General features: G+C 38.9%; 3 protein-coding genes and 1 long non-coding RNA gene across 5 annotated transcripts; 3 read left to right on the forward strand and 1 right to left on the reverse strand.

Moving 5' to 3' along the window:
• The first annotated feature begins 19096 nt into the window (after window positions 1-19096).
• LOC111903692 (peroxisome biogenesis protein 22) lies at window positions 19097-21604 on the forward strand. Its single transcript, XM_023899440.3, has 8 exons — window positions 19097-19479; window positions 19898-20134; window positions 20228-20275; window positions 20457-20513; window positions 20651-20752; window positions 20878-20943; window positions 21045-21146; window positions 21284-21604. The coding sequence occupies exons 1-8, from the start codon at window positions 19387-19389 to the stop codon at window positions 21383-21385; spliced, it is 807 nt and encodes a 268-aa protein (XP_023755208.1). The 5' UTR covers window positions 19097-19386; the 3' UTR covers window positions 21386-21604.
• Window positions 21605-22354: 750 nt separating this feature from the next.
• LOC111903691 (uncharacterized) lies at window positions 22355-26173 on the forward strand. Its single transcript, XM_023899439.3, has 10 exons — window positions 22355-22776; window positions 22898-23025; window positions 23816-23863; window positions 23948-24007; window positions 24326-24409; window positions 24680-24784; window positions 25046-25159; window positions 25255-25355; window positions 25491-25602; window positions 25851-26173. The coding sequence occupies exons 1-10, from the start codon at window positions 22383-22385 to the stop codon at window positions 25977-25979; spliced, it is 1275 nt and encodes a 424-aa protein (XP_023755207.1). The 5' UTR covers window positions 22355-22382; the 3' UTR covers window positions 25980-26173.
• Window positions 26174-27729: 1556 nt separating this feature from the next.
• LOC111903689 (uncharacterized) lies at window positions 27730-30388 on the reverse strand. Its single transcript, XM_023899438.3, has 4 exons — window positions 29453-30388; window positions 28423-28953; window positions 28106-28281; window positions 27730-28003 (listed from the first exon to the last, which is right to left on the reverse strand). Exons 1-3 carry the CDS (start codon window positions 30197-30199, stop codon window positions 28171-28173), a joined length of 1389 nt encoding a protein of 462 aa, XP_023755206.1. The 5' UTR covers window positions 30200-30388; the 3' UTR covers window positions 27730-28003; window positions 28106-28170.
• Window positions 30178-32775, forward strand: LOC111903690 (uncharacterized). Of its 2 annotated transcripts, XR_006185542.2 has the most exons (3): window positions 30178-30317; window positions 30612-30668; window positions 32405-32775. It is a non-coding gene; the product is annotated as an uncharacterized LOC111903690 (long non-coding RNA). The 2 variants fall into 2 exon arrangements; XR_002854255.3 differs by lacking the exon at window positions 30612-30668.
• Window positions 32776-72089: the final 39314 nt, after the last annotated feature.

The following is a 72089-nucleotide window of genomic DNA, read 5'->3' on the forward strand; positions in this document are numbered from 1 at the left end:
TCTTATTTTAGTCATTAGATAATTACCAAATAACTTTAAATAATCTATATTTATCACATAAACAACCAATATTTAAAAGATTTGAAATTATCTATTGTTTTGGCAAGGATAAACATATAATTAAGATAAAAATCGGATTTTAACTTCAAAAAACAAATTAGGCATCAAAACCAAGTCAAAACAGCAGCCAAAACCCAAAAATCCCTCTGTCTGACCCCTGGACTCGCCGAGTCAGACAGACTCGCCGAGTTCATCCACTGACTCGCCGAGTCAGGTCGGGCAGAGGCCAAAAAACTCGTTTTTCATCAAATAAAGCAGTTAAGCATCACATACAACTGAAACCAATCAAGGCTCTGATACCACTGATGGGTTTTATGCATAAGAACATTCCTATGTGCTCATATAAACCCTAATGCTTGGATCTAGGTTTCTCTATTGTACATACTTTGAATCCAAGACTAATAAACTTAGATCTAACATATTATAAACTGAATTAGGTTTTAGAGAATTACCTTTGATTGTTATATAGCAATAACAATCAATTCCTTGCTTGGATTGGCCTTAGAAAGCTTAGTGCCTCAAGTGCTGCACCTCTAATGGAGTCACAAACACCATATACAACTTGGATGAAGAGGAGAAGAGAGAGGCTGCCCAAAAACGACTAGAAACCCTAGAGAATCAGTTGTACACGTTTTTGGAGCCTAAGGGGTCCTTTATATACTTGTGTGGGCTGCTAGGGTTTTAGTCAAAACCCTAATGGACAGCTTAAACTCTAAGCAGCCCATGGAACTTTCTGGATAAGGCCATGGACGAAAATATGATGGGCTTCCATCATAATTTTGTTCACCCCTTATTCCTCTAGCATTCCTTAGCCCAACAACTCAATTATCCAATAATTGCAGTCTAGTCCCCTAAATTTAATTAATCTCTTTTAGCCACAAAATTAATTATCAATTAATTCTTGACTAATATTAATTAAACAATATGATTTCTCCTTTAATATATTATTCTCATAATATATCAATAAATCATATTTAAACCTCTCTCTTCTTAATTCATCCTACATATTGCTATGGTGAAGGCAACCCAAAAGGACCATGCTCATAATCGGGTCAAGTACATACCAAAATAGTTATGGACTTAGACACTAATCCAACAAAAACATGGGTAGATGTAACAGGTGATGTGTGATAAAATGATGAGAGGCCTCGATGTTGATGTTGTTGATTCTGTTATCTAGTGGAGTATGGATGAAGACCATGGACTCTTCTAGACAGTCCAGTGGAACACTAGCAGGCTTGCAACCTGTAGGTGTTTGTTAACGATGTTGTAACAACCCAAATTTTTACAAAGGAAAATTTTTGTTTTTAATTAATCAAACCGATTACACATTCCATAGGTTTTCAAACATTTGTTTCCTATTCACATTCATTACATCATTGTTGTCTTTTCTGAAAACATCAGAGAGTCCCAAAACATCCAAAAGAGAGGTAGATTACACGCCACGTCATCACGCCTTGCCTTTGCCCTTAGGCTCCGAAGTACCTGCAACAATCAACAACCTGTAAGCGAAATGCTTAGTGAGTTTCCCAGAGCATACCACACACAATCCACACATCACATAACCTGATAGCCATAAAAGCTACAGACATAACACATAAGCCATGCATACATAAAATCTGTAATAGTGTCATGGGCTACCCCACATGGTCTTTACATAGGATTGCCATGGGCTCCCCCACATGGTCTTACATCCAATTCCATGGGCTACCCCATATGGTCTTCACCTAGGACTGTCATGGGCTACCCCACATGGTCTTACATCCAATGCCACGGGCTCCCCCCGGGGTCTTCATACAACATGCAATCACATATCATAGCAAACACAAAATATCTATCACAACTACCATAATCACATAATGGGCCGGCCTTGGTGCCTTAGACCCATAGGTATGGTGAGAAGACTCACCTGACGCGAATGCTGAACTAACATTTTTTGACTGAATATACCCCACAAGCTGCTCCAACTCAACTGCCTAAAAAGTGACATATAATAACCAGTCATTACCCTCAAAGTCCGCCCTGGTCCAATTTTGTTAAGATCAAGTCAACAGTCCATGTTGACCCTAACTCGCCGAGTGCAACTAGTGACTCGCCGAGTTTCGGGGAAATATTCTACATGTCGAGTCACCCAGGTGACTCGTCGAGTTCACGAGGTCCGATTGATAATCTAGGGCTACACGTCGAGTTTCCCTGCTTGCAACTCAACACGCCCACGAACATTCCACAGATGAGGAAAATCTTAATCGACTCGTCGAGTTGCTCCTTCAACTAGTCGAGTCCACGACAATCTTCATCCGACTCGCCGAGTTGTTCATCCAACTCGTCGAGTTTATGGTAGAATTCATCGGGCTTGCCGAGTTGTTCATCCAACTCGTCGAGTCCATGCCTATCTTCATATGACTCGCCGGGTCACCCTATGCGACTCGCCGAGTTCCTACAGATCTGAGGCCATACAGACTCATTTGAGCCATGCAAAGCTTCCAAATTATAGATCCAAGCTTCTAAGGTATGCTTCTCATGTAAAGTTGCAAACTTTACGTGCATGCAAGGCTTTTAAGCTCTCAAATAGCAATATAAGCTTAGAATGGAATCATACACTTGAGGGGGAGGCTCATGCTAGGCACAACTGATAACTTTATGTATATAAAGTCCAAAGGGAGTCCAGATCTAAAGTTACAACTTTAGATCTTGGCTCAAACACAAAAGCCCTTTCTTAGATTTCATGCAAAAGAGGGTTTTAGGTGGAAATGAGCCAAGGAATGGCCTAATACCTTCAGGGAGTGCTTCACAGCTGAAGATCTTGAGTTCCCACGAGTTCTTTGCCTCATTTAGCTTGCTTTCCTCAAGGGTTCCCTTCACCAAGTTCTTCCTTTAAGCTTAAAATTCACCAAAGATCACACACACACGAGTCAGGATTTTGGGAGATAAAGAGCTGTAAAAGGGAGTCTGGGGGAGGCTAATCGCCCCTTAAATAGGGCGCATGACCCCTATGACAACCCGAAATTTATTCCGTCACAGTAAACCCTTATTCCGCTAATAAAACTTGTTTTATTAAATTGTTCCGTTAACCTTTTTGGATTAGGTTAATTAAATTGGGACTTTTACTATAACTTCATAAGTGTTCAAAATGCAGTAGAAACACATGAAAAGCCCTCGATACATTTGTTTAAAAGTTTCTAATTCACGACCCCGTCGAGTTACAACCATTATCGGGTACGACCAAAAGCCCCGTTCAACGTCAGTATCGGGTAGATTTCCACCGAGCCATAAACTCAAAACCCTATATAAGGGTGAGTGAACCTCATTTACACCTTTTTCACTCTCTCTCTCTACAAGTTGCTTTCGATCCAAAAACGCCCATTTTGAGCTCCATAATCGTAAGTAATCTATCCTACCCTATTGTTTAGATTGATATATGATGTGTGTAAAACCCACTAGTTTTAAACCTACTTTTAATTATCAAATAACACACAAAAGGCAGTGAACCTATCAATTGTGGTATAGTTCAAGCAAGTAGGGTATCGAACACAGGGAACGGCAAATTAAATACTAAAAACTAATTTATCTAATTTAATTAAAAAGCAGGGGTTTTCTCTAGTTTTACAAGACTAGAAACTTACTAATGATTACTAATTCAAACTAGAAAATAACGACTTTGACTAGATTCAATAACGGAAAAGTACTTCTATTTAGTTCAACTTAATTGATCCTATGGTTGATCTCAAGGTAAAAGTGCAATGGATTAATTCTTTTGCTAGTTACCGATTCAATTGATTAGTTCCGTATTCACTTCATTAATCCTTAGCAAATAAATCAATTTAAACAATGGCCAGTTGTCTATTTTAATTAAATTTACTAGATATAATATTCGGGTTAAGTTAGACTTGCAATAGCTAATTAATTTATCTTTTAATTAACTTCTTGTTTAATGGTCATCTCACAAGCTTGCACATAAATTTACTTGATCTTCTTATTAATCCTAGTTTCATGTTCATTACACTAGACATATGACAAAAAGTGTTCACTAAGCATATGAGATTGATAACTAATAGATGTTCATGCTAATTAATTATCTCCCTATTAACAGAAAATCAATTATCATTCACACACAAGGTTCTTTAGCAAGCTAAAATAACTAAATTAACCAACATAGAATTAATCCTACCAAGAATCAAACCATATTACCAATTTCGTATCCCCAAATAGAAGTTTAAAGGGTTTAGCTCATAACTAAGGTAAATAACAGCAAACAAATAAGTTCAAGTTGCTTAATCATGTTGACAAAACAAAAGAAATAAGTAGAATGGTGAAATTATGCCTTAATTACTTCCGGAATTGGATTCTAGCTTCCTTGGTCGACTTCTAGGGTTCCTCTGGCTTCTTATTCGCAGCTAAACACTTCTGAAACTTCCCAGAACTCCTCCAGAACTCCCTCTGGACTCTCCCATCTCGATCTGTGGAATTATCTTTAAATAAGCGGTTTGACTCGTCGAGTCAAGTGGTGACTCGTCGAGTCCCTCTCACATTCCCCGTATTGCGATAACTATCTGGGATCCCGAGTCGTTATCCTTCTGATTCCTCGACCGGACTCGTCGAGTAGCTACCTGACTCGACGAGTAGAAGCCTTTTTTTGGGTGTTTCCCTTCTTCATTCCACTCTCGAACTCCTAACTGTTTCTCTTGCTTCCTTTAGCTTCCGAGCTTCATTTTTGGACTGAAAACATAATTTAGCACTTTTAAGTACCTTTTGTCCATAATATGCGATAATTTAGATAATATATGAATAAAAAACTATACTAAATATGCACATATCAATATACCTGCAAATTCGTGTTTAAATCACCCAAACCCCTCATAAACATGTGTTTACGACCCAAGAACACTCTTGGCCTGCAAACAGTCATAAATGGGGTTTTGAAGCCCCAAAACCCTTCCAAATCACTCCTAGGGCTTAGATATGACTTGTGGACTTGCATATATGAGCTTAGAACACCAAAACCTTGTCTTTTGAGAAGTAAACGTGAGTTTACGGCCCAAGAACACTCTTGGACCGTAAACCCCTCTTCATGGGCCGTGAACACCATTTAAGGTGTTAAATTTGCCCTTAAACACCTCCTATGGCTTGGGTAAATGTCTAGAATCAACCAGCATTGAAGTAGGGGCATTAAACATCAAAAAAAACTATGGACTTAGGAGTTTACGTCCGTAAACCCCCAAGGATTGGTTCATGGGTCGTAAACTCCCTTAAAGAGGCCAAATGATGCCCCAACTTCCCCCTATGGCTTGGAATAATGCATAAAACCTTGTATTCTTCCATTTAAGACCTTAAATCATGAATTGAAGGACCAAGTGAGAGTTTACGGCCGTAAACTCTATGTTTACAGTCGTGAACTCCCTTAAATGGTTCATTTGGAGCCTTAACCCCTTCCTATGCCCTAGAATTGAACCTAGCCTAATCCTACAAGTGATATAAGACCTTTGAGCATCCAAGAACACAACAACCATGAGTTTACGGCTGTAAACTCATGGGGATATGGTCTTAGGGCCGAAATCTCCATAAAGAGTTTACTCTTGAAGAGTAAACTCCCTAACTAGGCCATACACTCCCTTATTGCAACTTAATAGCCTCCTAGCACTTGATCAAAGTGTTTTCCGCACATTAGGATGCTTATACGTGTTTAATTAGTATTATAATCACTAATTGTATGTAAACATATGTCTTCATATGTTATTAGGTCATTAAGTGTGTTCAAGTCTTTACTTGACACCGAGCACCCAACCGACACCTCCATCCGATCCACTTACATCAGGTGAGTTCATACCCCTGAAATAACCTTTTAACTGATTTTAACTGCTTTTATAGGGGGCAATACAAGTTGAACTATACATTTATTAGATAAATCACATGTGATTGATAACTGTATAGTAAATGGATTTTTACATGTTAAACTGTTTCATCTAACAAAAGGTTTTCCCAATCTCGCTTTCAACTCTTGTTACAGTATGAATTTCTCTTGTAGATTATCATAAGTATTCGAAAGGTTTTCTGAAGGTTTTCCAAAGGCTAGTTCGCCCTATTTCCTTTTCCTCATTGGGATGTGGTCTGGTGGGTATCGGTTATTCGTCCGAAGGTCGTTTAAATGTTAGTTATATATCATGTATACATGTATGGACATAAAAGCTCTCTCTCTCTCTCTCAGCCAATTCATCGCCTTGAGTAGTACAGGCATCCTTCTATTATTCATGTTTCTGGAACCCTAGTAACTATTATAGGAATAGTTAGGAGACTCTCTCTCTCTCTCTCTCTCTCTCTCTCTCTCTCTCTCTCTTTTACTTTAGAATGTGACACACTATTTCCCTCTACGACACTTCATCGCGCCAACGTTGTGTAACCAGAGTCTCTGGGAAGGAGAGCGAACATCATGTGTATAGATCTATACGGGAATGACACTCCCACACCCAGACTACTAGCTACAGTCCGTGCCGGTAAGGCCCATGGGTGACATAATGCCACTACCTCTACGCGTGACCTGGAGAGTCATCAGATACTCTATCGTCGATCAGCATGGTTACATACAAGTTCACATTCACCCTTTGTTTTAGACTTTGGTAGCTGTATCGTTCATTCAATACTGTCTAGAGTCTGTGTTCCCTTTTGTTAGACTGAGCCAGGCGTATCGTTCATTCGATACTCTCCTGGAGTCTATGATTTCTTTTGCTTTAGTCAGCAGTATTACTGCTGAGGTATATGTTATTTTCCCCTATTATTTTTACTTGTGATCTTTTCGCAATTCCTTTAAAGTCAAAACTGTATTTTGGTAATGATAGTATTTTGGGGAAATTACTCCTAAAAACCTAAATCTGTCGAGTCTTGGTAGAAGACTGCTTTTATTTAGAAAATATAGGATTTTCTGGAAGAACGCTAATACACCGTAGATTCTAAACTACTTTCTTTCATAAAGTTATTTTGAATAGAAATGTGTATTTATACAAATGGCACTAAATACTTATGAACTCACCAACATTATAAAAATTTTGATACTCTAACTTGTATTCTCAGGTCATCGATAGACAGGTACATCCCAGGAGCTTGTGTGAAGTCAGCCTAGAACCAAGCGGCATCTATACTATGTTCTGTATTTACTTTTGGTGTTTCTATGTAGTGTAACCTATGTAAAGTTATTACTATTAATGCAATGGTTGTTGTACTTTGTTTACTATACTGCATATGTTGTGATACTTGACATGACGTCATCCACCCCAGAACGTTTCCGCCGTTCTCGGTTTTGGGGCGTGATAGCCCCGAACTTAGGGTTTCAACTGCCAGCATCTACTCATTGAGTGCCTTCCTGGACTCGGTGAGTAGGTAATTAAAATTCACGGACTAACCTGCTACTACTCGACAAGTAGGGAAGCCAACTCGTCGAGTAGGTCCTTCAAAACTTGATCAAAGCAATACAATTATTAGTACCTGAGGACCAGGGTGTTACAGATGTGTTCAACGGTGTACTCCATCCCACACATGGTTGCCTTAAGGATATTTGTTGCTGAGGAATCCCCTTAGTAGTAGTGTCCACCCCGACGATGATCCTTAGGCTAGGTCCCTTATTGTAACATCCAAAAATACGACCCAAAAATTTTTGTTTTATAGTGTTAAAAATCGTGATACTGAAAACCATAATATATAAAACGTATGACATAAATCTCATACATAATAAAATGTATCATATCAAACTGAATTAAACATGTGAAGATGTCTAATCAACTCCAAGGAAAACTGCTGAAGCTGTGGTGTGTGCGATGCTATCAACCCGAGCTCTTCCCTTTTATTGCGGAAGTACCTGAAACCAAAACTGAAACCTGTAAGCACGAAGCTTAGTGAGCTCCCCCAAACTACCACATACCATACAATCACATATAACAACTATTGGGCCATGCCCACTGCATCGGACCAAGGTCCGGAAACTGCATCAGACTGAAGTCCGGGACTAACCAGGGCCTTGCCCTCTGCATCAGACCGAAGTCCGGAAGCTGCATTGGACCGAAGTTCAGAACTACCGAGGCCTTGCCTCCTACATCGGACCGAAGTCTGGAACTAACTGCATCGGACCGAAGTCCGGAACTACTGAACATAGCATAACATAAACATATCAACTAGCATGAACATATATATACTGCATACTGTATAGGGCCGTAACCCGGAACATGTAACACATAAATCTGTCTGAGCCACGAAGGCATCAAACACCCTAACTACTGCATCGGAACGAAGCCCAGGAACTACTGCTAACTAGTCGGGTCGACATTTTGGCCGTAGACCCGTTCCTACTGGAAGGAAACTCACCTCGTGCACAGGCTGCTAAATGAACTGCTCTGGAAACTGTCTGCTGCTGCTCCGGTACCTCCCCGGCTACAATTTTCATAAATACACTCAATCAATTACTGATAACTGTACTGAGGGTAAAATGACTATTTTACCCCTAGCCAAAGTCAACTTCCTGGTCCAGGTCAACTTCCAGTTGACCGGACTCGCCGAGTTAGGGCGCAGACTCGCCGAGTCCTTCCTTTATTGACTAACTTTAACTCACCGAGTCCCCTTTTCCACTCACTGATTCATTCAGAACTCTTGACTCAAGAAAGACGGGGACTCGCGACTCAACTCGTCGAGTCCGAAGAACGACTCGTCGAGTCTGAGGAACCACTCGCTTAGTCTGAGGAACTACTCACCGAGTTCTGCCGTGCAGACTCCATACACTACATTCGAATCCGCTCTATGGTTCCTAACTCGTAGATCTGAAATCTTGGAACCATTTGAACACGTAAAGTTGCTAACTTTACGTGTAACTATGAAGGAATGAAGCCATCCTTCTTTGACACACTTTACTCAGGAAAACTCATCCAACTCGCCGAGTTGCTCATACAACTCATCGAGTTCTAAGGCAAACTTCATCTGACTCGACGAGTGTTGTTCTTCCAACTCGTCGAGTCGACGGCTAACTTCATATAACTCGCCGATTCGCCCTGGGGACTCGCCGAGTTCTTTCAGTCCTTTTTCCATACAGGTCCGATCTGAGCCATGCAGTTGTTTCAAATCATGGATCTGAACTTCTAGGGCATGATTTTCACGTAAAGTTGCTAACTTTACATGCATGCATGGCTTTAAAGGCTTCATATGACCAAAATAAGCTCTTAATGAGGTTCTAGTCTCAACATGGACTTCAATCACAACCACAACCAAAACTTTATACTTCTAGCATGCCATGAGTGTCCAGATCTAAGGTATAACCCGACCATAAGGCCTAATCATAAAGGATTTGGGGTTTTAGGGATTAGAAACCACAAATTAGGGACAACATAGATCTATATGATCAATAACCAAGGTATAGAATTTAATACCAGAAAAGATGACCAATAGAGTGTGTATTCTAGATCTACTTCCTCTTCCTTGAACTCTCCAACTTTCACCTTCTCCTTCTTACTCCAAAGATGTCTTCACAAGTAATAAACATACACAAACTCACTGAGAAGATGGCTAGGGTTTTGTTAGTAGGTGCTCTGGGGTGAAAGGGACGAGTTTGGGCGCATAAGAGGGTTTAAATAGGTGCAAAACCCTAAAATTAGGGTTTTCCTCCAAACAGGCAAACTCGCCGAGTCCAGCGTATGGACTCGCCGAGTATCCGGCTAAATACGCGTGCTTATCCCGTCTCTACTCGACGAGTCGGGCAACGGACTCGTCGAGTTCCTCTCAAACAAAAATGGAAATCAACATATTTAAATACATACCGAGAATGAGGCGCTACACTTATGATAGGTGTTTAGGGACGTAAAGTGAGGATAACGGGAACGGGTAATCAGGTTATTGTTGATTGATGAATTTAATAAACTTATTTATTATGAGTTGAAAACCCTATGTGCTCACCAGGCTCCCAAGCCTGACCCACTCAGTTTCATGTATTACAGGTAGTGGCGCTCGAGCATAGATGTGATGTTTTGGATGAGGGATTACGGATATAGGCCTGTAGTTATGAAATAATGTAGTAAGGCTTATGTTGTATTGTTTATGCTTATTATCTGTATCGAACATTTCATCCCGAGTATTTTTAATGAAATACATTTCTATGGAAATGCTTTTGATAAATCTCTATCATATTTTGTTTTGGGACAAATTCCGCAACACTTTTATTTAAAATGTTACTCTGATTTTCAAACAAAGCATAAACAAAATCGGTCTTTTCTGGACGTGAAAATGGGGATGTCATAGTTGGTATCAAAACATTAGTTTAAGCGAACTAGGACTTTGTAGGATTTATAGACTTAAACTTAGAATGCTAAGCGATGATTGTGAGGTGTGAGCACTAGCTTATTTTAGGAATTATGCCTAAAATGCCTTTATGTGCTAAATGCTTTGAGCCTTATATGCTCTTATTTATTCGATCTATGGTCTGTTGCCAACCGGACCTGGAAACCTTATGTGTTTAGGATTCTAAACGTACGACTACGATATTAGAACTAGCATATAAATGTTTCGGAGAGATAAGGATGATTTAAACGTCTATCCTAAATAAAGATCTAAATTCACCTTATTCAGTGTATAGATCAAGATGGAAAGGATCCGTAGCGGAAACGTGAACGCAAATGGGAACATAAACCAACCCCCAGTGATTGAGCAAATACCGGTTGTGGTAGCCGCTGCTGAGCCAATAACGATGGCCGGAGTGCAAGTGATGATCCAGGCGATGTTGGATCGTCAAATGGAGGAAACTAGACATTTGCTCCAACAAAATCGAGAGGAAGTGACCATACAGATCGAACAACCCGAGTTGAACGAAGGGCAGATTGATGAAGGAAACTACAGTGGGACTGTTGGTCAGGCCGACCCGAAAATAGTTAGGCGAAACCACCAGGACGGAGGAAATGATGGACGTGGATGCAAATACAAGGATTTCATGGCATCCAAACCACCGTGTCTATCTGGAAGCCCGACACAGATGGAAGTCATGAACTGGATCTCCGAGATGGAGACAATGTTTGAAAGTTGTGAGTATAGCAACAGGCAGAAGACCGCTCTCGCGATTCCTCTGTTGAAATTTGGAGTACTAAGCTGGTGGAAGCTACTAGCTGATTCAATGCCCCAAGGTGAAGCAAGCAAGATGTCGTGGGAGGAATTCCTGGTGCAGTTAAAGATGCAATACTGCTCTGAGCAGGATCTTCTGGAGATCAACAACGAGTTCCAGAATCTGAAGAAGGAAAGAATGAGCGTTACTGAATATGCTGTGAGCTTTACAGAGAAAATGAAGCTTGTTCCTCACCTCGTCCTAACTGAACTCTCCAAGGTTACAAGTTTGCCCTCGTATTACCAGCGGACTTCGGTCCAATGGTCAAGCAAACAACCACTCTAAAAGCCGCCATCTGGGCTGCTAAGAACGTGGAGACCCAGATACAAGAAAAGGGTCTGGAGAGAGCAGAGGTGGGAGAGAAAAGGAAATTTGACGGATCCTCGAGGTCCGGTAAGAAAGGTAAATTCTCGAAGACTGGTTAGAGAGGAGGAGGAGCCGAAGGAAAATGGTGCGACAAGTGCAAGAAAGAAGCACCAGGGGAAATGTGACGGAGGAGTCACTTGTTTCAAGTGTGGAAAGTCTGGGCACTATGCCAACGAATGTACGTTCACTAAGAAGGTTTGTTAATGAGTGCAACAAGGAGGGGCACATTTCAAGGGATTGCCCGAAGAAGAAGGAGGCAGGAAGACCCAACATTCCACCGAAGCCGAAGACAAGAGCCTTCCAGATGACGCTCAAGGCTGCAAAGGAGGCAGCAGACGTCACTTCAGGTACCTTTCTTATAAATGGTTTGCCTGCAAATATACTATTTGATTCCGGAGCCAACTACTCCTTTGTGTCGCATAAATTTGGTGGGAAATTAGCATTGCCTGTAGAAAAACTTGGTAATGCCCTGATTGTAGAAGTTGCCAGTGGCAAATTCATAGCTGTTAGTGATCGTATTAGGAACATCGTCATCAACCTAAACGGAAAAGAATTCCACAAAGAGCTATTACCCATAGAGTTAAACGGTTTCGACATTGTTTTGGGTATGGATTGGCTTAGCACTAAGTAGAGTAGTATTTATGCTAGTTGTATTTGTGATGCTTGCATGGAAGACCAGGAGGTGGCTCTTGGCACTTGTCTGTAAGACCGAGGGGGTGGCCCTCGGCTTGGCAAGAAAGACCACGTGGCGGCCCGTGGCATAATTGCAAGATTATGTATTTGCACATAAAACCTTTATTGATTATGATATATGTATGGCTCATGGTTATGTATGACATTATGTGATTTATGTGCTTATATGCTAGACCGTATCTGTTTAAAAGAGACCGAAAGGGTAGGCCAGCACCCAGATATGTTAGGCATTATGTTGATATGTATGGTATGTGGTATTTGGGGAACTCAATAAGCTCCATGCTTACGGTTTTCAGTTTTGGTTTCAGGTACCTCTAGTTTTCAAGTAAAGGAGCTCGAGACGATCGTAGCGCATACACCCGTGTTTTTCCGCAAATGTGTGATTTATGAGAATGAACTTTGATAAATGTTTTATTTGAAGTGCTTTTTTATATGTGAACAAAGTTACACCAATGTTTTAAATATATTAAAAATGAAATTTTTGGTCCTGGATTTAGGGGTGTTACAAGTTGGTATCAGAGTCTTGGTTTGAGGGATTCAAACATACTTTCGGGTGTGTTTGAACTCAAACTAAGGAATTGGTATGAAAATTTTCAAAAGAAAATCATTTCTATAAAAATAATTTCTAAGCAAAGAAATGGGTGTGATGTGTGCAATCGACCGAGCTCAAGTAAGTGGTTCCCAAAACACCAATACACGTTTGTTATGTGATACGACATGATTATGTGATTCGCATGCTGGATTAGAGCTAAGGGTCTAGGATAGATGCCTTTGTATGCTTATATTAGCTTGTAGATTTTCATGTTAGAACTGATCAGCTAGTGGTAGGATGGCTTGTTTAGGTTATGCCTAATTGTATAAGCCTTCGAATTGCATGCTAGTATAGATTCCTGATTAGAGGATAGAATGGTTTGATTGGGGTAAGTTGGTTAGTTTTTCCATTGTCCGAATGCTACTTGCTTTGTGCTTTGTAGGACTCTTAGTAATGTGAATTATATACTAAGTGAATATGCTAGGTCACATGTGGCATAGGCCAGATAATCTCAGAGTGATGGATTTGACCCTATTGCGCAACTTTTGTCTGAGTCCAACTGTTCTAGGGATGAGTCTTTTACTCAAAGGATTATCTTATCTCTGTTGCATGTAGCTATATTCATAAGGTAGCTGGTTGACATTAATGAGAATCCTTCAGCAGTTGAGGACTGGGTAGGGTCGGGAACCTAGGAAAGCCTAGGATATGTTGCAGTGGGTTAGTAGTATGGTTCATTGAGTACTGGCATAATCGTTAAAAGAAGTGACTTAGAGGATTTGGGAGGATTGATGAGGAAAGTATGGATAGGTGTGGAAGGTAGTATTGGGCCAGTACTTCTGAAAGCACATAATCCATACTCGAATCGGTGAGAGTCTTGGAGAATCTAAGAAGCTTATAGGTAGGAGAAATATTGGTTATGCTCTGATCGTGGGGATAACTGCTTTACCATATGGGGATAAGCACACATGAGGGAGGACCAGGGTTTGGTTCTGGCTCCGGTGGTGAGCCAATTAGTGGAAGGATTGCCAAGGATTTGAGTTCGCGTTGGATTAAGGAGATGGAAAGTGTTTTCCACACTAGTACCTACCTTAAAGGAGCCAAGGTTCGGTTTGCCTTGGATCTCCTGTATCGGGCGACAAGGAGTTGTTGGGAATTGGCTGCATAATCTATTGAACTTTATGAACTGGAGACTATGTCTTGGGAGGAGTTGTGACCTGGTTTGGGGTAGAGGATGTTCCAGCTATTGCAGCTCGGCCATTGGCATATAAGCTAGTAAGCGTGACAGGGGTGTCAGAACCTGAAGGATATGACTTCCAAAGTCCGAGGATGCGAGATCGATTTGGAGCACTTTGGGAAGAGAGGGTCGTGCCATGTGCATATAGTAGAGGGTCTCGTAAAGAGACCCAAGACTTATGATCATTGAGTGACAGCCCAGCAAGGCCGGATTCAGTGCAACACATGCGGGAAAGTGCATAAGAGAGTTTTTCGTTCCAGGGGTTTAGGTTGCTACAAGTGTAGCGGGGTTGGTCATGTCAGTAGAGATTGTTCTCAGGGGACAAGCCCACTATATTTTCACTGTGATCAGGTGGGCCACAAAAGGCCGATTGTCCGAGGAAGAGGGAAGGAGCAGTGAAGGCGCCTACTCTGGCTATTTTGCAAATCTATGATGGTCGATATGGTGGGGCAGGAGCCCCAACAGATAGGATTCAGGTCCTACAATGTCAGACAGGAGAAGTCAGAACTCCAGCAGATGATGTTGCGGGTATGTAACCTTGCCTTCTTTCAGTTTTATCGGCACATTGTTGTGGGAATTTTGCTTTGGTTTGGAATATTGTAGCAGGTTGGGTAATTGTATCCATGGTTTATTTCTTTGCTCCTGTTGGGTTAGATCATCAAATATTGTCATATACCAATTACATACCGTGAATTACTGAGTAGTTAGTAATAAGTCATTTCCCTTTTTCTGGACCGGGGTGTTCAGTGTTCTCTCGGTTCATAGTAGAGATCAATCAGGGGTATTATATGGAAGGCATGTGGTTAGTTTCATCAAGCTAGTCCACCCACATCGATGGGATATAGTGGTTTCATCATTTGTTCTGATATGATTGGTGGTTGCCTATAGGAGAAATTCTGGGTTCTAGCATTACTGACACTAGGAGAGGATCGGTAACAGGAAGATATGGGTGTAACACACACGAGTGTTTGGTTATTGGATGTTCAAGAGAATGATATTTTTGCATGGGTTGTGTTCGGTTAGAGTTCAGTGGTGCTGCGAGAATGGAAATGGGAACGAGGATTCACCAGCCAGGGTAAAGACTAAGGCCTCCAGTCACCAGCATGGGATATGGATTGAGGTATCAGACTGGACCAGATTTCAAGGGTACTCTTTAAGATTTCAGAGGATGGGTGATCTTAGGATTTGATTGGTAATTAATCACTAGAATGGTTAAGCACAGGTTGTCGACGTTAGACTATTAGGAAGTAAGAAGGATTGTGAATCCTCCAATTCTCACGTGTCGTGAAGACTTAGTCAAATATAAGTAGGGGAGAATTGACCAGGTATTCAGGAGCATAAATAGGTGTGAAACTAGGATGAGTTTTGCATCCTCGTCAGGTAGGAAGGCGGTCGAGTGACTGTATACGTTGAGAATTGTGTGGGTTGAGAGTTCAGAAAAGGTTCCAACATTTGGTTCATGCTTTCATTGGCATCAGATAACAGGTTTTGGGGACTCAGGTTCAGTTGAGTGTTAGGTCGAGTGCGTGTTCGACCCAGGATGGGTATAATTGGATTGGCAGTAGGACCTAGGGTGGCAGATAGTATAGAAAGTGTTGTGAGACTGCAAGGGTAGTCGTAACATTCACTAGTGGTCAGATAGTATGGAAAGTGTTGTAAGATTGTGGGAGTAGCTGAAGCATTCACAAGCGGTCAGAAAGTATGGAAAGTGTTGTAAGACTGCGGGGGTAGCCGTAGCATTCACTAGTTGTCAGATAGTGTATGAAGTGTTGTGAGACTGTGGGATGACCCGTGGCATTCATGGATTCTTTCTAGTTATTAGACCAGGGTGGACCAGTTCTCAAGATTGTGGGTAGACCACAACATGATTCGAATCTAATAACGGTAGGTCGTTGGAGCACAGGTGTGATGTAAGACTACGTGGTTCTGATAGCATTCACTTTTCGTATTAGATTCGATGAAGACAGGTAGTCGGACTGTTATGACCAGGTAGATCAGAAAGAATAATGGATCCATGAGTGGCAATATGGTTAGGGCAGATTTCGATAGCCGAAGTCCTATTCGAAATTTGCGTGGGGCGACTGCGAGGTTACTCTTGATCGGAAGTGGTAAGTCACTTGCAGTTTGGATTAAATAATCTCAGATTAATTGATTTGACCCTGTTGCGCAGCTCTCATTTGAGTCTAACCGTTGCAGGGATGAGTCTCCTGCTTGAAGGATTATTTGAGCCTTCTGTCAAGTATAAGTGTTTTGCAGGGACGTTTAGGCCTTTGATTTTGTTTCCACTGGGAACCTCCAGTTATTAGAAGTTGAATAGTTAGTTGAGAGATAAGTGGACTGGATTCAACAATAATGAATGAAGTACCCGGGAGTCGGGATGTTACAATCTACCTTAAGGATCATCTATGCTGACAGTACTAGTTTAAGGATTCCTCCATGATACTTGTCAGTAGGTTTTCTTCTATAGTTATTCCTAAGGATCTGACCTAAGAAATAAGCACGAAATCCATCGCTGCCAGGGCTTATCTAATAGGCACTAAGTCTATAGCTGCCAGAGTTTATCTATTAGGTACTAAATCCATAATTGTCAGTGTTTATATCTTAGGCACTAAGTCTATGGGATCATCTTCTTTATTGACAATATTATTTTAGGGAGTCCACCCACAATACAATGAGTTTTTAGAGTACATCTGATGAACCATGGTTCACAAACACCTACAGGCTACGAGCCTACTAGAGTTTCACTAGACTGTCTAGAATAGTCCATGGTTGTCATCTATACTCTGCTAGATGACGTCATCTTTAAAGTCAGGGTCTCTCATCATCTATATCATCTTTCATCTCCCATCATCTATATCATCTTTCATCTCTCATCATCTATATCATCTTTCATCTACTCATCTTTATCCAATATATTTATAGGTATAAAAATATGTATATAGTTTAAAGCGAGTAAACATATATAAATCATTAATCTAGCATATATATTAGAAATACATACAATAAGCACATACAACATGTAATTATCTTAAATACTTCATATTTATGTGTAAGATGAAAGTAACTATGCACTCACTTGTTAAGGTGATGACTTGAAACTCGGACAACACTTCACTTATATCAACTATCTTTTCCTTTGACGTTTCAGGTGGTTTAGCGAAAAGCCAAACTTTGCACGGGTATAACTTCTAAACCGAAAGCTCTATTTCTTGGGGATTTCTGATGCTCTGGAGCTTCGCTACTAACCCTTAGGAAGTACTAAAACAAGGCCTATGGACCTTGGGAGGGTTTGGGAGAGATTGGAATGAAAATGTGTGAGATTAAACTTCTATTTATAGGTTGCTAGGAGCCTAGTACGTTGGGCGTACTCAACTTACGTTGGGCGGGTTGGATACGCTGGGCATACATAAGCATTACGCTGGGTGTGATGTGCCACATGTCGCCATTTGATCGCAAGTCGTGGGGAGGAAGCGGGCGCACCAAATCGCGACACATGTCACTCTTGTTAATCCAAAAATTAATTATATTGTAAAATTCATAACTTTCACATACAAGCCCTGTTTTTGACGTTCTTTATATCTACACGTAACTATCGAAGAGATATACAACTTTCGTTTAGATTCCATTGACTAAATTTGACTTTATTTTTACAGTTATATTTTAACAGACTTAGACAGTTAAAGTCCGTTAAAAATTTATAACTTTGTCATCCGACGTCCGTTTTTTTACTATCTTTATATTGTTGAACTCCTATTAACGATATCTTCATCTCTCGTTTATATTGTTTCGACTAAAAATCAACCGACCTAAAATTCGATTTCTTAGCTGTATACTGCTTCCCTGAATCTTAGAAAAATCATAACTTCCTCTAATGAAGTCAGATTTAGACGTTCTCTATATGCATGCTCTCAGTTTAATGAATACTGTGACTTTCGTTTAGATCACTAAGATTAAAAAGTATTTTATCAAAATCTCATTTTTTACTATACGCAGAGTCTTGCCGGTTAATTTTGAAACTTCGAAGAAGCATACTTTTTTCATACGAAGTTGAATTTCAGTGTTCTTTATATGTATGAAATCATTGTGACATATACTATTACTTTGGTTAAAGTTATTTATCCTAAATAATATTTTATCAAAAAATCTTAATTAACTAGCTCGAATCTGCGGACGTTACATCGTGTCTAATGAACCCAATCCTAATTAGAAGCTCTGTCACGGTCAAAGTCAGTCGCGTACAATTCCATTGCCACGCATGGAAAATACGCCGCCACATTGTGGAAGAGTTCGTCCAAAACAATCGATAAGTCCCTAATTGCCACGTTATGACACCCTTCACACCACATCGTGGTTACTGGTTGTGAACAACTTAATAGATCGAGTCCTTAATCCATTAAATCTTCAGCTCCAACTTTTCAGAAAACTTTTAAGGATTCCAAAGGCTCATAAAAATCCAAACTTTATGGACATGCATGTCCAATGCATGTCTCTATCTCTCATCTAGGTCAAAATGGTAGAAATAAGATCAAAACCCCATGCATGAACTCAAAGCTACATACCAGTTACCTTCACTCATATACACACCTACACGCAAACATGTATGCTTACACACACACATACACACACCTGCTTCCATACGCATGCCCACACTTAGGTACACACACATATGCCAACACCTACACTAACACTCATACCCGCACCTATACATACACATAATGCCACACCTACGCCCACTTCTTTTCCTTTCTTTAACTCTTTAAACCAGTACCCAAATCTTGACTAATCGGTTATAGACCTAGCTCCAAACAAGATATTTGTTAATTGATTCTATTAAATGCAATTATATATTTTCGTTTTGTAAAATTATCTTTTTGTTATGTATATTACATACGAATTCAATAAAAGTCATTGGTTTGGAAGGTTAAGTTTGATAATTTATCATCTTTATTAAAAATTAATCAATCAAACACGATTCCAATTTTTTCTAGATTCAAACTCTTTTTGCAAATTACATTATTTCCAAAAACATTCTACTAAGTACTAAGTATGGCTTTTAGTATTTGTATTTGACTTTGAGACGGGCATATTATTAATTTCGATTTTGGACGGTATATTTGATATGAAATGCGGAAACCGTATTTTCTTCTCACAATCACCAGCGGCTGCATAACCCTCTGGCTTTACCATAATCAACAAACATCCGATTTCAAGAATCTTTTCCTTCATCAATCAAATCCTCCACCCTCTTCGTTAAGATCCAGCTAATCTTCCGCTTACACTCTCTTTCGATTTTCTCTCTCTCTCTCTGGAATGATGACAGATTGAAGATCTTGAGTATTCGTCTCTTGAGTGGGCGTGCAAAACAAGACGACAATTCGTACAGGCATGGCTGACTACTCAAAGGAAGATTTTACACAGCTCATTAAGAGAATCGGGGCTTATCTATCCGACAAAGTTTCCAAGGTTCTCAACACCCAGGTCCTAATTTCTTCTTTTATCTTCAATCTTCATTTGTCTACCAACTGTTTGATGAAATGATTCTATGAAGTTTCGTTTCAAGATCTTTAGCTGTTTTGTTCTTTCCAATTTGTGTACAAATTGGATTCAGGTTTTATTTTCCGATCATTAAAAAACCTTACAACTTTCACGAGTCAACCAAATTGGGAAATTTCAATTCGAAAAGTTGAATTAGGTTCAGCGATGATAATCGTCGTCTGTGTTTTCAACTCTAGAGACGACTTGTACCTTCCATCGTCTTCTAGTCTCGTGATTCTCACATTCACGTGCACATAACACAACCCGTGAAACAAAGCTACTGACATTGCAGTAAAATTGACTTCTAGTCCATATCTACCAAAACCCCTTTTATTCTCACAAGATCCCGACATCTTTACAGGATATAGGGTCTGTTTGGGCGATAGCAGGACTTGCAGTTGCAGTAATATTCACATGGCGATTGTTGAGGACACCAAGTGAACCTCGAAGAAGACAACCTAAACATCAAGCTCCTTCATCTAGCAATTCTGGAGTTAATAGTCATCCAGATGCAAATTTATTTCCTTCAGGTGTTACTTCATCTTATGAAGATTCAAGAGCTCAAACTGTTATCGATGAGTTTTTTCAGCCTGTAAAGGTAAAATCGACAATTTGAAAACCTTAATTTTGGAAAATTTAAAACCCTTAAATTTAACAACCCTTTATTCTTTATTTCTTATTGTTGTTACAGCCTACTTTAGGACAAATAGTCAGACAAAAATTAAGTGATGGAAGGAAGGTATGCATATGGATGTTTATTAATTATTATTAGTTATTACAATGAATAACATGAAAGTGCTTTGATGATAATATTGGAAACAAGAAACACCATATATATAATATTAAGAAAAATAAGTTTACACATGAATTTTCAACCAAATATTATAAATCATAATGATATCATGATTTTGTTATAATAGGTAACTTGTCGATTGCTTGGAGTTATACTTGAAGAAAGTAATCCACAGGAGCTTCAGGTATTGGATAAAATAAATATTCATATCATTTTATCAATTTAGCCACTTAACTATTATTTTTTTTTTTATGATTATTATAAGTTATAAGTTATAACAATACTTTAATCATTTAAGCGTTCACTAATTTTTTTTAACAGAATCAAGCAACTGTGAGATCATCTGTTTTGGATGTTCTTTTGGAGATAACAAAATTCTGTGACCTTTATCTCATGGAAACAGTTTTAGATGATGAAAGTGAGGTATTATAATTTATATCTTTACTTATATTGTGGGTCCCATTTATGTGACATAAGAGAATTACAAAGTACAAACATGTTTACTTTGTTATCTTGTTGGCTAATTGAGATACTATTATTTGTTGCAGAAAAAAGTTTTAATTGCATTAGAAAATGCTGGGATTTTTACATCGGGTGGTTTGGTTAAAGACAAGGTAAAAAGTAAAACTAATTAGTAACGATTTTTTAATTATCATATCTAGGGTTTTGACATTGAAAAGTCAAAATTTGACTTTTCCTATAATTGGAATTTCAGGTACTTTTTTGTAGCACAGAAATTGGAAGAACGTCATTTGTTAGACAGCTGGAGCCAGATTGGCATATAGACTCGAGTCAAGAAATTACGACTCAGTTGGCAGTATGTATACGTAATTTTAAATTTTAAATATTAATATTATGTCAATTTAACCTAAATTATAAAAAATAAAAATATTGTTATTCATGTTACGAAATCTAATTCCATAATTTGTTACATTTTTTGTTATATGATAACAGAGGTTCATCAAGTATCAGCTTCACATCTCAACAAACAAAACCGAACGAATTGCTTCTAATGTTTTCAGTTCTTCGTCATTGGAACAGTTTTTCAGTGGTTGACTTTTGAGAATTGGTCAACGGATTTAATTTTTTTTGGGAATTTGTGCCTTATATGATGTTATATGCGCATTAAATGCTCACATGAGGCTTGATTTAGTGCAATAGATTTGGTCAAATATATTGAATATTCCAATTATTATTGTGGTATGTGTAAGTTTATTTATGTTATAATCTAAATGATAAAGAACTTGTAGATCTTTATAAATTAGTTGTTGGAAATTTATGGTGCGAGAATAAATGAATAGGGTTTAATGTAAGAAATGGCAACATATTTTTATTAATGTATAATTTTTATATTCTGTTGAAGCTTGAAAAATCTATGCAATTATAGCAATACTAATGGATGATGCTCTAGTAAGAAAAAATTGAGAGTGCAATGTTATGCTTTGATAAATTTTTTAAACTTAATGCCTTAATATTTGAAACAATTTAAGTACACAATGCTACACCCTAATGGAATGAAACTAGGATGATGTAAGTAATAGATAATAATATATATATTTTTGTATGTTATAGCATTATATTTTCATTTGCTTCTATTATAACATATTATAGTTTTAATTTTTTTTCCTTACTAATGCATTATATTTTTAAAAAATCCAACTAGTGCATTGTACATCTAATTCTGTATGTTATTAGGATGTTATTCTTTGAATTATATAACAAGTGTAACAACAAAAGTTGTTTTGTATTTCGATAAAATGCTATAGTGAAAAGAATTTATAACTACAATATGGCAATAGGAAAAACAAAACTAGAATATTACTATAAACAAATCAAAGTACATTTTGTATTTCTTGTATTTAATCTATTATGTTGTATGCTTATGTATACAATTTGTAGAAAGATATGTAACCTTTTTTTATCTAGAAGGACTTCATTTGTAAATCGGTCTTTATTTAGGGACCGTTATTGTAAAATTATTTTTACCTATAGACGGTTATACCAGTACATGTATAAATCCCAGCGTCATCGATTCTCTTGAAGAACACCTCATATGAGTGGACTAACTCAGTCACGCGCCCTGGTCAACTCGGTCGAGTTGCAACTATCGAAACCCCAACGTAACTACAAAATCGCCTCTTCATCGCTCGTCGGATTGTTACCCCGGAAAACCCCCAGCGGAGTATCGACAAGAACACGCATTTTCACACTCGAACACACACTACAACAATTCGCTGCACCTTCAAAACTCCACCGACGATCCACCGCTACTCTCCGCAACCGTAATTTGACGGCGATGGATTCAGATTCGCATCCGCACGCGCCGGAACTGGATGCAAGAACAATTACAACCTCCGATGACGGAGCCACCTCTTCGAGCTTGGATGATCAGAATGTTGTTGTTGCCAATGGAGAAAGTCGCGATGCGAACGACAATGAAGTGGAAGGTGCGAATTTATTGAATTATGTCGTGTTGATATCGCATCATTTACAGATTTTTGGTAATTTATACAACAAAGTACAATTAAATGTTTTACTGAGGAAAAATGAATTGAAAATGTTGAACAGTTGAAGGTGGGCAAAAGAAAGTGCTTCCTGAGGAGCTATCACGGAGTGTTGTGACGCTTTCGTGTGAATCCTCCGCTGAAGGAGGAATTTGCGAGGTTTATTTGGTTGGAACGGCGCATGTTTCTGCGGTAATCAACTTGTTTTAGATTAACTCAATTTATTTATCACGTTCTTAATCTGTTTAGTTAAATGAATTGAATCAATTGTCCATTTCTTCAATCGATTTGCTCACTTATCTTGATATTTCATGAAGAATATCTGAGTTGCTTTTCTGGATTTCTAGTTTCTTTAGCCTCCTATAAAGTCCAAGAATGTTGAAGTTGCTAGTATTGTTTGCTTAGTTGAGAAGCGAAAGATATAAAAGGTCAATGTTGATCACAATGAATTACTTATATTGTAAAGAACATTGCTTAATCTGCACTTCATGTTCCAACTCTTTTTCCTGCTCAAAAGCTAATCTGTAGGAAAGTGATATGTTGATGATTGAGTTGAAGAACAGTTCTGTTGCCTCAGGTTAAATGACTAGAAGCCTTACAAGATTTTAATCAATAACATTTACTTTTGAGAAGTTGATTCATGGAAACTTTGGTGCTCAATATGTCTTGTGTTTCATCATCAAGTTATTGAGTTTAAGGAAGTTCATGAGGAACCCCTGATGGATTTTTAGTGTTGCAATGTGATGAAATTGAAGTTTCAACTCAAGTTTTTGTTCAAGAATATCTGCCTGTAGGATAATAAGTAGAATTTTGTTTCAGAAAATCTACGGATCTGTTATATTCTTTGCTACAGATATACAAATATAATGACATAGGGAACATTTCCAGGTTTTAAAGTTTCAAGGTGCTTTGAGTTTGTAAAATCCCATGAATGACATATTGCTACTTTTGACCTATTGATTATTCATCGTCGTTTCTGTAGGAGTCTTGCCAAGAAGTTCAAGCTGTAGTCAGTTTCTTAAAACCACAGGTGATTCTCTTTATAACTCATGACACTTTATTGATGGATGCACCTTTTACCATATAAATTTCACTACACAATAATAAAATGCAGGTTGTCTTTCTGGAGTTATGCTCAAATCGTATGGCAGTTCTCACTCCACAGAATCTGAAGGTCATTCTGTATACTTATCATCTACTATTTTCTCTTTTTTTATTGTTAAAAACCCAAACCAAAGAGTGTTAAATCATAAAAATGACCAACACAAGTAATATCCTTTCACAATATGACATCACAGTTTCGTGAAGTCCATTTTGCAAAATGGGTTGTTATTTTGTGATAGGATACCACCCATTATGATCATTTTAGTGATTAACCTAATAAAAAAATCTAGGATCTAATTTATATATTCCTCTGAAAAATTATAATACATAGAAAAATCTCACATTAGACTATTCCTCTTGCAAATGTACTGATTCTTAGGGTGTGCAGATACCTACAATGGGAGAAATGGTGGATTTGTGGAAGAAAAATCACAACATGTTTGGAATACTTTACAGCTGGTTTCTAGCTAAGGCATGATTTCACTCTTCAAATGTTTAACTTCAAGAAATAGCAATGTACTTTCATTGATTTGTTTTATAATATTAATATCATCCTACTTCCATTCTTTCCTATAAAAATTACAATGCCTTAATAATAAAATAACTGAAAGTATGATGCTATAAAAAAACATAACAAAATCAAACCACAGCAAAAAAAAAAAAAAGTTAGGGACCAAACATGCAATTTTAACCAAACCATAGGGGCGATTTCAGTAATTTACTCTTATTTGTTTGTTTTCAGGTAGCAAGTAAGCTTGAGGTTTTCCCTGGTAGTGAGTTTCGTGTTGCATATGAAGAAGCCATGAAGTATGGTGGCAAGGTTATTCTTGGTGATCGTCCTGTAAATGTAAGAAATAACAATCTACTTTTATATATTTCCTTTTTCTTTTTTTTTTTATTAAAAAAAACAGCCTATTTTTATTTTTTCATATCATAAAATTGCACATTCTGAAAACTTATCCACTTATAGCAATATCATCCAATTACAAAGCAAGTTATCATTGGTAGATTTTTCAATGTATCAATAAGAAAAAATAAATTGAAAGTACAATGCTGTGTAATTTAACAAAATATATAAATCTTTAATGTTTATGTGATGGATGAACAGATTACATTACGCAGAACATGGTCAAAAATGCCCCTATGGCATAAAACAAAGCTGATGTATTCCTTGATGTTTCAGTCAATATTTTTACCAAGCTCCTCGCGTCTTAATGAAATGGTATGTGCCTCATTCTCATACAAACTAAACGAGGGCATATTTGTAAAATGTTCATCTTATGTTTATGTGTTTATATATATATTTGTTGTTATCAGTTGAAGGAATTGGATGATGTGGACATGTTGACACTTGTTATTCAAGAAATGAGCAAGGAGTATCCCACTCTAATGGAAACCCTTGTACATGAACGTGACAGGTTAGTATCTTCTTTACTTGAATATCATTGTTTTTATAATATATATAAAATCTTTACTTGATAATACATTTTTCATGAGTTTTTTTTTTTTTGTTTGTCAGATAATTAATAAAATAAATATGGTTTTGGATGTAGGTATATGTCATCCAGCCTGTTGAAAATAGCAAGTGAGCATAGTTCAGTGGTTGCAGTTGTTGGAAAAGGCCACCTTCAGGGAATCAAAAAACATTGGCAGCATCCTGTTGAGGTCACCAATTATTTTCCATGGTTATTACTTATTTCAATAATAATAATAATAATAATATTTTGATAGCTAAATTGATAACAAAAAAATAATAATCAACAAATGGTAAACTACATTGTGCTTTTCTGTATCTGAAACTGGGTAACCATGAAACATGCATCTATTAAATGTTAAAAAGTATAATGGTTAAATTACTACATTGTGAAATTTTGTTTTTTTTGGAATGTAAGGGTAAAATGGTCATTATGCAGGTGAGAGAGCTTCTGGAGTTGCCTACAACAAAACCAGCCATTTCGGTGACAAAGGTCCTGTCAACGGTTGGTGTAGCTGTTGCTGGGGTGGCCATTGTTTCGGGTATCTACCTTTCAAGCAGGAAATAATATTTTCTTTCCGATATTACCCTTCTTTTTTTATTAATCCAAACGAATTTGATTTCTGTTGCTACTTTTACATCCCTGACAAAAAGAAATGAGAAAGAGAAGGATAAAACATACAACAAAAACATGTGGGTTTTAGATTGGAATAATCGTCAAATTTGTTTTTAGTTACAAAAGAATACATGGTGTTTAATTTACTTTGGTTTTATTTATCTAAAAAAGATTAAAAAAATAAATAAATCAGACAACCAATTTATTTTCAGTATGATCGGAATGATTTCACTTTTGTGAAGGAGATAAACCTTTTTTGTTTTTTTTTGTTTTTTTTTTTTTTTGATTTTATGTAACATGTTGAATTTGAATAGTGTACCCTAAGACAAAATTTCCTCATTTTACAAGGTGTTATATAATTCTAACCATCGGAATGTGTCATATGAGTAGAGTGGCACAAAGACCAGTTTTTTTTTGGTCAGAAAGTAACACTAGTATGACAACAAATATAAAAGCCTTGAATGAAATATGAACTTGTTAGCTAAGGATTGTTTGAACATAGCAAGATGATGAGTGCGACGTATACATGATAACTTGATCATTAAAATGTCGGTAGTGAATCAAATTTAAGTTTTTAAGCATGAACATAATTTTTGTTGTTACAAACCGTAAAAATTAAGAAAACAACTTAATAAAAAAAAAAAATCATTTTGATGGTGTACAAGTATTGACATAAGATCACAAATGAATTATTATGAGTTTGTTTTGTTTAATTCAAGATGAATTGATGAAATGATGATGTTTTACAAGATTTTTTGTAACTTCTGATGTTTGATTTCAAGTTGAAAATACGAATTTTTGATACTTGGATATATCATAAAACTAAAGAGAAGTGAGATCGAGATTGTAGTGTGATTGAAATCGTGTCACTAGTAGGATTTAAAAAAATGTAAGATCTTATGTTCAAAATCAAGATTTTGAAAACCTTGCCAACAGTAAATGAGACTTACGGTTACGGCTTTTAGTAGTCGATAACGTTAGTAAGAATTTTTGTGTTTTGATGCAATAAAAGAAGGGTTACGGCTTTTAGTAGTCGATAACGTTAGTAAGAATTTTTGTGTTTTGATGCAATAAAAAAAGGGTTACGGCTTTTAGTAGTCGATAACGTTAGTAAGAATTTTTGTGTTTTGATGCAATAAAAAAAGGGTTACGGCTTTTAGTAGTCGATAACGTTAGTAAGAATTTTTGTGTTTTGATGCAATAAAAGAAGGCTCAAAACACAACAAAATTCTTAGCAACTTAAAAAACATTTTTGATTAGACATTTCATTCTTACATATTTGAAAAGGCTTGTTTGAAAGTGTTTATTATACATAGAAACAAATTTATCCGTCTATGACTACTCTAATCCTATAATCCCAATGAACCCGTAGGCTTGTTTTCTTCTTCATAACCAATGACGTACACACCGATTTACCTTTTTTCTCATGTCTTTTTTGGTCATTTAATATGTACAAATATAATTTGTCAAATACTTAAAGATATCTCCAATTATTATGTATTAACACCATATTAATTAGTCAAAGATATCGTATATGTTTATAATCACTTTTATAAAAAACCTCAAGCTGTTGTAAATTTAAATGAACCAGCCTTTCTTGTTTTCGTTTTTGTAGAAAAGCCACTTATTGTTCTTTTAAAGTTTATTCTTGGATAGAGATTGGTCGTACACAAGAGTATCACAATAAAATACAGACACCTAATACACTAATCTGCTGTACTTCTGTATTTGACCAAAACTTTCACCTAATACAACTTTTTGTTTCACATTAGCTAATGTTACAATATCCTAATAAATCAACCAATAGCCTTGTATACATTATTATATATGGAATTTTGATAACTAACCTATACTGTAATCCACTCTGCTTTTGTATTACAACAAGAGCTCGAATGCTCATTTTTCGTAACCAAGGCCTCTAAAAGTGCATTCATAGTGATCCTGAATAAGAAGGACATTCACGTCTTTTTGTCCCACTGAAAGTAGACAAACGTGGCCCGTGTGAACAATATTTTATACCATGTCTTAATTTCTTTGAATGGATTTCACAAAAAAAAAAAAAAGCTAAACCAAATTACCTTGTATTTTGAAGTAGGCAATTGAGAGGATGCCTTGCCATTAAGTCCCATGATATAAAAGAACCTTATTTATGCATCGCAATTAATTCATCTTTTTCACACCGCCGCAAAGCAATAACCATGGTTTCGTTGTAAGGCGGTAAGATTTCACAACATTGACGACGGGGTGTGGTCACCTAGAAGAGTATATAGATGTGCAAGTATTAAAGTACATGTCAAATGTCTAAAATACCCTTTTGTAATGATAACAAAGCGCAAAAAACACACATCTATCAAAATATCAAGACCATAATCAAAAGGGATAAATATGCACATACCTCTTGGCTCTCTTCATCGAGTTTTCTCGAGAAAACCTTGATTTCAATCAAATCCCGTATCGCATTACTTCTCGAGCAATTCACCGACACATTTCTTTTATACAAACTATGAAACTTATCCGTATCATAAACAACCCCTTCCAAGAAAAAAGTATCCGGACCTTTACACACATCTTTATAATCTCGTGTATTAAACATATGAAGTCTCGAAAAAGCATTTTCTTTTCTCCTCCATGATCCAAATGTCTTTTGAATTTGAATCAAATCTGGAAGGAATTGATTCCCTTCAAACACTTGAACCACATAGCCCCAAGAAACCGATACCGTGATTGAGTTGGAAGGATCATAGCACACGGTTTGTTGAAGGATCCGAGCGGGATCGTGTTTTACAGGTTCGAAAAGACGTTTGACCGCTTCGAGCTTGGTCAAACCGGGAAAGATGGGATCTACGAGGTCGAAGTGGTGGAGGGATAATAATGGTGATAATGGATGTGCCGCAAGGATCCCGAACATGTTGCCTCGAATGTCCACCTGGCACATGGTTCAAGAAATTTTAGTTATTTTTCTACAAATCAGTCTTCTGTGTTTGACATATATTGGACTGAAAGTCATGATTATCCTCTTTGTTGTCTTCATTGGAAATAATCCTAATAATTATTTTGCTTTCTAGGGATATTTGGGATATTTTTAACGACAAAGATAGATATATTTATATCTTTGTAGGACAAACAAATGATCAATTTTTTGCCTCATGGAACCCTCTCAAAAGATACTACTTTCATATCTAAAGTGCCAAAATGTGTAAAATACCTTTTTCACACAAGTGAAAAATGTCCAAAATACGTTCTAATTACATGTGAAATGTCTAAAATAACCTTTACTCTCAAATCAAAATAACTAGCTAACTTAAATTTATTTTGAAGAAACGTCGAGTCAAATTGAAATATAAAAAATCATGAAAAATCTAAAATTTGAATGTTTTTTTTTCATCTATGAATTTTACAAGGTCAAAGGGTAAAGCATTTTTCACCTGATGAAACCCTGGTTCATGGGTTAACTCAACACCAAGCTCCACCAAGCATGAATAAACCCTAGAATCGCTTCCGTACACATGGGGATACCTCATCAAACACGAATCCAAAACCCTCGCCAAAACCCTACCCAACGATCTGCTGATCGCGAATCCACCGCCGCCGAACGCCATATTAAACGAATGCTGGAAGTTCTGTTCGTAGCTTTCCGACATACTTCCGATGTAAAACCACCGTTCATGATCGTATTTCGCCAGAACCCTAATTAAATTCTCCGTGAAAAACACCGTATCGTCGTCCCCAAAAACGTACCACCGAATATCCTCCGATTCATTCGATTCCACCGCTTCTTTTACGATCCGCGCGACACGAATTGCCGACCGGAGTCCGCGCGGGAAGGTGTAGGGGAACCGTGACGTGTCGCCGGAGATAATTACAGGAGGTAGATCGGAATCGGAGTTGGAATCGGTTACCGGGCGGTCTAGAAAGACGATTGCGTTTGTGGAATTAGGTTTGTACCAGAGACGAAGGTAGGGTTTTCGATTATTGTATGATTTGTGAGAAGATGCGATGGAAAAGAGGATGTGGCGGATGGTGGTGGGAGGAGGTGTTACGACGGAGATGGCGGTGGGGGTGGTAGGGATTGGGGTGGTGAGCGGATGCGAGAGGAGATAGAACAGAGACAAACTTGAGATGATTAAGCACAAGTCTTTGATATTTGATGGTACGATTCTGAAAATTGACATTTTTGGTGGTTGTGGGTGTTCTTGATTTCCCGGCGGTGGTTGACGGCGGTGGATGGGGTTCTTGGTTTCCCGGATTTAATCAAAGCATAAAGAAACAGGGTAAACGGTGGAGTGCAAGGTACAACTTAATAATGCATAAAACATGTTTCTTTATAGGAAATAGTACAACTACTACTTTGCTTATTTGCGTCAAAAGTTCATTGCAAAATCCTTTTTAGAAGTAACTTAATGTGCATTAAATGCCAAGAAAAGAAATTAATAAGTCTGGTGTTACTTTAATTTTGTTGGTTTTTATTACTATCAATATCATATTTTTGAAAAAAAGATAAATCAGATTAATTTTACTTATCTCTTTCATATGCCAAAATATACAAATTAGGTTAAATTAACTCCGTTTTAATAATTTTTGCAGATTAATATGGTGTTTTTGTAAATGTCATCTGCAAAAATGTAGCCTCCAGAATTTGAGGTCATAAATTGCTTATTTATTTATTTTCCTTCATTTTATAACAAATGAATTATAAAAATTCTTTACTCTTAAATATCTAAAATCTGAAAACTCTCAAACAATGAGTTGGTTTTAATATCATATTTTTAGGTTTTGAGAGTTTATTTTAAGGTTACTGTTTGAATGTTTAGTAATCAAAACGCAAGTTTTGATCAAGAATAGACATTCTCATTAAAAAAAAATATAATGAATAGCACACATTTTCGCATCTGTGAAAATGAGTATTGCCGTTATTTTATTAGTGAGAATAGACATTTTTGCAAATGACATTTGCAAAAATGTAAACTTTTAGTATTTTTTTTCTTATTGAGAATACCTATTTTTGCATATGACATTGAAAAAATGTCATATTTAGAACTTTAGATTAGAAATGTTATCTATAAAAATCCTCTCTAATAAATGAATGTTTTTTTTTATCATCTGTCACATTCTCGTTCAATTTGCTAAATATTATTTTGTGGTTATTTTGAATTAATTTATTTTCCGTATGTTCGAGTTTTTTTTTTTTTTTTTTTTTCTATTTTATTAAATTCCATATAATATTTTAATATAATAATTACAATAAATGGATATCAATTTTATTAATTAACTTACTTTATAATTTAAAAATTCTAAAAATTAAATTCAATTTTATTAATGAACTTATATTTTCTTATAAATTCAAAGTTCTCAAATATTTAACCTTTATATATATATATATATATATATTTTAATTAACCCATATAATATATGAGTGTCGGCTAATATAATATCGTTTTTGTTGCGGTTTGTACTTTTAAGAATATGTGTCTTGTTACCAAACTAAGAAAATACTATTTATGGATTTCCCAATACACCGGGTGGGTGCTTATGGAGAATACATGCCCTTTCAAGTTTCAACATTTATCAAGAAGTCTCGAGAATAGATTTAAAGAAAAGACCTGAAAATTTGTTGGTGTATATAGAATGACATTCTTTAACATTGCTAAAAAACTTGAATTCAAATTGCCCGATTGCCACACCACATACAACATTTATGTAGTCTATATTTAATTAACTTATTATTTTTAGAAATGAAAATTTTGATTTTCGCAGCTATTATATAAAATGGATTTTATACTGGATGAATAAATATTCTAAATAAATTTTTTGTTAAGATGAAGAAACACGACTCCATTAACTTACCATTTTTTTTTCGTTTTTTTGCCGTCTAATTTACAAAAGTCCAAAACCATGATAGTCTGACTGGTCAACGCCTTCCGGCACATGTAAGCACGTGTCGCAAAACCCATTAAAGTTGGGCTGCTTCACTAACTAAAGTTGACCTTTTATTATTATTTTAGTGTCGTAAAGGCCCATTAAAGTTGAGTGGTTCTCCGTTCTCCAAACACTTATTAAACTTTTTATTTATTTATTTATTTTATTTTTTATTTGTTTGATTTAAGGCTAACAAAACTACTTTCTTCGGTCATTTCCCTGACCGAAGGTATATTTGCAACCTTGCTTTTTTGCTTTTAGTTATTTGATTTAAAACTACAGAGATGAATTAAAAAACGTATTTTCAGTATTTATTTTGTTGTAGTTAAATGTTATACCAGAGTAACTAATGTAGGTGTTAATATATCGATTAGACACACATAAAAAATGCCGGTTAAATTTTTTTATAAGTTGGAATTAACCTACTTGGCTAACACCTAGCTAACATGTTTTTATAACAGAGGAGATCATGAGTTTAATCTTTAGATACCAACTCGCCGATCAAAAAAATCCATTACTTTTTGTACAAATTCTTCTTTGGAAATATTGCAGTCTTTCAAGCTGTGGCGGAGTTAAAGTTAAAATAAAGGGGTAACACAAACTTGTCGGCCGAAGATGGTCGCCGACGACAAGCGACAATAGTGAATGACGGAGGTTAAAGCACCAACGAATCAGTGGAGCAACAACTTGAGAAGTCGGTGATCGATCACCATTTTGTTTCTATTCCACGTTCATTTTTTTTAAATATCAAATGGTATAAGATTTGGACAGTGGGATATTTCTTATTTCATAAAAAGATTGAGCTTAAACATTTTGGACCGTTTTAAAAGAATTTTGGACCTTATATATTTTGGCTTTATAATATAGTGTAGCCCATATTTTTAAGCGGGGTAGCACCGCTTTAAAAGAAATTTGGACCTTAAATATTTTGGCTTTATAATATAGTCCATATTTTTAAGCGGGGTAGCACCGCAATATTAAAAAAAATTACGAATACTTCTATGCTTCTAGACGAAATTTGAGGGGTCACATGAGCTACCCCGTGAGCTCATGTGAATTTGCTAATGCTGTCAAGCAACATGATGCAAGTTAGACTATGTAAACTTCCACTACAAACAAACTCAATCGAAAGGTGGAGATGAATAGTTTTAGGTGACGTTTGGTTTGCAAAATGTTTACGAAGGAATTGAAATCTTTCAGACATTATAATCTAATTACATAGTTTGTTTGATTGACATGAAATGAAATCGAAATCCAATTCCATATTATGTTTGGTTGGAATGAAATAAAATTTGAATGATGTGAAATGACATAATTTTACTTATCTTTTACTTAATTTTAACATTGTTTTATATATTATATGTGGTGGGCGATGGTGGTGGTGGTAGATGATGTTGGCGGTGGTTGTGGTGATGAATGGTAGCAGTTGTGTTATAGCGGCCTTAGATGGTGGTAGTTGTGGTAGGTGGCTGCGATTGTAGAAAATACGACCGCAGATACCAAACCTACGAATACCAAAAATATTATCGCATTTTTGGTGATTTTCTCAGGAATTGTCGGTTAATGAAGTACGATGCTATTTTTGACATATTTTGAGTTGCATCAAGGAATTGCGATCGCAGAAATAGGATATACGATGACATTTTTCTTCCTGATGACTTTTTCAACCTTGCAAATCCTCGATCAACACATGTGAACACAAATGTCCAAAAATGCGATCATATTTTTGGTTTTTCGGCATGTTTCGGATGTTATTCTACAGGTTAAGCATTCCAAGTCATTCCTCAGTTTCCTTCTTCATTTCTAACTCCATTTTAGGTTCCAAACATGCATCCAGCTGCTCCCAAAGTACCGCTCTACTCGAATTATCTGAAAACGACACAAAAACGCTAGTAGTACGAGAATTTTGACAAAAGACATGAACTGAACATTATTTAAACTAATGTCATGCAAATGTTCAAATTATGATGCTAAATGATAATAAAAACAATCCTAAAAGATGCATAAAATGAAATCTATCATGGTACAAGAGATTTGATTCATTTGATCTCACATGGCTACACTCGGAACCAATTTGACAACCATGTCTACTCAAATGAATTGTCACCGGATTCCTACATATATCTGTTGCTATATGTTGATGACATGCTCATCGTAACCAAGGACATGGCTGGAATAAATGACTTGAAGGTGTTCCTAAAGAATGAGTTTGAGATGAAGGATTTGGGAGTAGCAAAGAAGATACTTGGGATGAGGAATAAAAGGGATAAATGAGCAGGACGGTTGTGTGTTTTTCAACAAAATTACATTGAGAAATTTTGCTGTCTTTCAATTGTGATCAGTCCAAACCAGTTGGAGACCCTTTAGCGGCTCACTTTAAACTTGGTCCAAATATTATACCCACAACTAATGAAGAAAGGAAGTACACGAGTAGGGTTCCATACTCTAGTGCTGTTGGAATCTCATGTATGCAATACCATAATTGATTTGGCTTATTCAGTTTGTATGGTAAGCAGGTTTATGAGAAATCCAGGGAAGGCTCATTGGGAGTTGTAAAGTAGATCATGCGACACTTGAAGGGAACAAAAGAAGTTTTCTTGGTGTATGGAGCTAATACGAAAAAGGTGACTTGGTTGGATACACTGACTCTGATCATGGTGGTGATTTGTTAAAGCGTAGGTCACGGATGTGCTACATATTTAGTTTATTCGGATGTGCCATCAGTTGGAAGTCAACGTTGCAAGATACCGTTGCGTTGTCTACAATTGAATCCAAATACATGTCTATGACAAAAGGAATAAAGGAAGAGATATGGTTGATCATCCTTATTTAGAGTCTTGGTTTGAAGGTGGAGAAGCATGTCTTACACTGTGGTAATCGGAGTGTGCTAACTCTTGCAATGTAATGTCCCAAAAATACCGAGTAAAAATTTCATTTTAAATAAGTTAAAGGCATTCATTCATTATTCCAAAAGACGATTAGAGTCAAAGTATTTTCAAAACATCAGAATAATTTGTAAACATTTAGTGCAAAATAGAACTCTAGGGGAATGTAGTGCGATCAATCAATGCCATTCCTTTTGAAAACAAAATACCTGAAACCATTAACATAAACTGTAAGCACAAAGCTTAGTGAATTCCCCAAAGTACCACATACCAAACATACAACTGGACCTAGCCCTGGGGTATATTCCATCCTAATACACAAATATGGGCCTAGCCCTAGGGTTTATCTCAACCCTATCAAAAAAATTTGGGCCCAACTATGGGGATCACCTTAGGGTTTATTTCAACCCGATCATACAATAATGGGCCTCACCCTGTGGTTTATTTCAACCCGATCATACAATAATGGGCCTCACCCTGGGGTTTATTTTAATCCGATCATACAAACATATAAAAGTCACATAACAACAAGCATTCTACATAACAAAATAATGGGCTGACATTGGTGCCTTTGACCCATAGATACAGTAAGAAGACTCACCTCACAATCTGAAAGAATAGTTGCACTGATGATTTCTCCAAAAGCTATCTCTACCGGTCACCTATACAATTAACAGGGACCCAAATCTCAAACTATAATTTGAATTACCCAAAATGCCCTTAGGTCAAACTTGGTTAAAAGTCAAAAAGTCAATGAGTTAACTCAAGCTGAGTTTGCTCGCATACTCAGCTAATATACCCAACGTAGTGCACTTCTCTCGGCCAGAAAAGGGGTCTCAACCAGGTACGCCCAGCGTACTCGACTGCCACTTTCTCCTTTCTATTAAGTGCTTAATCTATTAAGGCACTTCGACCAAAACAAATATCTAGTTGCAAATGACGTTCTAAGTCATAAAGTTTCCAACTTTAGGACTTTCCAAGTCTAGAAAGAGTCCAACAACTAAACCCTAACTTATTACACAAACCAAAACCTCATATCTCATGCATGAAGAAAGGGAAGGGACCAAGATCACATTTTAATGACTCCTAATAACTCCATAATGGATCAAGTTTCCAACTTTATCCATTAGGATGGTCTAAACAACCAATATATAGTCTTTAAGTCTCAAAGGGATCAAAAATGCATCTTTCTCAACTTAATCCATTAAGTCTAAGTATCCAAACTTCAGATCTAAAGCAAAATGATGTTTAGATGGATAAAGTTTCCAATTTTATCCATAGCAAGGTCACAAACTTTCAAGATCTATACTTTATGTACTAAAGTGACCAAAGAGCTCATAAAACCCAAAACTAGCTAGATCTAAATAATACATCATCAAGATTCAAGCTTTATACCTTCTAAAGTTGAGAAAAGCAATATAGGCTTTGGATCCACAAGCTTGAGCTTCAATAATCAACAAGCTTGAACTTCTCTTTCATCCAAAATGCTCTCAAAACACATAGAAAGGATCAAGATTTTATCTAGGTAATAGGGTTACATGTTGGAGGCTCAAGATGGTGGAGGTTGATGTTATGAAGGACCCCATGGGGTTAGATTCCTTAAATAGGGCTAAAAACCATGAAAATAGTTTTTTTTTTTGGTAACATTCATGTTTGGTAAGTTCATATTTTAGCCCTTTATGCAAAATTCCTTTCATTTTGGTCCTTTATCTAGTAAGTGAGGCATACTAAGTGGTACGCTTGGCATACTAGCCCGATGCATGATCGTGGATTCCATGCACGTATGCGGGGCGTACGTGGAGTATGCATGTCATACACAGGCCTGAGACAAACCCTAATTTTTATGGTTTGTGCCCTATTTAAGCATCTTAAACTCACCTCATGGGCATTTTAGACCAACCTCCATATCTTCTAAACCCTAACTTCTCCCCAAGCCTGTGTTTTTGTGCTTTTGAGCCCTTGTGAAGAATTTTGGTGTGTTCTTGTGAATTTTGAAGTGGTAGAAGGAGATTGAAGACTCATTCCTTGGAGTAGAGCTTAAAGATCCAGAGTTAGCATCATCATTTCGAGCCATTTGAGGTATAAAGTCCTAAACTTGTCAACTCATATGTATATCTAATTTTGGGTTTGTTTATGGCTTATTTTGGTCCATTTTGGTTGGTTCTTGTGAGTAAAGATTGTTTCAGAAGTTTAACCCTTAGATCTGGATGTTTTAGGGGTCCCTTATGCATAAAAATGCAAACTTTATGGAGTGTTGTGACCCATGCATGTATTAAGACCTTTGTTAAGCTCTTTTTGAGCTCTTGAGCCCCATTAAGCCATGCATGCACGTAAAGTTGGCAACTTTACGTGATAAGTTACCTTTAGGTACTAAATCTAAGAGTTTGGATAAAGGACTTAATGGTTTAAGCGCTTAACGGAGTTGGAAGGCACACCAGGGAGTATGATGTGCGTACCCAGTTGGTACGCTACGCATACTAGCCCCATAAGGAGTACACTAAACGTACGAGACGAGTACACCCTACATACTCATCAAATGGGCCTGGACTTGACGTTTTTGATATTAGGCCAATGTTTGGGCTTTTTTGGTTCATCAAACTTCTGTGATGGTGTAACACCAAAATTTTCAAACAAAATTTTCAAATTTCGTAGTTCAATATAAAAATCAAAATGTATCTCAAATCATAAACATTCATATCAAAATATAAGTAATCAAAAACATCTCCCATAATCTCATCAAAATACTCCAACAATGTGTACAATCAAGCTGGCGCCTTCCCGCGATCCTCGTTGGTACCTGAAACACATTTCACACAACACGGTAAGCATAAATGATTAGTGAGTTCCCCAAAATACCACATACAACACATACGCCACTCAAGGCTACAATATGACCCTCTGGTCGATGTGTCTCAGCGGAACCCTCCAGTTCTGTATCGTTGGGTCCTCCGACCCGGTCTGTCTCGTTGGACCTTCCGGCTCGGTCTATATCATTGGACCCTCCGGTCCGGTATATATCACACAACATACATATATCACAAGCACATATACACAAATAGCACATAACATATAAGACCCTCCGGTCTGCTCAGGGTTTCCACACTAGGTAATGTATAGTGAGAAGACTCACCTCAGATGTCTCGGTAAATCTCTGACTCGGTAGAAATACGATCTATCCTCCGCCTAATCACTTAAAGTAAATACTCTCATAAATATAACTATACTCAACCCTCTCTTAGCACCCTCAGAAGGGTAAAAGACCATTTTACCCCTCTCCTGGCTTGAAGGCCACATTGTTGACCAAACCCTAAAAGTCAAAAAAAGTCAATGGTCAAACTTTGACCCGACTCGTCGGGTGCACTTTGGCGACTCGGCGAGTCTACATGTGTCCACTAACTCTTTAGTCCTGCTTGGCACGTCGAGTCACTCCCCTTGCTCGACGAGTCACACCTGGCATGAATCGCGGGGCCACCCCGACTCAACTCGCCGAGTCTCAAGAACAACTCGGCGAGTTCCGCCTTGAACTCCAGTCCTCTAATCCCCCTCTGACTCACTAAGTTATTTCCCCAACTCGGCAAGTCTACTCACTGAGTGGTTTACGTGAAACCCTAACCCTACTCGCCGAGTCTGATCTTTGGACTCAGCGAGTTCATGCCATGCACAAACTCCATTGACCTCCTGAGGTCAGATCTGTTCCTTTAATCCATAGATCTGGCCTTCCTAAGTGTGATAATCACGTAAAGTTTAGACCTTGACACTCATATATCATCTAGATGGTATCACTTGGTGATTTAGCCCCAAAAATGACATCCTAAGTTCATGGCTCCCAAAATAACTCATAAAGCTCCAAGGGTTAAGGTCTCTGGACCTCTTTGAGTCCAGATCCAAAGCATAAACTCGAGAAGGGACCAATTGCTCCACATAACCATCATCTAAAGGGGTTAGAAAACCCTAACTCTAAGAATAAACACCAAAACTGAAGAAGGTCCGAATAAATACCTCAAGATGAAGTCTCTGAACTCTGAAATCACTAGAATCGCACCTCCTTCAGCCTCCCCTTGCCTTGGTCACCTCCTTTATGAAATTACACCAACAAAATGATCAAAAATGGCCTCTCCTTCCTCACAACCGCTCTAGATCTCTTAGGGTTTCTCTCTGGGGTTTGGTAGCCGCAAATGACGGCCCTAAGGGCCTTTAAATAGGTCCCAAACCAAGAAAATTAGGGTTTCATTAAACAGCGTGGACTCGCCGAGTCCACTCATGGACTTGCTGATTTCAGTCATGAACCCGGATGAAAATCCGCGACCCTACTCGGCGAGTCTAAGCACCAACTCACCGAGTCCCTCCACAAACTCCAAAATAAATGAATAAAATAATATACCTGGGAATCCGGATGTTACAGATGGTCTTGGACTAGCATGGTTGGCTTCTTTTAGATTTTAGGCCCATGAAGGGTTTGGGCCCAATTTGGAAGATTGGGCCATAAATGAGCCTTGGGTTGCTAAGTAGAATTTGGGCCTTTTTAGTAGTTGAATCGGGCCTTGACCTTAGGACAAGTTAGATAAGGGGGTAAATTGGTCTTTTTCCCTGGTTATGGGCCTAATTATTAGACTTGTGATTATGGATTGAGACCCAATTAATAAATGCATGTTTTTGATATTGATAGAGCGGGGATTTAATGAACCAGCAGCCAGAGATTTATTTGAGTGATTCTGTAGCTTGAGGTGAGTTTCCTCATTGTGTTTAGTTGGTTGAAGGCACCAATGCTGGCCCATGGTTATTATGCTTAGGATGCTAGATGTCTGGGTGACTCTTGCATAGGTTATGTGTTTGCATGTTTACTGGGCAAAGCCCGATGCTAGGAGGCGCCCGATGACCATCTTGTATGTTATTTATATTTGAGATCATTGTATGTGTTATGTATATGTGTTTAGCTGGCAAGACCCGATGTCGGGAGGGGCCTGATGTGTTGGAATAGTGTCTAAGCCCGTAACTATATTTGGTATGTACTTGACCCGGTTGTGCATGGTCCTTTTGGGTTGCCTTCTCCAAAGCAACTTGACAAGGTAATTTAAGGAGAAAGAGAGAGTATTATGATTTATTATAATATTATAAGAATAATATATTAAAGGAGAAATCATATTTATTTAATTAGTATTGGTCATAAATTAATTAAGAATTAATTTAGTGGTCAAAAGAGATTAATTGAATAAAGGGGTATAAACTGTCAAATGTGTGATAGTTGAGTTTTAGGTTAAGGAAACCTAATGGGCTTAAAATTATGATGGGTAACCATCATATTTTCTTCCAAGGGCCTTATTCCAGAAGGTTCCATGGGCTGCTTGGTGGTTAAGCTGTCCATTAGGGTTTAGAGTGAAACCCTAGTAACCTGTAACTATAAATATGACCCCTAGGGCATGAATTCGGCTACCACTTGATTCCAAGATTGCCCTAGGCCGAATTCTAGCCTCCCTCTCCCTCTCTCATATTGCCTTCTTGCTTGTGGGGTTTGTGAACCATTAGAGGAGTTGCATTTGTGACTCTAGGCTCAAAAGAAGAAGATATACAAGATCTAAGCCAACAATTGAAGAGGTAAACATCTAGATCTGATTCTATATGTTAGTTATGTTGTTTATATGCTAGATTAGGGTTTGTAAGTCTTGGAATCAAAGCATGTTCAATAGTGAAACCTAGATCCAAGCATTAGGGTTTGTATGAGCACATAGGAATGTTTCTTATGCATAAAACTCATCAGTGGTATCAGAGCTTTGATTGGTTTCAGTTGTATGTGATGCTTAACTGCTTTATTTGCTGAGAAAACGATTTTTGGTCCCTGCCCGACTCAACTCGGCGAGTCACTACCTGGACTCGGCGAGTCCAGGCTTGACTCGGCGAGTCAGTTCGTCAGAATTAGGGTTTTTCGGGTTTTTGGCTGCTGTTTTGACTTGGACTTGATGCTTAATTGTTTTATGAAGTTAAAATCCGAATTTTATCTATATTAAGTGTTTATCCTTGCCAAAAGAATAGATAATTTCAAATCTTTTTAAATATTAGTTATTTATGTGATAAATATGGATTATTTAAAAATTATTTGGTAATTATCTAATGACTAAAATTAAGATTAGGTCAAATATATATAATTATGAAATTAATTGGTTAATTTGAATTATTTGTTATTTGATCCCTTATGTTTTGAAAAGTTCAAAACTTGCCCTCAAGTTTTTGAAATTTGAATTTTGTAATTAAAAGTTTAATTTTGAATAATTTAAATTTCAAACCCTTAGAATTTTACAAGTTTAAAATTCAACCCTATACTATTATATATTACAAGCTTAATATATATATATATATATATATATATATATATATATATATATATATATATATATATATATATATATATATATATGTATAACTTAAATGCTAGTCTTACCGGTAGTAGGCCTCATTCACGAAGCCGGTCTATAAGGTGGGTATAAGGTTGCTACCTATAAAATGGCGCTTAATGGGTGTACACTCACACCTACCGCTTGCTTGACTGGTGGAGGGTCGTTAGCCGAACGGGTAGGATAGGGCAACCCTCTCCTCATTAAAAGTATAATGTTGAATATAAAGTAACTACATGTTTTTTTTTACAAATTCCCATTCCTAGTTACTTTAGGGTAAAATGTGAAAATGATGCTAATCCATGGAATTACACTTCGTACCTTTGTCAAACGTTGATGGAGCGTGTGTGGTTAACCGGCACATCAATTTGGGGATGACATAGGTAGCGAAGGGTGACTCGATGTTTGTCATAGATCAATGGAGCGTGTGTGGTTTACCGACACATTGATCGGGTGATAGTGACATTGGGTGCACCATGTTAATTCGCATGGTTATTCACAAATTTGTTTGCGATCCTCGGCATCCCAGTCGCAAATTTGAAATGCATATCGAGATTTAAACATGCCATTGAAAAGTTCAATGAATCTCAAAGATCTAGGAGTTTTCAATACATTTAAAACCTAAATTGCTTTTTCGTTTTTCATGGTGAGAATTAGTGAATCGTCATTCACTTACCTTCAAATTATTTACTTTTAGAGTACGACATCCCTTTCTAAGTTGTAAATAATTTTGTTGGATCCTAACCCTAATTTCTCATTTGGGTGTTTAATTAGGGATTCATTTCTAATCAAACTTTGTTCCTTTCTTTTTCAGATGTCTGCTAACAACAACAACAACAACGCTTCTGGGTCATTCTCGTTGATGAACTTGTGTCAGAAAGTGACACTTGATGGTTCAAACTTCAACGAGTGGATGAGGTACATTCGCATGATCACACGCTACGAGGACAAAGAATATGTCCTTGATGAAAAGCTTGAGAAGATCATCCCAGATGTTGCTACTCCTGAGGAATTGACCGCCTTTGAGGCCCACAAGCGTGATGCCACGAAAGTTCACTGCATCATGCTGGCCACCATGAACCTCGAACTCCAAAAGTCCTAAGAGGACATGTATCCATATGAAATGCATCAGGATTTGCTGGACATGTATCACCAGAGCGCGAGGCAAGAGCGCTATGAGATCATTACTAACATGATCACCGCTAAGATGGGGGAGTGGAGAGTCCCTAACCTCTCATTTGCAGAAACTGCAGAGATATGTTGATCGTCTTCTCAAACTTAATGTTAAGTTTGATGAGGATTTGGCTATCGGCATAATCCTCCACTCCTTGCCCTCCTGCTACAATCGGTTTAGGATGACCTACCATATGAACAAAGAGGAGGTCTCCTTGAGCAAGCTCCAAGGACTTTTGACGACTGCTGAGAGCAACCTCAAAGACAAATCCGTTGCACCGTCCCCTGCTGTGGCCGCTCCTATGATGGCAATAGGTCAAGGAAAGGGCAAAAAGAGGAAGGCTCCATGTAAGAGCCACCATAAGGGGAAACCCCGTGATGGATCGTCCTCAAGTGGGACCAAAGCTGGCTCCGTTAAACACTCTTCCGATCCTAAAGAAGCAGAGTGCTTCTATTGCCACCAAAAGGGCCACTGGAAGCGAAGCTGCCCTCAATATCTGCAGGACATAAGAGATGGGAAGATCAAGCCCACATTGGCAGGTATGTATTCTATTAAATCTAATAACTCATCATTTGCTACTTCATGGGTTCTTGATACAGGATGTGGTTACCACATTTGTTCTGATTTGCAGGGCCTAAAAAGAAGTAGGGAGATGGAGCATGGGAAGATGAACCTGATTATGGGAAACAGAAGATCGTCGCCTGTGACCAAAGTCGGTGTTTATTCTTTAGTGTTGAATAATGGGTTAGGAATAGATTTAGAGAATTGCTGTTATTCGCCAGATATGGCAAGAAACATTATTTCTTTTCACGGGTTGTTTAGACAAGGTTTCAGATATTCTTTTGATAATAATAATGGTTCTATTAATGTTTATTTGAATGGTGTCTTTTATTTCAATGCATTACCTTGTAATGGGATTTATGAATCTGTGATGATTGTTGATAATTTTGGAAATAATGTTTTGAATATTGATTCGTCTACTAGTCTAGACAAAGCATGCTTGTGGCATTGTCGCCTTGGCCATGTCAACAAGAAACGCATAGCCCAACTCCAAAAGGATGGAGTGTTGGAGTCATTCGACCTTAGGGACAATGACACGTGTGAGTCTTGTTTACTTGGGAAGATGACCAAGTCACCCTTTACTGGCACTTGTGAAAGGGGTGAGGGTTTATTGGATCTCATACACACCGATGTGTGTGGGCCCTTTAGATCCACCACAAGGGATGCTTGCCGCTTCTACGTGACTTTTACAGATGATTATAGCAGATATGGATATATCTACTTGATCAAGCAAAAGTCGGAAACCTTTGAAAAGTTCAAAGAGTTTAAGAATGAAGTGGAGAATCAGCTGGGCAGGAAAATCAAGATGCTTTGGTCAGACCGAGGAGGAGAGTACCTAAGTCTTGAGTTTCACGACTATCTAAAAGAATGCGGAATCGTTTCGCAATTGATGCCTCCGAGAACGCCACAATTGAATGGTGTGGCTGAGAGACGTAATCGGACCTTGTTGGACATGGTTCGTTCTATGATGAGTCTGACTTCGTTACCAATAGCTTTCTGGGGGTATGCCTTAGAGACTGCCGCCCACATACTTAACTTAGTTCCCACCAAGAAGGTTTCCAAGACTCCTCACGAGATGTGGACAGGGAAGGCTCCCTCGTTGGCACATATCAAGGTTTGGGGTTGCGAGGCTTTCGTAAGACGAGAGACTCACGACAAACTAGAACCTCGTAGTGAGAAGTGTTATTTCATTAGCTATCCGCAGAAGTCTTTTGGCTACCTTTTCTATAGACCGAGTGACAATGTTGTCTTCGTTGCTAGAAGAGGAGTTTTCTGAGAAAGGGAATTAATAGGCCAAGAAGACAGTGGGAGGAAAATTGAACTTGAAGAGATTCAAGATCAAAGCGATGAAGGAACCTCGGACACTGGCACTCAACTTGAGGAGGAAACTCCTGTTGAACCTATTGACGAGTCCCTACCTCTTCGACGTTCCACTAGGGCTAGTGTTCCACCCCAGTTTTATGGTTTTCATATTACTATTGAAGGGGATACATTTATTAGTGATAGTACACTAGTAAATTTGGATGAACCTAGCAGCTATAAGGAAGCCATGGCGGGCCCAGAGTCTGCAAAATGGAAAGAGGCTATGGACAACGAGATTCAGTCCATGTACGACAACCAAGTTTGGAATTTGGTTGATAATGTACCGGGTCGTAAGACAGTCGGGTGCAAGTGGATCTTCAAGAAGAAGACGGACATGGATGGGAAAGTGCATACTTATAAAGTGCGATTGGTTGCGAAGGGCTTTACTCAAACTCCCGGAGTTGACTATGATGAGACCTTCTCGCCAGTTGCGAAGATAAAGTCTATTAGGGAGATGCTTGCCATAGCTGCGTTTCATGATTATGAAATATGGCAGATGGACGTGAAAACCGCTTTCCTTAATGGAAAGTTGGCTGAGGATGTCTATATGAATTAGCCAGAGGGTTTTGTCGATGCGAAGCATCCAAATAGAGTATGCAAGCTTGAGAAATCCATTTATGGATTGAAACAAGCATCTCGCAGGTGGAATCTTTGTTTTGACGAGAAGGTTAAAGAGTTTGGCTTTCTGCGAAGCGAAGATGAATCTTGTGTGTATGTCAAAGCCAGTGGGAGTATAGTAAGCTTCCTCGTATTGTATGTCGACGACATACTACTCATAGGAAATGATATCCCAACCTTGCAGGAGGTCAAGTCCTGGCTTGGGAAATGTTTCGCTATGAAGGGCCTCGGAGAGGCTGCTTATATTCTGGGAATAAGAATAGTTAGAAACAGGGAAAAGAGACTGATAGGACTCAATCAGGATACATACTTGGAAAAGGTACTAAAGCATTTTAGTATGGAAAATTCCAAGAAAGGGGAGTTGCCAATCCAAAGCAATACCAAGCTGAATAAGACTCAGAGCCCGAGTACAGAGACAGAGATAGCTGATATGAGTCGAGTACCTTACGCTTCCGCAGTAGGCTCTATCATGTACGCTATGACTTGTACTCGCCCTGATGTGGCCTTCGCCTTGAGCATGGTCAGCAGATATCAAGGGAACCCTGGTAGAGCACATTGGATTGCAGTTAAGAATATTCTTAAGTACCTTCGGAGGACCAAGGAATGGTTTCTAGTCCTCGGTGGGAGTGATGACTTAAGGGTACGAGGGTACAGTGACGCTAGTTTTCAGACGGATCGGGATAACTTCCGATCGTAGTCGGGCTGGGTCTTTACCCTAAATGGAGGAGCAGTGACTTGGAAAAGTTCCAAGCAAGAGACCGTAGCTGATTCAACGTGCGAATCAGAGTATATTGCGGCGAGCGAAGCGTCAAAGGAGGCTATATGGTTGAAGAACTTCATTGGAGACCTTGGAGTTGTGCCATCCATAAAAGAGCCGATGGAAATTTTTTGTGATAATGAAGGTGCGGTTGCCTTGACCAAGGAACCGATAGATCATGGCAGATCTCGACATATTGACAGAAAATACCATTTTATTAGACATCGGGTAGAAGAGGGACTCCTTGTTGTGAAGAGGGTATCATCAGAAGAGAACCCAGCAGATCCCCTTACGAAGGGACTGAGTAGGGTCAAACACTTGCAGCACGCTAAGAGCATTGGGTTGAAGGATGATATAAGTTTGGATTAGATAGGAAATGTGTAATAGATAGTTTGTACTTGACATTTGATGAATAAATGAAATTGTATTATTTATGAGTAAAGTTACTATCTTATGTTGGTTATTTATCTATTGTTTCCATTTTGCATGTTTTGACTTCCTGAATGATATGATTATTCAAAAGGTCCACAGTCGGTCATATTTTGGAAGTAGATATGAATTAAGACTGTCATGAATTGTTTGTAGATTGTCTGAAAGGTTTTGGACATAGCAAAGGTTTGCTGCAAAGTTCATGAGTGTTTGTGAATATGAGTTGAGCATTGGATTAAACCCGAGTTTCCTGTATCACTTAGTGGTGTCTTATCTTAAGTGATCGCAAAGTGATAACATCATATAGTCTTAAAACTTAGAGATATGGTTGTTGTTTGCTGGTTGGTTATACATTGATAATGTGTAAACGCATAAGTAACTTGATGTTATAAAACACATTATTGTGTGTGATCCATTAGCAAATGATAGATGCATATGAGTCGAAGTTGATCTGTTCCTTTTATTCTATGAGGATAAAAGTGATATATTGGCCACTTGATGATTTGGTTTGACTTATGTGCCGGGCCCGGTCAGAATGAAGTTGATGTGTTCAACTAAATTCTATGTCAAACAAATCAGAAATCAAGGAACTACTGCTAGACAATAAGCATTGTCAGCATAATATCCAGAACAGAGGATTATACGATCCCTTATCTAAAGGACAAGTTGATCAGAGTTGACAGCGAAGTATAAGAGCTACGATTGCTAATCGGATTCTGAAGTCATATGTGAGATATAGTTACTAGACTTATCCAAGTGGGAGACTGTTGGAATAGTGTCTAAGCCTGTAACTATATTTGGTATGTACTTGACCCGGTTGTGCATGGTCCTTTTGGGTTGCCTTCTCCAAAGCAACTTGACAAGGTAATTTAAGGAGAAAGAGAGAGTATTATGATTTATTATAATATTATAAGAATAATATATTAAAGGAGAAATCATATTTATTTAATTAGTATTGGTCATAAATTAATTAAGAATTAATTTAGTGGTCAAAAGAGATTAATTGAATAAAGGGGTATAAACTGTCAAATGTGTGATAGTTGAGTTTTAGGTTAAGGAAACCTAATGGGCTTAAAATTATGATGGGTAACCATCATATTTTCTTCCAAGGGCCTTATTCCAGAAGGTTCCATGGGCTGCTTGGTGGTTAAGCTGTCCATTAGGGTTTAGAGTGAAACCCTAGTAACCTGTAACTATAAATATGACCCCTAGGGCATGAATTCGGCTACCACTTGATTCCAAGATTGCCCTAGGCCGAATTCTAGCCTCCCTCTCCCTCTCTCATATTGCCTTCTTGCTTGTGGGGTTTGTGAACCATTAGAGGAGTTGCATTTGTGACTCTAGGCTCAAAAGAAGAAGATATACAAGATCTAAGCCAACAATTGAAGAGGTAAACATCTAGATCTGATTCTATATGTTAGTTATGTTGTTTATATGCTAGATTAGGGTTTGTAAGTCTTGGAATCAAAGCATGTTCAATAGTGAAACCTAGATCCAAGCATTAGGGTTTGTATGAGCACATAGGAATGTTTCTTATGCATAAAACCAATCATGATGACTGTATTGTATGCTATTATCTTTGTGATTATCACATGTGCGTATATGTTTATATGTTTATATGTATACTGGGCAGGGACCGATGCTAGGTGGGGTCTGATGACTGATAGATATGTATACCGAATGGGGCCCAATGCCGGGTGGGGCCCATTATGTGTTTATTATGTATGGTATGTGGTTGTTTGGGGAACTCACTAAGCTTTGTGCGTATGGTTTTCAGTTTATGTTTCAGGTACTTGTGGTTCAAAAGGGAAGAGCCCGGGATGACTGCAGAACACACACCACCTTATTCTACATATTGTGATTTACTCTGATATTTTATGATGTATTGATACACTTTTTTCCATCGGGGCTTCATGATGATGTTTGGATTACAGTTTTATTTATTTAAAAATGAAAATTTTTGGTCTTATTTTCGGGACGTTTCAAGTTGGTATCAAAGCCTTGGTTTGAGGGATTTAGACATACTCTTGGGTGTTCCTGAATTCAAAATAAGGATTTGGTAAATTTTTTCAAAAAGGAAATGTTTTATAAAAAGAATTTTGTATTTATGAAAAAGGTGTGGTGCATGCAATCGACCGGGTTCTAGTAATTTTTCCCAAAATACCTATAAATATTATATGATATGTTTTGATTTGTGAATTTGTGAATCGCATGCTAGTTAGGACTAAGGAACTGCTCAATATTTGCATGATAGAATGTTAGGAGAGATGCCTTTGTGTGTCTACTGTATGAGCTTGTAGACTTGCATGCTAGTACTGATCAGTTAGTGATAGGATGGTCTGTTTTGGTTATTTCTAATATCGATTACTCAATGCTCGAATGTTGCTTGTTTTGTGCTTTTTAAGAATTCTCATTAACTTCAGCTAACTAGTAAGCAAATATGCTAAATTACATATTATTGAGACTAGATAATTTTAGAATGTTAGGTTTTAACTCTATTGCGCAACTCTTGTTTGAGTCCAACCGTTGTAATGTGAGACCTCTCATTCGAAGAATTATATGGTTTTGGTGATATGTAATTATATTTGTGAGCTAGTTAGAGGGCGTTAGAGGGAGTTCCTTCTGCAGGTGATGGCAGAGAGTGGTGCGGTGATTGCCCTAGGAAAAACCTAGGAATAGATTTAACGCTGGGAGCCCTGTCTTGTGGGGGATTATTTGTGTGGATTAGAAGTGACCTGGAGGATTCAAAATGATCCTTGATGAAAGTACATATATATGTGGAAGGTAGTATGGGCCCGTACTACTAGAAGCAGATGATCTGTACTCGAGTCAAGGAGAGCTACAATGAAACCAGGAAGCTTCTAGAGTATGAGATTACCGATATGTATTGATGCGTAATATGATGGTTTGAATGGTTTATTTTCAGTTTGGTGACTCTTTTAGGCAGACCGGTTGGTGGTTCTGGTGCTAGTGAGGGATCGGGATCAGGTTCTAGAGCTGGGCAGTCGGACGATCAGATGCGCGATTTCATTTCTTCTGAGATTACCCGCAACATTCTTGAGCAGACTCCTGTGATCTTTGGTACGATCAAGGAGGGTATTATGGAGGTGTTGGAGGAGCGCTTGGGTTCTTTCCGTAGTCAAATGGCAGCCATGTTAGGGGCGCATTCATTGACCTTCAGGGAGTTCCGGGCATGTGGAGCTCCAGAATACCACAGGGAGAAGGAACCAATAGCGAGTAGGCGATGGTTAGCAGATGTTTCTAAAGCCTTTTGCACCACCAGTTGTTCCGAGGGGGAAAAGGCCATACTTTCTTCCCGTCTTCTAAAAGACAGAGCCTGACACTGGTGGGAGATGGTTAGGTGTGTTGTTGGTGATGATGTTGTTGATTTGTTGATATAAGATGATTTTACGACCAGGTTCCGAGCTGAGTTCATACTTGTGATTGAGGTGCAATAGTTGGCGCAAGAGTTTCAGGATCTCCGCCAGACTTCTGAGACGGCAACTGAGAACACCACGATGTTTCGTGAGAGGGAACTTTTGGTTCTGCAGTATGTGGCGGATGAGGAGATGACGAAGGCGAGGTACCATGAGATGCTGAGGAGTAACATTCAGCAGTTTGTGAGCTGATCTAGCTGCATGACATTGGATGATATGATAACGAGAGCCAGAGAAAGGGAGATTGATACTAAGATGGAAAAGAAGAGGAAGCCGGACTAGGCTCAGGTTTCAAGGGGGTCGAGCAAGAGGCCCATGGTGCATGATTATAGATCGAGAGGTCAGCAGGGGCAGAGCCGCTATGGCAAGTGCGACAAGACACACGATGGGGCATGCTGGGTGGGTGGTTTGGGTTGCTTCAAGTTTGGCCGAACGGGTCATATTAATAGATATTATACTGCTACTACCACCACCACTTTATTATCTGATTTGATTTGATTTCATTGCAATTAGATGGGCCACAAGAAGGCCCATCGTACGAGTTTAACTGCGGTAGGACTAGTGGCAACACCCACTCCTACGACTTTACGGATCACTGATGGCGGCCGGGGCAAGGCAGATGTGCCTGTGGTAAGGAGCAGGGCTTTTCAGCTGACAACCGAGGAGGGTCGTGCAGCTCCTGACTTGGTGACGGGTATGTATCTTCTCTTTATCTATTTATTTATATTGAATTGTCTTCTTGTATTCATGTAGTGGTGTTGATTATGATGGCATGTGTGGAATTAGGAAAGATCTAGTGATTCATCATACAAATCAAGAACACAAGGAGTAAATAAATCTTTGTAAGCTCTTATTAGATCTAGAAAGATTATACAAATGGGTTTTGTATACCAATTCTCTCTCTCGTCTAACACTCCAAATGATTTCTTTATAATGGGAGTCACTCACTTCCTATTTATAGGAAAGACTCAACCCATTTACACATACAAAGAGGAAAGCCTAAACACATTACATCCAAGCATGACTTTGCACCCTAACATTCTCCCCCTCAAAGTTAGGATTGGATGTCCGGCTTTAATCTCCAACGAGCTAGCGCGATCAAGACCAAACTCCCCCTCGAAGTAACACCGGTCTTCAAATCCGCAAATGAATATTTGAAAAACCCGAGAAGCTTCGAATACCCATCATTTCTCCCCCTTTTTATAATCAAAAAATGATTATAAAACCCACTAAGGATGAGAAGCGCCCGAGGAATAATCTTCACGATACTCCCCCTTGATGTGTACCAAAAATGAATCACCAAAAATCTTGCACGGAAAAACAATCACGAAAAAGCCACAAAAAATTTTCAATTTATGAAAAATTTTGACTTTTTGGGTGAAAGTTGCAAGATTTTTCAAAATCCGGGTAGAAATTGTCACTTTCTGAAACTTGCAGGGACCCGTTGCGTCCAAAACAACCAAATATGCAAAACTCTCCCCCTTTTCCAAAGCTGGGTAGAAAGCGTCAATTTGCACAAACTGCAGGGACCAGAAATGAACATTCTTCAATTTTCAGCAAAAAATAGTCATTTTTCGAATTTGGGTGCAAACTGCCAAAAATTCGAAGTTTCAGGGACTATCTTCGTAAATTCTGCCCTTGTGCACCAAACATACGAAGACTTGCTTTAATTTTCGAAGTGACAAAAATTCGAAGGTTTAGGGGCTGTTTTCGAAAATTTGTCATTTGCACATGTCTTCCGAAGCACGAAGATTTTATCAAATGAAAAACTAACGAAACACCAGGGACCATTTTCGAAACTTCATGTTTTTCTTATAAAATCATCAGCACCCTTCGTTAAATGCAAAGCAACCCTTCGTATGAAATCAACAACCCAAAATCAAGATGCAATTTGTATGGATTTCTCATACCCCTTCGTTTTTCCCAATTAAACTCAAAACACACTCTTCGAATCTTATTCACCAACCCTTCGAAAATTAACAATCAATATCCTTCGTTCAAACTCCAAATACAATTCTTCGTATCAAAATCACAAACCAGGAACCTTTCGTGTCTTAATCAGCAACACACCCTTCGAATCCAAATCACAAACACATCTCTTTGAACATTCAACTGCATCATTCTTCGAATGAAAATCAGAAACACCCTTCAAAGTTCATCATTCAAAAAATTCTTTTGAAATCTTCGTTCCCAGTTCCTTCGTTAGTTCATGATAAACACCCTTCGATTCACTAACCTGAATCGTTCTTCGATTTTGTTACCATTCCTTCATTTTTTCATCAAGTTGCCAACCCTTCGCTTTTAATCAAAAACATTGATAATGAAGCGTGAATCTAGTTGACATCAACAATTCCAAATCAAAAAAAATCTTATGCCAAAAGCAAGACTTCGCTTTTAAGAAACAGGGACCCAAAATCACAACATCACACTTCGATTCTAAAATCACAGCCTTCGTTTTCAGTAATGCATCTCGATCATTCAACCACTCCAAAAACAAAATCATACATTTTCAAATATCGACTTACAGTTCTTCGTTCCTTATCGTTCTTCCCAAAATTGATTTCACTACTTTTGTTCCTTTGATTTCCAAATCACAAACAGTCCTTCGTTCCTTTGAACTCGATTTCCACCCCGTATCTACTCAAATTGAAAATCGATTCAAACTAAACATCTCAAATCATCATCGATACTTGTTAAATTTCCAATGCATATTTCAATTTCAATGCATTCAAATATAGGTAAGGGCAATTGACACTTAATCAACAAAAACAACTCAAATCACGATTCGGCTACACATTTGAAATCTCAAATCGTGACCCTTCAGTCAATATATAGATATCGATCATTTAATCATCAAAGGACAAGTATTTTGACCTTTTGGATTTGACTTGATGAATTCATCACTCGATATATACAAATCGATACTTTTCTAACCTATAACTTGATCATAATCGACTAATGATGATGAAATCAAATAAAGTCGATTCACAAGTAAAAGGTAAACTTGTCGAAAAAAATGATGAAATCTCATTCGTTCGAGAAAACAATAACTGGAATTGAGTGAAGACCAAGAATAAACGATTTGTTTTAGATTTCGATTAAAACATAGTTTGGGCTTCATGAACAGTAGATAATCCATATATGGACTCAATAATATTTGTATTACGATTTTTGGGTTTAAGAATCCAAATCCAATGTATTATCAGTAAATTGGGCTTCGAAGAAATCAGATATTAGCAAATATGAACAGTATCGAGATTTAAGTTTGGGCTTTTTCAAGATTTATTGATTTTGAGGAATTTTGATCTAAACAAAAATAATTGGATCAATCAATGGGGTTGAAACGGATTTGATCCAATGAGGCAAATCGATCAAAAATGAAAAACGCAAAATAAGAATCGAAATCATGGATGTTTTGGAATCCATTTGAGAATTTGAGATACCTTTTTGACGAATCGAGTTCCGTTTTCAACAAACGAATCAAATTTGGAAGATCTTGGTTCTTTTGTCGGAATGAGAAAATCTCCAAATCGAACATTGTACCACCCACCATGCGAGATGTACAACTCGTTCTTCGTGTTCTTCAACGATCCAAGAACATCTTCAAAAGAACCACCAACACTTTTGGGTTTTGACTTCAAATTCAATTCAACACTTGGAGATTGTTGCTTTGGAACCCAAATTTGCTTCACGGATTTTGGCTTCACAACATATGACGATTTTTGTGAGTAAACCCGCTTGTTCTTCCGATTAATCTTCTTCTTCTTTTTCTTTCTCATCTTTTTGCATCTTGAAGACTTGACTTCATGAACAAACCCACTTTCAACAACATGAACATTTTGAGTTTGAATCAAATCTTTTGGAGTTTGATATTTGTGAATTTCTTGAACCACCGGCTTCCGATAAGGAATCATTCCTTCAAACGAATCACAAGAACACAAAATATCATCGGTTTGAACTCCAATTGAGCAAAAAACTTTTTCATCTTGAGAATCAAATTGAACTCCTTTTTCTTGAACATCAAGAACATCACATTGAACTCCTTTTTCTTGAACATCATCATCATCAAGAACACCATCCCGAGCTTCACGACAATTTGCATAATATTCAAGTTTATTGCTTCCATATTTGCATTTGGCACGAGAAATTCCTTTTATGACTTCTCCATCTCTTCTATTTCTTCGTCTCTTTTGATAAGTTGTAATCAAACGATCAAACAAATGTTTGGTTCGAAAAATTTGACAACTAATTAATTCTCCAACTTCATTCTTTTCTCCATTTACAACAATATCACATTCACTTATCAATCCAACAGTTAAGCTATAAAGAAGATATTCAAATGAGCATTCACTTTGAAAATCATTCCTACGTATCATCCATTTCTCCATGATTACAAGATTTTGAAATTTTCTAGAGAGAGAAAGTGATTATGAATGGGTTTTCTAGAGAGATAAAGTGATACAAACAAGTATTCTAGAGAGAGAAAGTCGAATTATGGATCAAATCAAAGAAAAATTCGACTTCTAGAACACAAAAACACTCTCTAAACACGAAGATCAATGAACAAAAAGAATCACCAAATCAAAATAGCCATCAAGGATCAATTCTTGATGAAAATCAAGAACACCCGCTCTGATACCAATTGTAGTGGTGTTGATTATGATGGCATGTGCGGAATTAGGAAAGATCTAGTGATTCATCATACAAATCAAGACCACAAGGAGTAAATAAATCTTTGTAAGCTCTTATTAGATCTAGAAAGATTATACAAATGGGTTTTGTATACCAATTCTCTTTCTAGTCTAACACTCCAAATGATTTCTTTATAATGGGAGTCACTCACTTCCTATTTATAGGAAAGACTCAACCCATTTACACATACAAAGAGGAAAGCCTAAACACATTACATCCAAGCATGACTTTGCACCCTAACAATTCATGTGTTTTATTTTAGGATCGTTCCTTGTGAACAATATATATCTACTTTGGTATTGTTTGATTCGGGGGATACCCGATCCTTATATCGCTTACGCTTAGCAAGAGGTTTGTTGGAGCACCAGGGAAGTTGGATTGTCCTTTAGACGTTGAGATTGCTGATGATCGATGTGTCCGGGTAGCAAGGGTTTATCGGGGTTGTGTTCTTCAGATGTTTAGCAAGCATTATCTGATTGATTTGGTTCCTATTCATTTGCACGGGAACAAGGTTATCATGGGCATGGATTGGTTGAACCCTAACGGGAGTGGTGATCGATTGCGAGCATCAGTTGGTATGTATCCAGATCCCAAGTGGTGGAGAATTGGTGGTTCAAGGGGATAGAGCTCAGCGTGGGTCAATTTTATGTTCAGTAGCGAGGGGCAGGCATTATCTTCATCAAGGTTGTTCCAAATTTTTAGCCTATGTTATGGATACCCGGGATAAGGATAACTCGACTGTGGATGATGTGCCGATTGTGCGAGAGTACCCAGATGTGTTTCCTGAATATTTGCCTGGGGTGCCTCCGGAGAGGCAAGTTGAGTTCAGGATTGACTTGGTTCCGGGTGCGAATCTGATAGCCAAAGCACCATATTGGTTGGCTCCTCCTGAGATGCAGGAGTTGTCTACACAACTGCAGGAGCTGTTAGACAAGGGATTCATTTGACCGAGCAGTTCGCCATGGGGAGCACTGATCTTGTTTATGAAGAAGAAGGATGGGTCTCATCGTATGTGCATAGATTACCAAGAGCTGAATAAGTTAATACTGAAGAGCTGTTATCCACTCCCGAGGATTGATGATTTGTTCGACTAGCTTCAAGGTGCATCTTGGTTTTCCAAGATTGATTTGCATTCGGGTTACCATCAGATGAGGGTCAGAGAGGAGGATGTGCAGAAGACGACCTTCCAGACTTGTTATGGTTATTACGAGTTCGTGGTGATGCCTTTTAGGCTCACTAATGCTCTAGCCGCGTTCATGGATCTCTTAAACTGTGTATGTAGGCCGACGTTGGATCGGCCTATGATTGTATTCATTAAGGGAGGTGCTGGAGACTCTGAGGAGGGAGAGACTTTATGCAAAGTTTTCCAAGTGTGAGTTTTGGTTGCGTGATGTGAAATTTCTAGGGCACATTGTCATCCAGAATGGTATTCTAGTCGATTTAGCCAAGGTCGAGGCCATGATGTGGTGGGAGGTTCCGAGGTCTCCATCTGAGATTAGAATTTTCCTTGGATTAGCAGGTTACTATCTTAGATTCATTGAGGATTTCTCTAAGATAGCGGTTCATTTGACTCGGTTGAGGAAGAAGAGTTTTACTTTTCGCTCGGGGCCTGAGCAGTAGGTAGCTTTTGAGACCCTAAGACAGAGACTATGCGAGGCGCCGATTTTGACCCTCTTGGAGGGTGTTGCGGATTTTGTATTTTATTGTGGTGCACCGATCATGGGGTTGGGTGCAGTTCTGATGAAGAGGGGTCGCGTGATCACTTACGCTTCAAGGCAGCTGAAGCCTCATTAAGCAAACTATCCGACACATAATTTGGAGCTGGGGGCTGTGGTTTTCACCCTCAAGATTTGGTGACATTACCTCTATGGGTTCCGTTGTACTATTTACGCGAACCATAAGAGCTTGAGGTATTTGATGGATCAACCCAATCTGAAAATGAGGCAGCGTCGGTGGTTGGATGTGGCGAAGGATTATGATTGTGAGATCCGTTACCATCCGGGGAAGGCCAATGTGGTGGCCGATGTTATGAGCTGCAAGGCGGTCGTAGCTCTGATTAAGGATATTTGCTTGAGGATGACCATGACCACTTCACTTTTGGGGCGGATTCAGGAGGCACAGATTGAGGCTATGAAGGAAGTGCACTAGAAGAGCGGGCGTTTAGTGGGTCAGGTGGCTTCCTTCGACTATGATAGCCGTGGGTTGTTTACTTTTCATCAGAGGGTTTTGGTTCCGTATTGGGGCGGTGTGTGTCAGGTTCTGATGGAGGAGGCACACAAATCAAGGTTCTCCATTCATCCCGGGGCGACGACGAAGATGTATCAGGATCTTCATCATCATTATTGGTGGCCCTACATGAAACGAGATGTAGCATGGTATGTGGAGCGGTGCTTGACTTGCAGCAAAGTCAAGACCGAGCATGAGTGACCTCATGACAAGATGCAACCATTAGATATTCCTGTATGGAAATAGGAGGAGATTACCATTGACTTCATTATGAAGTTGCCTCGGATTGCACGCGTAGTGAATTCGATTTGGGTCATTGTTAAAACCACTGTTGTACACGATTTAAACAAATAAAAATATAAATTAAACTGCTCTATTGCACTAACAGGTAGTACAAGTATGCAGGGTCGGATCCTCAGGGACACGTCCTAAAGTTTACACCTCTTTACCTAAGGCGTGAACTAATTCTTGATGAGTGCAATAAACATTAAAAAGGGGGGGGGGGGAGGGGGGGTTATTTCTGAAAATTGGAATAATAAAAATCGAAAATGTCAAAAGAATAACTAAATTGAAAGTGATGAAAATTCAAATAAGAGAAAACAATTCCAGTTTCGCGGTGACACCCGTGATCATATAATTAATCCTCAACATAGTGTTTGACTATGCACTTGTTTAAACTGGTACTAAGGTTCATTAACAAGCTCTAATGACCTCTATTACAAAAATCATTTAATCAAAATAAGTTCTTTGAATTAAACCTAACTTTTTACCAAATTAACCAAACAAGCTCTTGATTAACAAAGAAATGTTGCATTAAACACAGTGTAATTTCCCAGGAAAGTCCAATACCTCTCATAAGCTCAGAGGCGTAAAAACTTGTTTGATCAATCCATATTAGAGTTAACCCTAAACGCAGAATTAATCTAATATATGTCACTTTTTACAAACTAATCTAGACAATTACGGATCTAAACAATTAGATGACCAGAATGATTCACAAACAATTTAAGTGAACAACATAAATTGAAATCAGAATTAAACACTCAATTAAACACATAATTGATCAAACTAAACAATAATCATAGTCAAACATAGTGCCTAATGATTAATTATACGAAAATGTTACGTCTTGCGAAATTGAAATCTGAGTTTTTAGCCTGACATGGCGAAAAACGGATTACAAATAGTAGAAAATAGAGTCTAAACGATAAATCTTATGAACAATGAAAAGAAATTGATTCGTCACCTTTAGATCTGCGTTCTTCACTTGAAACCCTCTGAAAACCGCCTTAGAATCGCTAGGAATCGTCAATTAGGGTTATTGGATGAGTATGAGGCTCTATTTATACGTCTGGCTATAAAAATGTCGTACTTGCGATCACATAGGGACAACCTGCGATCGCATGTATTACGAAAAAACGCATCACAAGCCTTTTTAAATGAAGTACGTTACCATTTCGATGCATTTTGGCCAACCTGCAATCGCATGTATCTCATTTTTTCTAGTCTGATGAATTTTTCGCACGAAAAAGACCAAGAAGCAAGCCTGCGACCCAACATGCGATCGCAAAGGCATACCTGCGATCGCATAGGGGCAACATGCGATCGCATCTTGTCATTTTCACATCTTTTGATCGTCGTTCCTCCTTCCAAGCAGTTCTTGATTATTCCTTGGCATCCTTCCTTAGTCTAGACTCTAGTTGTAACGCCCCGATTCTCATGTATTGTCTAAATATGAGTAATTGGGTTAAGCCCTACTCGACGAGTTGGTTGATCTACTCGTCGAGTAGCAGCGGGAAGGATCGCGGGTTAAGTAACCTACTCGACGAGTCCATATTGGGACTCGACGAGTAGGAGCTGGCAGCTGAAACCCTAAATCTCGGGGTTGTGCACCCTATTTAAGGGAACACAAACCTCTTTCAGCCTCTTTGCAGTCTCTTAACAAACCCTAATACGTGTGTGTGTGCCCATTGTGTGTTTGAAGCCTTGGAAGAGGATTTTGGTGAAAAGAGCTTGGGAAGCAAGTGGTTTGAAGCAAGGAGCTTGGGGAAAATCCGGATCTACTCCAATTGTCATCTCTTGGGAAGGTATCAAGCTGTTATCCTCCTTTCTATTTCGTTCTAGACCTCCTTGGTTGGAGATTAAGGTTCTTGGTTGTGTTATAAAGTCATTTCCTGGAGTATGAGCTAAGATCTGAAGTTGTAACTTCAGATCTAAACTCTCTATGGATTGAAGGACCATAAAGTTCTTAGCTTTGGCAAGTTTGAGCCCCTACCTAAGTGTAAAACCCCATTTCAAGCATAGTTTGGGTTTTTTGAGTCATTGGAGCCTTGCATGCACGTAAAGTTTGCAACTTTACGTGATAAGCAGGCCTAAGGAAGTTGGATCTACAATTTGGGGCCTTGCCATGGCTTAAAAGTTGTCTGCATGATAAAATGACTGAAGGGACTCGGCGAGTGACATGAAGACGTGCATTAGACTCGACGAGTTGGACGAACGACTCGGCGAGTCCGATGAAGATTGCCAAAAGACTCGGCGAGTTGAAGAACAACTCGGCGAGTCGGATGAGTTTTAACCAGGACACGTTTGCATGTATATCCATCGAGTTACAAGGAGGGAAATCAACGGGTGGCCTTAAGGTTTGATCAAGATTCGAAGGAACTCGACGAGTCACCCCAATGACTCGGCGAGTTGGATGTGCTTTAAAGGACTCGGCGAGTTGAGGTCAACATGGACTGTTGACCTTGACTAAGGACTTTGACGTTGATCAAGGTTAGCTATTATGTGAGGATAGAGACTTATGAGCATGTCATATTATGGTAATAGGTGGTGGAGTCTTTGACAAGTGATCGGAGAGCTTTGATTATTTACCGAGCTGACATCTACGAGGTGAGTTATCCTCACTATACTAAGGGGTGTAAGGCACCAAGGCCGGACCCTTTGAATATGTTATCCTAGTAGTGTTAAATGTTGAGTATAAGTTAGTGTTGCATGCTAGTGGTTATGCCAGTTAGGTAGACTTGTAGGACTACCTGTGATATTGTTGGGTTGAAGATTTGTTCAAGGGTTGCGTCTTTGGGCTCGGCTATTTGTTTATTTAATTTGTATTCCGGTTTGGGCCTGTCCAACCGAGAGCCCATTATGTTTATTATATAAGTATATGCTTGCATGCATATTAGGTTAACGATTGATCTAGAGCATAACGATAGTATTTACAGATTTCTTTGATCGTTCTTGTAAACCTACCAATCCTCTATAGTTGATGTTCTTAATCGAGCTCTTCTGAGGATTTTGTTTTAATCATTCGACACGTTTGATTCACTCTTGTCTTGTTTTTATTTTCGTGTTCTTACTGTTTTATATTTACTTACCTGTTTAAGATCTAATCGATCTTCAAAGATTAAAGTTTTAATCTCATCAATTGGTATCAGAGCAGGAGGCTGTGTAATCGATACACATCTTTTCTGTGAAAAGGTTTCAATTAGGGTTTTTCCGCAACTACCGATATTTATTGAGCCGTCATCTCATTATTGACGTATCTTGATATTTATTGTTTTGCCCTAATCTGCTTTATTACAAGTCTGATCTTTGAACAGGTTTTTCAATCATAATGGACGAGTCGCAATCAAACCCCATCAATATTTCCAACAGCATCGGTTCAACCACGAAGATTCCAATCCTATATACCCATGACTATGAAGTCTGGGCGCATCACTTCGAAGACTACATGATAGGATCTGAGGATAATGGATACCTCATATGGGAAGCTATCATTAATGGACCTTTTTCTCATTCTGCAGCGTCCAGGATTATCAAAACTCAAAAGGAGTACAATGATCTGCTGAAGGATGTTAAAGATATTGCACAAGATGAAAAGGATAAATTCCAGTGCAATATCAAGGCGTTAAGATTGATAAGATTCGCCCTTCAGTCCGACACCTTCAGGCTGGTCAGCTCTTGCACGACGGCAAAGGAAGTTTGGGATAGACTTCGCGAAATGTACTCTACAGACGAGGATCTTGAACATTCTATCCAAACCTTGCTCTTATCTGAGTTTGGAGAATTCAGGCAAGGAGCCGAAGAAACAGTGACCCAGACGTTCGATCGCTTCAATCATCTTCTCAGCAGGATGATCAAGCATGACATCGAAAGAAAGCTTATCGAGCAGAAGGTTACATTCTTAAATGGTCTAAGGTCAGAATGGAGAGCTGTGGTGTCTACAGTCAAAGCCCATGAGCAGTTTAAATCATATTCTTTGGCGAAACTGGTGGGTATTCTAAAGTCCCAGGAGAAGATTGTACCGCAGGAGAAGAATGTTGTTTCAAGCCTTGGTTCGCTGGCCCTCCTGTCAAAAAGTAAAGCTGTGATGGAGGATGAAGACCTTAACTTGGAGGAGTATGACCTCACGTCTGAGGATTATGCTATGATGGTGTCTAACCCCAAGAGGTTCATAAAGAAGAGATTCCCCAGCAATAAAAACCGAAACTGGCAGGGGAGTTATAGTTCAGAAAAAGTTAACAATGAACCGAAGGTTGAAGAGCCCAAGAAGGAACCGAAGGTGGATGGTGATTCTGGAGTAAGCTGTTACTACTGTGGTGGGAAAAACCACTATGCTAAAGATTGTGTCCTTAAAAAGATGGCTGAAAAGGATGATGAAAAAGATGAGGAAGCTGTGCTGCAGAAAAGGCTCGATGAGATGAGAAAGAAGAAGTCTACCGCTAACCCTTCCATGAATGCTCTTATTGTGCAGGGTTCGGTTGCTGATGACGAGTTCGGTAGCGTGGAAGTTTGGTCTACCGACTCAGAAGACGATGAAGTGAGGAAGCCTACTCATGGAAAGGCTTATGTGGCAAAGGAGGAGAGCAGTGGAGGAAGATGCTTCATGGTGTCTGATGTATCTCAGATGAGGGGATACAACACTGATGGTGGAAGCAATGAACCGAAGGGGCAGGAGGACATGTGCTTTACAGCCAAACCACTCAGCCAGCAGTTCAATGAGCTTGATGAACTGATAAAGAAGGTACAATCGGTTTTCATTTCATTTAAAGTACCACAATCCTCATATGACAAATAACTAAAAAATGTTAATACAAGAATTTCTCATCTAGATAGTAGCTTAAATCAAACTCGAGTCACCAATTCTAACCGAACCGATCAATTAAGCAGGGTGTCTTCGAAGAGTGAGGAGCGGCGCATGTGGATCGAGTTGAAGGAGTCTGAATTAGTTAAAATTAAAGACGAAAACATTTATTTACAAAGAGACAATTTAAAGTTGTTAAAACAGCGGAATGTTTTTTGTTTAATTGCAAAACGTCTTTATTCTAATATTACTCAGCTTCACTTGGACTGTGAAATAGGCCAAAAGATCCATCGCATGATTTTGCCCTTCCTTGAGTTTAAGGAGGATGAAATTGATGCCGAAGCTTATAACTGTGAGAGTGTGATATCATCTGATGATGTCAATCCGACCTACATGTATGGACTGGACAAAATTGAGTCCTTCATTAAATGCAAGGACCACAAGGACATGCTTAAAAACCTTTTGGATGAAAATGATAGAATTAAACTGAGAACCGAAACCATACAAAAATTTGACTCTTTAAACGCCAACGTAAGCTCAGAAAACAAAATTGATGTTGAAAATGCATCTGAGCTTAAAGAGGACGACAACATGAGTGAAATGTCTGTATAGGACACTGTTGACTGCTCAGAATTTGTAAAAAACGAACCTGAAAACCACAAGAATCTAATTTCTGAAAATTCAGTGGAGTTCGCTCGATTGTCCCAACAAAAGTCCCCGATCTTAGCAGAGAAAGCAGTTGTGTATCAAAAGGTCAGGACCACTCCAAATCAAGTATACAAGGTCACTGGAGTAACCGAACATCAGACGGCTGAACTCACAGCTATTGTAAACGAAGACAATGCTGATGGCTGTGATGAGTACTTCTGGTCAGCTCCAATAGATAATGCAAACGAAACGGTAGGCTTATCAGAAAGAACCTCTTGGATGAGTAAAGGTAGATACATACCTGAACCCTTGAATAAGCCAGATAATTTCGATGAGCCAAGCACCAGTGGTATGAAAGACATTCCTCAGGAGAATGGAAGTTCGGCAAAAGAAGACGTTCCCTCTACTTCCTCAGTTCAAAGTGAAACTCCTACAGTTCAAAATGAACCAGCCAAGGAGAAACCGAAAATGAAAGCTAATATTCATCATCAACCGAAGCAGATGAGGAATAAGAAACGTGAAAGGAACCAAAGATACAGGAAGAATCTCTCTGAAAGGAGGCAATTCTGGCAATCCCAGAATGCATACTTCTCACATCAAGACAAGAATCTGAAGTATGAAAACAATCCTATCGGAAAGCCTAAGAGCCACAACAACCGAAAGCCAAGGTTCGGTTCACAAGAGAATACCAACCGAAAGCAAAGGTTCGGTTCTGAGAATGACTTCAACCGAATGCAAAGGTTCGGTTCAAAGAACGACTCCAACCGAAAGCAAAGGTTCGGTTCTGAAGTCAAAAGAGATCAAAACTCTAAGGTCAGTCCCTCCAATGATCAAAAGCAAAAGGGTCACCTAGAGTCTTCAGCCAAGAAGTCCTCTCAATCTAAACCCACTCCTTCTAGTTCATCTAATTCTTCTACTTCTACCAATTCATCTCCATCTTGCTCTAAAGCTCATTCTGTTCATTCTCAAAAATCTCATTCATCGGCTGAACAAAAGGGCAAAAAGAAGGTTTCTACATCCACACCAGAGTCTAAACCGAACACACCCAATCCTAATAAAATAAAAGTTTTTACCATTAAAAAGAAAGATGAAATAACACTTATAAAACGAACATATCTAGTTGACATCTCTCTTACTGTTCCTGTTCCCATGAAAAGCTCACGTGGACCCAAGAAACTTTGGGTTCCTAAATCTGCTTAATTTTTGCAGGTTATAAGTGACGAGCAGTTCGACGAAGAATGGTACATCGATAGTGGCTGCTCACGTCACATGACAGGGAGGAAAGAGGAGCTCAGGGAATACAGATCTCTTACAAATGGTGGCAATGTCAAGTTTGGAAACAATTCTTTCGGCACCATAAAGGGATACGGAATGATAACTAATGGTGATTTCACTATAAGGAAGGTGGCTTATGTGGAAGGACTGCAACACAACCTCATCAGTGTATCTCAGCTTGTTGGAGGTACAGGTCTCAAAGTCTCATTCGATGATGAAGGTTCTGAAATTATTGAGAAAAAGACAAAGAAAGTAATTCTCAAGTCGGAGCGAAAGGGTGAAATGTTTCCTCTAAACCTTAAACCCATCAAAGGAAACCCAACTATATGCTTGTTATCAAAAGCTCAATCTGATGAAAGCTGGTTGTGGCACCGAAGACTCTCTCATCTCAACTTTAAAGATATCAACCGACTTGTCACTGGAGGTCATGTTAGGGGTCTTCCATTGCTTAAGTTCGATAGAGATCATTTGTGTGCTGCATGCGAAATGGGGAAACAGAGTCGTCAAAGTCATCCATCTGTAATTAACACAAAAGTTGTTGAACCACTCGAATTACTTCATATTGATTTGTGTGGTCCTTCATCTATCAAAAGCATCGGTGGTAGCAAGTATATCCTTGTTATTTTTGATGACTTTTCACGATTTACATGGGTGTTCTTTTTAAAGCTCAAATCTGAAGCGACTCATAAGCTGAAAATGTTCATCAAGCAGATTGAAGTACAGCTCAAGAAGGTCGTTCGCAACATCAGAAGCGACAATGTTCTGGAATTCAAGAACAGGAAGTTTGAAGAATTTCTAGCAGAAAAGGGAATAAGTCACAACACACCACAACAGAACGGAATTGTCGAAAGACGAAACCGATCTTTGTGTGAAGCTGCCCGAACTATGCTAAGTTTCGCTTCCTTACCTCTTTATTTTTGGGCTGATGCTATTTCTGCTGCTTGTTTTACACAGAACAGGTCTTATCTCAACAAACGATTCACGCTCACACCATACGAGATTCTCAACAACAGAAAGCCCAATGTGAAATTTTTCCACGTGTTCGGCTCACGGTGTTTCATCTTTAACTCTAAAGAACACCGCAACAAGTTCGATGTCAAAGCCGACGAGGGAATCTTTCTGGGCTACTCTCTTACATCCAAAGCATACAGAGTCCTAAACAAGCGTTCGAGAAAAATTGAAGAGACATATTACGTGACCTTTGACGACAGCTATGTCAAAAAGCTTCAAGCCAAAGAAGACACCGCAGGGGAAATCTTTCCTCAAACTGGCCAAGTCACAGTCTCGATCGCTAATCTATACGAGAAATTTCTGGAGCTCTTTGACAAACCAGAGAAAGCTTCTCTCTCAGAAGCAGGTGCAACAGACAACAAGGTAGACCACATGAAGCAAATTGTTGAAGAAGCTGCCAGGAGAATGAATGAAGGAGGATCGACTTCTGATGAACCTCCATCCAACGATGCTTCAGTCGAGCGGGAGCCAAGCTCACAAGTCGAGGGGGAGCCAAGCTCATATGTCGAGGGGGAGCCAAGCTCTACAACTGCAACCGAAAGTGCTTCTCCAACCGAAGGTGCATCAACGCCAGAAAGTCCAGCATCACAAGAAACCTCTGAACCTCAAGTTTCTCAAAACTCATCAATTGAGGGGGAGCATGATGATATGACGCTTGACTATGATAGCCAATCCGAGCCAGAAGAAATGATCAATGCTGAACTAGACCCAACCTTTGATCCAAATTATCCTCCTCTTACCAAATGGACCAGAGATCATCCTATCTCTCAAGTGGTTGGTGATGTCTCTGAAAAGGTTCTGACCCGATCACAACTGAAGGCAAAATAGACATCCTTATTTTCAAAGGTTGAGTTTTGTATGTTTAACTCATTTGTATCGAAAGTTGAACCGAAGACAGTTAACACTGCCCTCGATCACTCTGATTGGGTTCAAGCAATGCAAGACGAACTGAACGAATTTGAAAGGAACAAAGTCTGGCGCCTCATTCCAACTCCTCCAGATGCTTCGGTTGTTGGTCTCAAATGGGTCTTTAGGAACAAAATGGACAAGGAAGGGAATGTTATAAGGAACAAAGCTCGTCTGGTAGTAAAGGGATACTGTCAGGAGGAAGGGATTGATTATGAAGAGACTTTCGCTCCTGTAGCTAGGCTTGAATCTGTAAGAATATTTCTTGCTTATGCTGCCCACAAAAACTTTGAAGTTTTCCAAATGGACGTCAAGTGTGCATTTCTTAATGGAGAACTCGAAGAAACGGTGTATGTGGAGCAACCTCCTGGGTTCGTGAACGAAAAGTATCCAAACCATTGCTATATTCTGGATAAAGCTGTGTATGGCCTTAAACAAGCTCCGAGAGCCTGGTATGAAACGCTAACTAAATTCTTAAAGATGTCTAAATTCAAACAAGGTTCGGTTGACCCAACCTTCTTTCGCAAAAAGGAAGGTAACCACCTTATGATCGTTCAAATTTATGTCGATGACATTATCTTTGGCTCTACGAATCCCAGCTTAACAGCTGAATTCAGAAAGTTGATGGAGACTAAATTTGAAATGAGCTCAATGGGTCCTATTAACTTTTTCCTTGGTTTAAATATTAGACAGGGACCCGAAGGCATCTTTATCAATCAGGAAGCTTACACGAAGACTCTCCTAGCAAAGTTTGGTATGATGGGAGACTCCAAAGTCAAAGTCCCAATGGCATTCGGCACCAAGCTAACTCCATCCCTAGATAAACCGGCTGTCGATATCACGCTCTATCGTCAGATGATAGGCTCACTAATGTATCTTACTGCTAGCAGGCCTGACATCATGTTTTCTGTGTGTTATTGTGCTCGATTTCAGGCAAACCCACGCGAACCTCACATGCTTGCAGTGAAGAACATTTTACGCTATCTCAAGCGAACCACATCCTTAGGTCTATGGTATCCTTCCAACTCAGGCTTCTTCGTTCAAGCCTATTCTGATGCTGACCTTGGAGGATGTGGACTCGACAGAAAAAGCACTACTGGTGGCTGTCAATTCCTTGACGGGAAGTTGGTCAGCTGGCAATCCAAGAAACAAACGTGTGTGTCGTTGTCTACTGCCGAAGCGGAATATATAGCCGCTGCTTCCTGCACCTCACAAGTGATTTGGATCCAGAGTCAACTTCGAGACTATGGACTCAATATGAAGAAGATCCCACTATATTGTGACTCTGAAAGTGCAATTAGGATCTGTCATAACCCAGTGCAACACTCTAAAACCAAACACATAGCACTGAGGTATCACTTCATCAAAGATCACGTGGAAGATGGAAACGTCGAAGTTCACTTCGTAAGAACCACTGATCAATTGGCTGACGTCTTTACCAAAGCTCTTCCTGAAGCATCATTCAACAGAATATTGCAAGGGCTAGGTATGATGGAATCAGAGTCAGTACCTCACACTACCTCTCAACCTCCAACGTAAGAAGCGAAACCATCCGAACGTTCGGGTTCGGTTAAACCATCTGACTCGCTCATCAATTCAAAGGTAGTTTTTCTTGGTTGTATATTTCTTGTACAAAATTGTTTTTTTTAGTGTTGAAAGTATTTTCCAATTGCATGTCTAAATTCCTTGGTTTCTTAAAATTTTCTAAAACCGAAACCTACCGAAGGTTCGGGTTCGGTTTCTTAAAATTTTCCAAAACCGAAACCTACCGAAGGTTCGGGTTCGGTTTCTCAAAATTTTCCAAAACCGAAACCTACCGAAGGTTCGAGTTCGGTTTCTCAAAATTTTCCAAAACCGAAACCTACCGAAGGTTCGGGTTCGGTTTTTCAAAATTTTGTTGAACCGAAACCAACCGAACGTTCGGGTTCGGTTTTTCAAAATTTTGTTGAACCGAAACCAACTGAACGCTCGGGTTCGTTTTTTCAAAATTTTCTGGAACCGAAACCAACCGAACGCTCGGGTTCGGTTTTTTTCAAAATTTTCTGGAATCGAAACCAACCGAACGCTCGGGTTCGGTTTTTCAATTTTTTCCCAACCGAACGTTCGGGTTCGGTTTTTCATATTTTTTTTCAAAGTTTTTTTTTTAAGTCTTATTTTTTCTTACTATTTTTTTTTACTTATTTTTTATCTTTTATTTTTATTTATTTTTTTCTTCTTTAATAAATCTCAAAAACTCCAAAAATATTTTTATTTTTTTGTTGTGTGTTCGTTCGTTTATGGGGATATAATTGATGAATTACTTAAGTGTCCCTAGAAGCATGCTGCTGTATGTGTCCCAAGCCTCATAAGATTTTGAATAATAGCCTTCATGACCTGGTATACACAAACCTTGTCTTCCTAATAAGGCTAACATATTTATTCTAATCGTGAGCTACCTCACTCTCTTCTCACATGAGTTAAGAGTTTCCTGCTTGGTCCTTATTTTCGCAGCAGAGGTACTTTATCTTCTTACACCATCTTCATTACATTTCTCCATTACATTCGTTTCATCAACGTAACCCTTGAGACTCTCAGAAATTACCACTGAGGTTTATGGTTACACAACATCTGTGTTTATGATCTTAGTTTCGTGCCACTACGAGCTGAGTGAAACCCAAAATTCAACACCAAATCTGAATTGACGGTGAACAATTACTTTGCTCAAGTTTTCACCAAAGAATTGACGAATGTACCTTCATGAAATCTCAAATTTTATTTTGTGTGATTCCGATGAAATTGTTAAACACCATAACATTTCTTCCCTTGGGATCCAGTTTTTAATTTTTCATCTGAGATTTTATATTTTTCCAAGCCAATTTAAAATAAATTCCTACCTACTTGTTCAACAGACTACACCGGTCTCACAAGTACTTTGATCCCTTTCTTTCTTATTTCAAGATTAGAATGGTTGCATCAAAGCAAAAGCCACCCTAAAGTAGCCTAATTAAAAGAAGCCTTTCAACATTTCTTAAAAAGTGATTGATCGTAATTCAACGGGAATCCACATTAACACTTTAAGGTCTCTCTTGACCTTGAAGGAAGAGATTCGTGCCCGGGATCATCAGTTTCGTGTCATTATTGACATCACAGTAAATCCTAAAAAGAGTTGCTTTATTTCTTTTCTTTTTACACTCTTTGCACGAAAATCTTTGATTTTCCAAAATTTCGTTACTAATTAATTTCAGGCTGATTTATTGCATTGGTGGTTAATAATTAAGACGTGGTCAACAATCCTCCACGTGGGCAGTTTATTCAAAAGATGCGATTCAAAACGATAAGAGGAAGGGTTGCTGACTCAGGCGGGAAATTAAAAGGATTGAATTTCAACCGGTGGTAAAAAGGGGCGCGTGTGAATTTGAAACGTCCACTCTTTTATTGACAAAGTGGACGCGTGTGCGAAATCCAAGCGACATCCCTCTGGCACTTAAAGGCGCGTGAGGATTTGAAACGGTTTTCTTCTGAAACGGCGCTTGTTGGGCGGCGTGATCCTAGGAATCTGACACTCTCTCTCCTACGTCATCATCGCACGCCTGAACTGTCACGCATCTGTCATTCAGGAAACCTTTTCGTATTTCCATAGAAGATTTGAAACGATTTTTTCTCTCTCCTTTCACCCACTATAAAAGGCAGTCAATACTTCCATTTACCTCTTTACTGCTTCCGAAATTTCAAGAGAACAAAAACTCGATAAAGCTTCACTGTTCATCATCTTCTTCAACCTTCAACAATGGCAGAATCATCTTCCGTCCATGCTACCTCACAAATCCTTCCTATTCGTCCACAACAATGCCTGGTGATCGACCTAAACCCTCTGGCGTACGACTCTTACATGATGCCGATCATCGAGTGCCTGAAGTACTCCCAAATCGCTCCAGCTCTCTCCAGGATTGAGTCTGTGCCAATGGTGGTTCTCTCGCAGGTGTATGCGACTGCTTATTACGACAAAGCAGTTGAGTGTGTGTTCTTTGAGGTTGCTGATCACAAGACCTCGATTTCAAGGCAGCGATTCTGCACTCTGCTAGGGTTTGCTGCTGATTCTTCAAGAATCAATCCGGAGACGATTCCGATTGGGCATCTTTACAACATGTTCTATAACATGGGGTACACGGAGGCGCTCGTCTCCGTCGCAAAGTTCAAAAAGTCCTGCCTGCCGCCGCAGTGGAACGGCATGTTCACAGTCCTCTTCAAGGGCTTGTCAGAACGGAGCTCAGGATCCGACGGTGCTAGTCGACTTTTCTTGTCGATCATGTATGCAGTTTACAACGGCATCAACCTTGACTTTAGGTTGGTCCTCTGGCAACAGCTCATCCAGAGCCTTTCTTCTTCATCTCGACATTCTGAGGTGTCGCTTGCCCGGTTCTGGATTCTTATCACCAAATGGGCGATGGATAAGCTGGATATACCTACTGCTGCTGGTGCGGTGATGTCTTCGGTCGGTACTTTTCATACCACCAAGATAATCGTTTCTGATGCATCAAAGTTCTCTTTCATTGGCTCTATTCCGGAGACAATGTATGGCGACGTCCCATCCGACAGCAGGATCATCAGGACGATCAAGGAGTTCAAACAGTCAGGGCCAAGGGAACTTACACCGGAAATGCTAAAGTCAATTCATGATGCTGACAAACCGGTGCCCAGGGGCAAAAAGGCAGACAAAGGGAAGCAAGCGACCAAAGCTCCTAAAGGTCCTTCTCCCAAGAAGAGGAAACAAACGAAACCGGCCCAATCTCTGCAGCCGAAGAGGAGGAAGACTCAACCGAAGCGCAAGCTTGTCATCCCTTCCTCTTCAAGTGACTCAGAAGGTGAGAGTTCGGACTCGGACGGCTCTCAAGGAGGCGAAACCCCTCAAAAAGGCAACACCCCACCTCGATCTCCTACTCCAGACATGGAAATCCATCATTCACCCGTCCCTTCACCCACTCAATCTATCCCTACTTCCATTCCGACCATAAACCCCACTACCACTATTCCCCCAACCTCTTTCCCTATACCACCACCCATTTTCACTGATACAACAACAACCACTGCAAAGGTTACAACCAACGTATCTGATACGGGGGTTCATACCAGTGCAACCGAAACCCCACCCGTAACCGAACCACCTCAAACCGAAACCCATACAACCGAACCTACCCACACTCAACCACCACCCGAAACTACCCCACCCCACACTCAACCTGAATCCACAAAACCCTCAACACCCCCAGCTTCACCACCCCAATCATCTCCAGATAACGCCTCAGATGGAGATAACCCGTTCCTTGGCGGGGATAACATGACCTTCGATTCGGTCTATTTCAGTCCGTTTCAGGTTCAGAGTGATGAAGAGGATGATGCTCCAGTGACAAAGAAGCATCTTAAGGAGCTCAACAAGAAGTTTGACTTACTTCTCACCTCATCTTCCAACCAACAGTCCTCTCTATCTGAAGCTGCACTTCAGAAGATTGTTGATGCCTTCTCCAGGGCTCAGCATGATTCGGTAGCCTCAGCCACTGCCACCATAGACGCCTCTACCAAAGCCTGTGAGGCTGCGACCGCAAAAGTCGATAAACTATTCTCAGACGCCTCTTCTCTGTTGAAGTCATTACAGGAGAGTGCGGATTCTACCAAGACAACTTTGGAACCGATTGTTCAGCAATTGGCAAAGTTCGTCTCAACGGAGTTGACCTCGTTCGCCAACCTTCGCCAATCACTAAGCGACGACAACTCGGCCCTTCGTGCCTCCATTGATGAGCGCCTCGCTAAGCTTCAGGAGGATCTCGCAGCTGAGAACTCATTGATGGACGTTCTGGCAAGCAAAACCACCGCCCTAAAGGTCAAGAGCACTCAGCTATCAAACTCTCAACAACAGCCGGAAGCTCTTCGATCCGAAAGGGAGGTCATAAAGACATGTGTTTCGGATGTACACGCTACCTTATCCAACATCCTAGAAGCACACGATCCGATTCTAAACCATTCGGTGAGGCGAACCCTTGCTGAAAAGCTTTCTCCTGCCATGGACCTTCTCAGCAAAATAGAAGGCTTACCTAGTTTCGTGTCCAATCCGAAACAAGGGGGAGAAGAGAAGAAGACCAGATCGAAACCACCTCCTTCCTCCAAAGCTACTCACACAACCGAACCACCTCCGACTGGTCAAGCTTCGGGTTCGGGTGTGAAGGACAAAGGGAAAAACATAGCTGAGGAAGAAGATGAAGATGAAGATAAAGAGACCATTGCGGACATGTTGAAACGAAAGAACAGTCGCAATGCTGATGATGATGTTAATCGTGTGGCGCGAGAGGCTGAAGAAGCCGAACGCAAGCAGAAGGAAGCCCACGATCTCCTCGAGAGTAGGAAGACTCTCTTCCCTGCCTGGACTCGGGAGCGAATGATCAAAGAGGCCATAGACACTCCCAGCATCTTATGGCTCGAGCCGGTGATTTCGTTCGACTGCGTTAATTCTGTCGATTCGCAGTTCGACATGCCGTTGACTCGAAAGACATTTATCTTCCATGCCTTCTCAAATATATATGAAGTCCCTCATCCGAACTCTGAGGTTGATAGGGAGCTCATCGACTTCTATCTGAAGGCTGCTCGTCCTCAGTATCTAACTTGGAGCGCCCAGAAGATAGTGAACGTCCGGGTACTGAAGCCTTACACCGAAGGTAGATTCATAAACGT

This window comes from Lactuca sativa, chromosome 8 (genome assembly GCF_002870075.4).
Source record: "Lactuca sativa cultivar Salinas chromosome 8, Lsat_Salinas_v11, whole genome shotgun sequence".
Classification (NCBI taxonomy): domain Eukaryota; kingdom Viridiplantae; phylum Streptophyta; class Magnoliopsida; order Asterales; family Asteraceae; genus Lactuca; species Lactuca sativa.

Bases quoted from the DNA above. Each gene is read 5' to 3' on its own strand.
- LOC111903692 (XM_023899440.3), top strand. From the start codon at position 19,387: ATGGCTGACTACTCAAAGGAAGATTTTACACAGCTCATTAAGAGAATC. The intron at 20,276-20,456 runs GTATGCATATGG...TTGTTATAATAG, and splicing joins AATTAAGTGATGGAAGGAAG to GTAACTTGTCGATTGCTTGG. The intron at 20,753-20,877 runs GTATTATAATTT...TATTTGTTGCAG, and splicing joins TTTTAGATGATGAAAGTGAG to AAAAAAGTTTTAATTGCATT.
- LOC111903691 (XM_023899439.3), top strand. From the start codon at position 22,383: ATGAGTGGACTAACTCAGTCACGCGCCCTGGTCAACTCGGTCGAGTTG. The intron at 23,026-23,815 runs GTAATCAACTTG...TCGTTTCTGTAG, and splicing joins GAACGGCGCATGTTTCTGCG to GAGTCTTGCCAAGAAGTTCA. The intron at 25,603-25,850 runs GTCACCAATTAT...GTCATTATGCAG, and splicing joins ATTGGCAGCATCCTGTTGAG to GTGAGAGAGCTTCTGGAGTT.
- LOC111903689 (XM_023899438.3), bottom strand. From the start codon at position 30,199: ATGTCAATTTTCAGAATCGTACCATCAAATATCAAAGACTTGTGCTTA. The intron at 28,954-29,452 runs GTGAAAAATGCT...ACCATGTGCCAG, and splicing joins ATGAACCAGGGTTTCATCAG to GTGGACATTCGAGGCAACAT. The intron at 28,282-28,422 runs GTATGTGCATAT...ATACTCTTCTAG, and splicing joins TCGATGAAGAGAGCCAAGAG to GTGACCACACCCCGTCGTCA.